This window comes from Gigantopelta aegis, chromosome 1, assembly GCF_016097555.1.
Source record: "Gigantopelta aegis isolate Gae_Host chromosome 1, Gae_host_genome, whole genome shotgun sequence".
Taxonomy (NCBI): Eukaryota; Metazoa; Mollusca; class Gastropoda; order Neomphalida; family Peltospiridae; genus Gigantopelta; species Gigantopelta aegis.
In genome coordinates, this window is record NC_054699.1 from 38,310,543 (window position 1) to 38,382,631 (window position 72,089).

Here is a 72,089-nt window from a genome sequence, read left to right on the forward strand (position 1 = left end):
TTTGCGCTTCCCACAGGCAGGATAGCACAAACCATGGCCTTTGTTGAACCAGTTATGGATCACTGGTCGGTGCAAGTGGTTTACACCAACCCATTGAGCCTTGCGGAGCACTCACTCAGGGTTTGGAGTCGGTATCTGGATTAAAAATCCCATGCCTCGACTGGGATCCGAACCCAGTACCTACCAGCTTGTAGACCGATGGCCTAATCACGACGCCATTGAGGCCGGTCAAATCCTAAAGAAATGCTCGTACTTCAATAAATGGAACCCTCCCCTGCTCTTACCAGTGCCCGTGGTATGTATCCAGCTTATAGTAATAGCCTGATAGGCCTACACACCCAACTCCAATCGGGCAATAGGTTGTTCAACGATTCACATTCACTCACGCATGCACACGCCCAATGTACATTTATTGTGTAAACTGAGACAATGAGCAAAATGAAATGTAAACAGAATAAATAAACAAATAAATAGTGATTAATATTGAAAATCAACCCAAATACTAATAGCTGATCTGCGGGCTTCATCCTTACTTGAATATAAGCACGAAAATAAATTAACAAAGCATAAAAGCATGCATTCAACTGGGTCAAGGGAATGTGCTGTCCCATGCTTTTAAATCATTGATGATTTTGTGGGCATTTTAGGACATTTTTAACTTTTCTTTTCTATTATTGTAATACTAAAGTGAGAAAAGTAGGGGCCCTAAAACGGAATTTACAAACATTGCCCGCAGACATCATTAATTTGCGCGTAAACGAAATGCCCATTCAAACGAACTAAACAATAACAGGTATTTTGGCCTCAAGTAAGTTACGACTAAAGCAAATATATCGGTGATTCTACCACTAGCAGGTGTTCGTTGTTTGTAGGACTGCCACTCCCTATCACTTTATATCCTTACTGGCTTGTTTGTAGGACTGCCACCCCCTATCACTGTACATCCTTACTGGCCTGTTTGTAGGACTGCCACTCCCTATCACTGTACATCCTTACTGGCCTGTTTGTAGGACCGCCACTCCCTATCACTTTACATCCTTACTGGCCTGTTTGTAGGACTGCCACTCCCTATCACTGTACATCCTTACTGGCCTGTTTGTAGGACTGCCACTCCCTATCACTTTACATCCTTACTGGCATGTTTGTAGGACTGCCACTCCCTATCACTTTACATCCACCCTGGCCTGTTTGTAGGACTGCCACTCCCTATCACTTTACATCCACCCTGGCCTGTTTGTAGGACTGCCACTCCCGATCACTTTACATCCTTACTGGCCTGTTTGTAGGACTGCCACTCCCTATCACTGTACATCCTTACTGGCCTGTTTGTAGGACTGCCACTCCCTATCACTTTACATCCTTACTGGCCTGTGTGTAGGACTGCCACTCCCTATCACTGTACATCCACCCTGGCCTGTTTGTAGGACTGCCACTCCCTATCACTTTACATCCACCCTGGCCTGTTTGTAGGACTGCCACTCCCTATCACTTTACATCCACCCTGGCCTGTTTGTAGGACTGCCACTCCCGATCACTTTACATCCTTACTGGCCTGTTTGTAGGACTGCCACTCCCTATCACTGTACATCCTTACTGGCCTGTTTGTAGGACTGCCACTCCCTATCACTTTACATCCACCCTGGCCTGTGTGTAGGACTGCCACTCCCTATCACTTTACATCCACCCTGGCCTGTTTGTAGGACTGCCACTCCCTATCACTTTACATCCACCCTGGCCTGTTTGTAGGACTGCCATTCCCTATCACTGTACATCCTTACTAGTCTGTTTGTAGGACTGCCACCCCCTATCACTGTACATCCTTACTGGCCTGTTTGTAGGACTGCCACTCCCTATCACTTTACATCCTTACTGGCCTGTTTGTAGGACTGCCACTCCCTATCACTTTACATCCACCCTGGCCTGTTTGTAGGACTGCCACTCCCTATCACTTTACATCCTTACTGGCTTGTTTGTAGGACTGCCACTCCCTATCACTGTACATCCTTACTGGTCTGTTTGTAGGACTGCCACTCCCTATCACTGTACATCCTTACTGGTCTGTTTGTAGGACTGCCACTCCCTATCACTGTACATCCTTACTGGCCTGTTTGTAGGACTGCCACTCCCTATCACTTTACATCCTTACTGGCCTGTTTGTAGGACTGCCACTCCCTATCACTGTACATCCTTACTGGTCTGTTTGTAGGACTGCCACTCCCTATCACTGTACATCCTTACTGGTCTGTTTGTAGGACCGCCACCCCCTATCACTGTACATCCTTACTGGCCTGTTTGTAGGACCGCCACCCCCTATCACTGTACATCCTTACTGGCCTGTTTGTAGGACTGCCACTCCCTATCACTTTACATCCTTACTGGCCTGTTTGTAGGACTGCCACTCCCTATCACTGTACATCCTTACTGGTCTGTTTGTAGGACTGCCACTCCCGATCACTTTACATCCACCCTGGCCTGTTTGTAGGACTGCCACTCCCTATCACTGTACATCCACCCTGGCCTGTTTGTAGGACTGCCACTCCCTATCACTTTACATCCTTACTGGCCTGTTTGTAGGACTGCCACTCCCTATCACTGTACATCCTTACTGGCCTGTTTGTAGGACTGCCACTCCCTATCACTGTACATCCTTACTGGCCTGTTTGTAGGACCGCCACCCCCTATCACTGTACATCCTTACTGGCCTGTTTGTAGGACCGCCACTCCCTATCACTGTACATCCTTACTGGCCTGTTTGTAGGACTGCCACTCCCTATCACTGTACATCCTTACTGGCCTGTTTGTAGGACTGCCACTCCCTATCACTGTACATCCTTACTGGCCTGTTTGTAGGACTGCCACTCCCTATCACTGTACATCCTTACTGGCCTGTTTGTAGGACTGCCACTGATCACTTTACATACCCTGGCCTGTTTGTAGGACTGCCACTCCCTATCACTTTACATCCTTACTGGCCTGTTTGTAGGACTGCCACTCCCTATCACTGTACATCCTTACTGGCCTGTTTGTAGGACTGCCACTCCCTATCACTTTACATCCACCCTGGCCTGTTTGTAGGACTGCCACTCCCTATCACTTTACATCCTTACTGGCCTGTTTGTAGGACTGCCACTCCCTATCACTGTACATCCTTACTGGCCTGTTTGTAGGACTGCCACTCCCTATCACTGTACATCCTTACTGGCCTGTTTGTAGGACTGCCACTCCCTATCACTGTACATCCTTACTGGCCTGTTTGTAGGACTGCCACTCACTCCCTATCACTGTACATCCTTACCTGTTTGTAGGACTGCCACTCCCTATCACTGTACATCCTTACTGGCCTGTTTGTAGGACTGCCACTCCCTATCACTGTACATCCTTACTGGCCTGTTTGTAGGACTGCCACCCCCTACATCACTGTTTGTACATCCACCCTGGCCTGTTTGTAGGACTGCCACTCCCTATCACTGTACATCCTTACTGGCCTGTTTGTAGGACTGCCACTCCCTATCACTGTACATCCTTACTGGCCTGTTTGTAGGACTGCCACTCCCTATCACTTTACATCCACCCTGGCCTGTTTGTAGGACTGCCACTCCCGATCACTTTACATCCTTACTGGCCTGTTTGTAGGACTGCCACTCCCTATCACTGTACATCCTTACTGGCCTGTTTGTAGGACTGCCACTCCCTATCACTTTACATCCACCCTGGCCTGTTTGTAGGACTGCCACTCCCTATCACTTTACATCCTTACTGGCCTGTTTGTAGGACTGCCACTCCCTATCACTGTACATCCTTACTGGCCTGTTTGTAGGACTGCCACTCCCTATCACTTTACATCCACCCTGGCCTGTTTGTAGGACTGCCACTCCCTATCACTTTACATCCTTACTGGCCTGTTTGTAGGACTGCCACTCCCTATCACTTTACATCCTTACTGGCCTGTTTGTAGGACTGCCACTCCCTATCACTTTACATCCTTACTGGCCTGTTTGTAGGACTGCCACTCCCTATCACTTTACATCCTTACTGGCCTGTTTGTAGGACTGCCACTCCCTATCACTTTACATCCTTACTGGCCTGTTTGTAGGACTGCCACTCCCTATCACTTTACATCCTTACTGGCCTGTTTGTAGGACTGCCACTCCCTATCACTTTACATCCTTACTGGCCTGTTTGTAGGACTGCCACTCCCTATCACTTTACATCCACCCTGGCCTGTTTGTAGGACTGCCACTCCCTATCACTGTACATCCTTACTGGCCTGTTTGTAGGACTGCCACTCCCTATCACTTTACATCCTTACTGGCCTGTTTGTAGGACTGCCACTCCCTATCACTTTACATCCTTACTGGCCTGTTTGTAGGACTGCCACTCCCTATCACTACATCCTTACTGGCCTGTTTGTAGGACTGCCACTCCCTATCACTTTACATCCTTACTGGCCTGTTTGTAGGACTGCCACTCCCTATCACTTTACATCCTTACTGGCCTGTTTGTAGGACTGCCACTCCCTATCACTTTACATCCTTACTGGCCTGTTTGTAGGACTGCCACTCCCTATCACTGTACATCCTTACTGGCCTGTTTGTAGGACTGCCACTCCCTATCACTTTACATCCTTACTGGCCTGTTTGTAGGACTGCCACTCCCTATCACTTTACATCCTTACTGGCCTGTTTGTAGGACTGCCACTCCCTATCACTTTACATCCTTACTGGCCTGTTTGTAGGACTGCCACTCCCTATCACTTTACATCCACCCTGGCCTGTTTGTAGGACTGCCACTCCCTATCACTTTACATCCACCCTGGCCTGTTTGTAGGACTGCCACTCCCTATCACTTTACATCCTTACTGGCCTGTTTGTAGGACTGCCACTCCCTATCACTTTACATCCTTACTGGCCTGTTTGTAGGACTGCCACTCCCTATCACTTTACATCCACCCTGGCCTGTTTGTAGGACTGCCACTCCCTATCACTTTACATCCACCCTGGCCTGTTTGTAGGACTGCCACTCCCTATCACTTTACATCCTTACTGGCCTGTTTGTAGGACTGCCACTCCCTGGCCTGTTTGTAGGACTGGACTGGCCTGTTTGTAGGACTGCCACTCCCTATCACTTTACATCCACCCTGGCCTGTTTGTAGGACTGCCACTCCCTATCACTTTACATCCACCCTGGCCTGTTTGTAGGACTGCCACTCCCTATCACTTTACATCCACCCTGGCCTGTTTGTAGGACTGCCACTCCCTATCACTTTACATCCACCCTGGCCTGTTTGTAGGACTGCCACTCCCTATCACTTTACATCCTTACTGGCCTGTTTGTAGGACTGCCACTCCCTATCACTTTACATCCTTACTGGCCTGTTTGTAGGACTGCCACTCCCTATCACTTTACATCCACCCTGGCCTGTTTGTAGGACTGCCACTCCCTATCACTTTACATCCTTACTGGCCTGTTTGTAGGACTGCCACTCCCGATCACTTTACATCCACCCTGGCCTGTTTGTAGGACTGCCACTCCCGATCACTTTACATCCACCCTGGCCTGTTTGTAGGACTGCCACTCCCTATCACTTTACATCCACCCTGGCCTGTTTGTAGGACTGCCACTCCCTATCACTGTACATCCACCCTGGCCTGTTTGTAGGACTGCCACTCCTGATCACTTTACATCCTTACTGGCCTGTTTGTAGGACTGCCACTCCCTATCACTTTACATCCTTACTGGCCTGTTTGTAGGACTGCCACTCCCGATCACTTTACATCCTTACTGGCCTGTTTGTAGGACTGCCACTCCCGATCACTTTACATCCTTACTGGCCTGTTTGTAGGGACTGCCTCTCTTCATCATTATACATCATCATTATACATCATCCCTGTTTGCACAAGACAGAACTCCGTAGATATAGAGAATACTACACGAGTGGCCGTTAGATAGCATTTACGAGTTATTTCAAAATGCACCTAACGAGCGAAAGCGAGTTGGATACGTTTTTAAACAACAAATTGTAAGTTGATTAGTATCTAACCAACACGAAGTAGTATAATTTCTTATACATTTATATCCTCAAAATAAAAACAAACAAACAATCAAACCCCAATAACAACAACAAGTTTAAATTAATTTAAACGTCTTTTCCAACTAAATCTCGTTTACGGATGAGCATGTAGGTAACGTGTGCATCTCAGAGCAAGCAGTTTCCCGTTACTTCTATTCACCGAACCGGCCTCGGTGGCGTCGTGGCAGGCCATCGGTCTACAGGCTGGTAGGTACTGGGTTCGGATCCCAGTCGAGGCATGGGATTTTTCATCCAGATACCGACTCCAAACCCTGAGTGAGTGCCCCGCAAGGCTCAATGGGTAGGTGTAAACCACTTGCACCGACCAGTGATCCACAACTGGTTCAACAAAGGCCATGGTTTGTGCTATCCTGCCTGTGGGAAGCGCAAATAAAAGATCCCTTTCTGCCAATCGGAAGAGTAGTCCATGTAGTGGCGACAGCGGGTTTCCTCTCAAAATATGTGTGGTCCTGAACCATATGTCTGACGCCATATAACCGTAAATAAAATGTGTTGAGTGCGTCGTTAAATAAAACACTTCTTTCTTCTTTTTTTCTATTCACCGAGCAGTTTCAATAGTGCATATGTCATTGGATGGTATGACTGTGGCGGCCAGGTTATCTGATCAGCATCATGTAGCAACCAATCACAAGTCTCAAAAGAGACGAAAATTCTCTAAAACGGGTCATCTCTGGCTTAGCTTTCGCTCGTTAGATACGTTTGGAAACATCACGTTAGATGACATTTAGCGTTCACTCACGTAGTATTTTCTATAGAGACATCCATTCACTGACCCCTTTCAAACAAATGGATGATATATGACATGACTTGTTATGTGATTAATGGCTGGGTAGCTGCTTTGTATGCTGAATTGTTACACTGGGTTTGACAGGGAAGAGGATGCAGTTAGTGAATATGTGCACTTGGTTTACACTGGATACTGCATAATGTCCCCCACAGCACCTTGAAGTCGTGCAACATTTGTGTAAAATGCACAGAACTGGGTGTGATTCAGTCCCTTAGCCCACATGTGTTTGTTTACATTGATATAACGTGAAAAAGAGCCGGACAACAGGGTCGTCCTTTTGAGTGTTCATTGGCACCAGGCAGGTAACGTTTCTTGTGAAATGCCAATGCAATTAATAAAAGTGCTGCAGCCACTGGGGCTACATGAGAAAAAATAGTGTAATTAAGTGTGGTCTGAGGCCTGATATTAGGTGTTCCCACTGGTGGCGCCCGTCATGAGCATGGCATATAGTACTATTGATAAGTCCGTTGTTTTTATCTTTACGATGAAAATATGTATGCTATCTTGATCCCTTTCAATTCATTATAATAGTACTTTATTGTACAATATTTTCACCAAAACGATGAATGCATGAACAAGATCAAAATAGAATATAACATGAGACATATCATTTTAATAGTCAGTGATGCGTCATATCGGGTAATAGCCTCCATAAAACGTTTGGAAAATCTTAATGAGTCTTTGAATGCACTGGCGTAGGAAACGGGGGGTGGGGTGGGGGGTGGGGTGGTATTTTGCTTTATATTTGCTTATAAGTGTAAAAATGTGTAAATATAAAAGTGTGCCCCCCCCCCCCCCCCGCACACGCACACTTTTTGGCACTTTCCTACGCTCGTGGAATGTCACAAACTTCTTGACGCAAAGTTCTGATTTCCTCTCTAAGACTATATGTCAAAATTACCAAATGTTTGACATCCAATTGATTAATAAATCAATGTGCTCTAGTGGTGTCGTTATACAAACAAACAAACACTTTCTGTGACAAAATGATGTGACGTTGTTTGCAATCGGCATACGGTAGCAAGTTGTGATATGCAGACACTACGAGCTGGAACAGAATGAATATTGTTCGACATAAGGGAAGTTTGATTATTTGCAAAGTCGAAGTTTGGAGGCTGTTATCGTTTTGAATCTGTATGAATAGATCGAGGTATGAAACTGAATTTATATGGAACAGAATGAATATTGTTCGACATAAAGGGAAGTTTGATCATTGTAAAGTCGAAGTTTGGATGCTGTTGTCGTTTTGAATCTTTATGCGTAGGTCGAGGTATGAAACTGAGTTTATACTTTCCGACTTTAATTTTTATTGATGGGGTAAACCATTGAAAAAAGGTTTGTTTTGTTTAACAACACCACTAGAGAACATTAATTTATTAATTATCAGCTATTGGATGTCAAACGTTTGGTAATTTTAACATATAGTCTTAGAGAGGAAACCCGCTACAGTTTTCCATTAGTAGCAAAGGATCTTTTATATGAATCATCCAAAACTGACAGGATAGCAATATACCACGGCCTTTGATATACCAGTCGTGGTGCACTAGTTGCAACGAGAAATAGCCCAGTGGGTCCACCGACGGGGATCGATCCCAGACCGACCGCGCATCAGACGAGCACTTTACCACTGGGCTACGTCCCGTCCGGTAAACCATTGAAGGGTATAATATGATAGGCCTATTCGGTTGTTACTGAACTACAGGCCTGATCGCTAATAAAGATGAATAATTCACATAAACATCTGTTTGATGGCACAATATGTCATGAAGCACCATGCAGGGAATATAATTATGATTAATTAAGTACTGTCATTTATGGGTGTCACCAGGATTTTTTTTTAAGGCGTTCGTTTTTTAACGCGAAAACAAAAACAAGTGTTCACACCAGTCACATTTCCCCTGGTGACTCGTTCGTGCGTCTTTCTATACTAAAAGGCAAAAGTTATTGTGACACACAAAAGACAACGATAATTGATGACAAATTTTTACTCCTTTGTTTGAAACGTTATAACATGGGAAGGGAAATGTCCGAAGGTATGGTATGGAAACGAGCAATAGTCCATGAAAAGGGCACACCTGCCATATGCAAATGAGCCACATCACTTGAGGGGGTCCAAAGCGAAGTTCACACAGTCAGTAGAGAGTGTGTCCACTTTGAGCATTGATACAGGCCTGGCAAGTTTTGCTCGAAATAAACGAAAATGCCCGGATCTGGAAAAAATAATTTAATCATATTAGCATTAGGCCTACTACCAAACACCAAACAGTTATTATAGGGTTGCAAACGAATCAATACGCATTTTTGAGGGTAGAATGACGGAAATACATGGTAAAAAAGGTCTCACGTTATCCACATTTTGCCCAAATATCTGTATAATTTTTGCCCGAATTTGAAGTTTTGCTTCCTGTCCCTGTCTCGTACGCTTATTTTGAAGTATACATAGTTCATGCATGTTCTTTTGTCCTTAAAATGCTCCATCTTCCGTAATGATCAAATGGATGCCAAACACACACAGGCCTTCAAACGTATAACTGGTATAGTTGCTAGTCGAAGTTGTAAACTTATGTTTTGTGTAGGCTACAAATATCTTTTAAATAAATACATAAATGTATTCATTTTAGGATACTGAACAGGGGCGTAGGCGGGGGGGGGGGGGGGGTTCGGACGAACCCCCTGCTGAAGCAAATGGTCCGCTTTCAGAACTAAAACATACAGGTTTATACATATGGAGTTTCTGGTGGTGCAAAAACAAAATACAAAAAAGGGTCCACTTGGTTCATATGCGACTCCCAGCCCCCCCCCCCCCCCACCAGGTCCAGATCACGCTACGCCCCTGCTGAACTAAGTTCCAGATTATCATAGGAGAAATACCACTTTAAAACTTTAAACATGACATTGTGTCTTTTCTCATAGTGAAATCTCCCATTGCGGTTGCTTTCTTCTAGTGTTATATTAGGCCAAGTGAAAAGACTGCAATCACGTGACGCAACATTGGGACAAATCGCAGATCTATCAATTATGATAATTAAAAAAAAAAAAAATCCTAGAAATACAGATTTAAAGTTTATCAACACGATATCATTTTCCCCAATATAGAGCGGCAATGATATGAACAAAACACAAAGAAAACCTGGGTTTTTTTTTAAAGACACCACTAGAGCACATTGATAAATTAACCATTGACTATTGGATGTCAAACATGTAGTCATTAGAGGAAACCCATAACATTTTCCCTATTGCAGCAATGAGTCTTTTATATACATGCACTTTCCCAGATAGGAAACCAGCACATACTGGTCACACTGATGCACTGGTTGGAACGAGATAAAAAAAACATTCAGTTGAATGGATCGACCGATGTGGTTCGATCCTACAATGCAAGAACCTCAACCGAGCACTAAACCGACCAGGGGCGGATTATGCTTCAGGTAAGGGGGGGGGGGGGTGATGGTCCAAAACCAATCTGATTAAAATTAGCTCTACTAATTTTAATTAGATTGTTCCGAAACAATATGTAAATGTTTATAATTTGAAATTATAACATTATACCTCAGAGAGAGAGAGAGAGAGAGAGAGAGAGAGAGAGAGAGAGAGAGAGAGAGAGAGAGAGAGAGAGAGAGAGAGAGAGAGAGAGAGAGACTGTTTATTGTAAACTGTTTCAAACTGATGCGCACGTCAGCACTACTTAATACATTCTTTTTTAGTCAAGAGTCCGTGCACCTGGGAAACCCCCATAATCCGCCCTCTGCCGACTGAGCTAAATGCGGCCCCGGACCTGATATAAATGCATATGGATGGTAGGCTATAATTTAGTGTATAAAAAAAAAAAATGGTTTTCATACTTTAAAAAGCAGTGGAAATGTCTTCACTCAACAACTTTATTGACTCCACAATTGTCACATCAATACGTTCATTAATTATAGACAGTTCAGTTTTGTTTCCGTAGCTTAGCACGGGTCACATTATTTCTAGAATCATACATGTATCCATGCTCGTTGTATAGAACGCTTTCTAGCGCTGACAGCCTATTTTCGTAAGGAACGCGGGCCTGAAATAGTTTCGGTCCCTCGAGTTACCGAAGAGTGCAAAGGTCCATGATAACGACAACAAGATCACTGTGGGTAATGATAAATTTAATCTAAGTTGTAGCTACTTGTTGTCAGTGACAGCCGAGATGGGCTGTGCGTAGTGATCATACAAACTGATGCGCTCGTTATTAAACCTAGTGTCACTTTTGTAATTCCCCTCTCATTTACCGACAGCAGATGGTCCTGAACCCTGAACAGCTGGAGTGGACAGTTTACAAGTATGTGACGAAATCGACCGGAATTCACCTGTTATCGCACAAACACAGAAACGAGCTTTGCCTGTTGTTCCCCATCAGTTGTCACGGAATTTGTTTTATGTTATAGCTGTGTATGTTTAACCCTTAACCTGCCGCATTATGTTTGCCAAATTTAAAGAATTTCTCCTGTTCTACAGTTCTAAAACTTAGTAATATTATTAAAATCTGTGGACATTTTAACAAAATAATATGAAATTACACCCATATACCCCTACGGAAGCGTATTAGTGCCACCTAACGCAATAAAATAATTCTATTTGCCTACATATAATCTTGGAAAAATCAACTTTAATTTTGGTAAAATCAAAGGTTGTTGATTTTTCCAAATTTAAAGTTGATTTTTCCAAGATTATATGTTGATTTTTCCAAGATTAAAGTTGATTTTACCAAGATTAAAGTTGATTTTCCCAACGTTAAAGTTGATTTTACCAAATTTAAGTTGATTTTTCCAAGATTAAAGTTGATTTTTCCAACATTATATGTAGGCAAATAGAATTATTTTATTGCGTTTGGTGGCACTAATACGCTTCCGTAATATACACACCATAATGATCCACCTGCATAATGATAGCACATCAAAGGCAGAAAACGGGTTAATATTTTAGCATTCAGAATACAAACCGGCCTTGGTGGCGTCGTGGTTAGGCCATCGGTCTACAGGCTGGTAGGTACTGGGTTCAGATCACAGTCGAGGCATGGGATTTTTAATCCAGATATCGACTCCAAACCCTGAGTGAGTGCTCCGCAAGGCTCAATGGGTAGGTGTGAACCACTTGCACTGACCAGTGATCCATAACTGGTTCAGCAAAGGCCATGGTTTGTGCTATCCTGCTGTTAATTCGGAAAGAGTAGCCCATGAAGTGGCGACAGCGGGTTTCCTCTCAAAATTGTGGGGTCCTTAACCATATGTCTGACGCCATATAACCGTAAATAAAATGTGTTGAGTGCGTCGTTAAATAAAACATTTCTTTCTTTCAGAATACAACATGAAAATTAAATTTCTGTGAAGTGTTGTTCTTCAGTTAATCTCAGGACTGGATCTAGTTTAAACATGTAGTTCATTAGAATAAACCATGGCTTATTTTAATGAACTAATAAACAGGTTGCCAGTTATTGTAAAATGTGTGTCCCATGTGCAACCCCAGCAATTGCCCTCGGCAATCAGCAATGCCGTCGAGTTTTTAATTTTTCACAGCGCTTTTTCGCCTTGGATTATATTCAGTTTTTTTTTTCAATGGCATGTTTTTTTGGCGTGGACACTTTGTTAATTTGCATGGGTTGTATGTGAAACTATTTCAAGAGGGATATAAACCCAATAATAATTGATACTCGGTAAACCCAATAATAACTGATACACAGTTAATTTTATTTTCTACCCCAGCAATTTTTTTCAGTAAAATACTTTTATTTTCGATATCCATATCCATGTTACATGTACTTCATCTATATAATATATTTAAAAAATGTAAATCTGAGTATTGCCATAATTAAGTGTACAAGACTGGGGCAGGAGCAGAACCTCAAATTCGGGTAAAAATGATAGAGATATTCAGGCAAAATGTGCTAATCTAAGAATTTATACCATTGTGTTTTCATCATTCTACCTGCAGAATTAGTTTGAATTAATGTAAAAATGTTTAATGATTCATTTGCCTTTCATATATATACCGGTAGCTGTTTGGCAGTAATGCTAATAGGAAAAACACGTTATTATCCAGATTCTGGCATTTTCATTTACGTGCAAATGCCAGCCTGTCCCCCTAGAAAATAGGAAGGACGGAAATGTTTTATTTAACGACGCACTCGACACATTTTATTTATGGTTATATGGCGTCAGACATATGGTTAAGGACCACACAGATATTGAGAGAGGAAACCCGCTTTTGCTACTTCATGGGCTGCTCTTTTCGATTAGCAGCAAGGGATCTTTTATATGAACCATCCCACAGACAGGATAGTACATACCATGGCCTTTGCTACACCAGTTGTGGAGCACTGGCTGGAATGAGAAATAGCCTAATGGGTCCACCGACAGGGATCAATCCTAGACCGACCACGCATCACAAGGTACGGGACCCAAAAAGTGTTTCCCATGATGTTTGAAATCCTATGACCTGGAATGGTATTATAATCAGACCTCACAGCTTAACGTGGTATATCAAATGCCGTGGTATATGCTATCCTGTCTGTGGGAAAGAGAATATAAAAGATCCGTTGCTGTATTAAGAAAAATGTAGCGGGTTTCCTCTGATGATGAGTCAGAATTACAAAATGTTTGACATCCAATAGCCGATGATTGATTAATCAATGTGCTCTGGTGGTGCCGTTAAACAAAACAAAACAAACTTCTTCAGCACTTAAGGGGAGCTGTCGCACTCACTCTCCTCAGACTGAGTTCAACAAGAGTCATTCTTAGCTCCCTTTAGCATGTGAATTTATAATATGGAATCAGTATGGTAATATATTAAGTGGCTCTGCATTATCTAAGTTAGGGGAACAATCATTCCCATCATTTTTTAAATATTTAGTTTTTATTCTCATCCCAAGAATCGCATTGCATATAAAAGATCCTTTGCTGCATTAAAAAGAATCTAGCGGGTTTCCACCTATGACTACATGTCAGAAATACCAAATGTTTGACATTCAATAGCCAATGATAAATAATCAATGTGCTCCAATTGTGTTGTTAAAGAAAAAAACTTTAATTTTAATTTCTTTTCACGTCGAGGTCTAAAAATAAAAGTTTATTGCGAAATATAAAGGCATAAAATCGAACTCTTTAAAACATGTGATATCATTTTGTATTATTGCACAATCCTGATGATGTCGTATTTAGTACTAACAAAGTCATTGGTTTGTAAGCACTAACTCATGCTTTATATTCGTATGAATATCTTAGTGAAAAAGTATGATCTTTATTTCCTCAGTTATGAGTGCCTCTTAGGATAATAAACAGAGGATACTCCTCTCATGTCTTGTGATGTCATAATTTATCAGCACGAGTTGATGAAAGTATGAAATCCGAGGCTTGCTGAGGATTGTTATACTTTTATCGATTGCTGATAAATTATGACATCACAAAACATGAGGGGGGTATTCTTTTTATCATCCATTATCATTCTTTTCATTTGCAACAAGTGTACACAATGTCAGTAATGTGGGTTGAATGTTACTATATTTGGCAGCGGTAGACTCGTTAACTAGCAGAACATCACTAATGATAGGTTTAGCGCTGAAACATACACAGTGACATAACAGAAGAAGCGATATCTCCTAGGAGAATATCGCAGAAGATATCGCAAATTATAGTGCTAGCGATATCTCCTACAAAGGCCTCTAATAGATGATAAATAAATGTAACTCATCTGTCTCTGTTTTTACCAGATTTCTACATTGTTCCCGCATGGAAGAAGGAATTCAGTCAGTCGTTTCAAGTGATCACGTGATCGTGCCCCTGTCTGATATTTAGACTGAAGATTTCTTCATTGCGAGACAATGATGTCGAAGAGTTACGCCAGGACCATCGAGCTGCCATCAGAAAACTTCTTTCCTAATCTGAAAACTGCTCGTCGCTTTGCTATGGATATAGGTAAGCAAGGGAGGATCCAAGAAATATTTTGTGGATGGGTGGGTGGGGGGGGGGAGGGGAAGGCTAATGAGAAAAGGACATATGGACCAATGCATCAAAAGGGCATCCCGTTGGAAAAAAACAAAATTTGCAAAAAAAGTGAGCACTTGAATCTTTTTAGGGGGTGACAGTTACCCCCCCCCCCCCCCTCCACCTGATCCCCCCTTGGATCTGTCTCAGGTAAGGAATAAGTGGTGAGACATAGAGGATCCTCCCTGAGAGTCTTGTGATATCATAATTTATCAGCACCAGTTTATAAAAGTATGAAATCCGAAGCTTGCCGAGAATTTTATACTTATATAAACAAGTGCTGATAAATTATGTTATCACAAGACACGAGGGGGGTATTCTTTTTATCATCCATTATCATTCTTTTCATTTGCGACAGTTGTAAAAAATGTCAGTAATGTGTGTTGAATGTCGGCGGTAGACTCGTTAACTAGCAGAACGGCAGTGGCGTGACGTCACTAATGGTAGGTTTAGTGCTGAAACAGACACTGTGACGTAACAAAACATTGTCTTGTGATTAAAATTTGACTAATCAAGATTATAAAGAGATATCGCAAATTATAGTGCCAGCGACATCTCCTACAAAAGCCTTTAATGGATGATAAATGGAGATATTTTTAGTAGACATGATATGTAAGTACAAATGTCAATGAAGCAAGATGAAATCTGTCACAGAGAGGAAAGTTATTGTTTGTTTTGTTTAACGACTCCACTAGAGCACATTGATTTATTAATCGTCGGCTATTGGATGTCACACATTTAGTAATTTTGACATATTACTTAGTTTGTTTTGTTTGACAACACCACTAGAGCACATTGATTTATTAATCGTCGGCTATAGGATGTCACACATTTAGTAATTTTGACATATTACTTAGTTTGTTTTGTTTGACAACACCACTAGAGCACATTGATTTATTAATCGTCGGCTATTGGATGTCACACATTTAGTAATTTTGACATATATATATATATATTTATATATATATATATATATATATATATATATATATATATATATATACATGTAGTCTTAAAGGAAATGCATTACATTTTTCCATCAGTAGCAAAGGATCTTTTATATGCACAATCACATAGGCAGGATAGCACATACCACAAGCTTTGTAATACCTGTCTTGGTTCACAGGTTGAAATGAGAAATAATCTAATTGGCCCACCGATGGGGATCGATCCTAAACTGACCATGTATCGGGCAAGCGCTTTACCACTGGGCTTCGTCCCGTCCCCCTGGTAACCTATATATACAGATACATCATGCCAGCAAAACTTTAAAGGGACGGCCCTGAGTTTCCTGCTGTTAACAGACACTGTATTTTTAACAAACAGCATTTTTAATGATGAAAATGACGTGAAATGATTTCACTTGAACAGTTTCCCTTCTTTGTTTTTTTACATTAAGCTAAACTAAAATTATTGATAAAAAAAACAATCTAAAATATTGGTGGTAAGAGATGTAGTATTTTCATTTCTCACGAGTAAACTCTGTAATCTTGTATTCATTCTAGTGGTGTTGTTAAACAGAACAAACTAACTTTTAATTATTCTTTTCATTATTATTATCTTTTTTCATACCTGCTGTTTTAGTGGGTTTTAAATATTAACTTCTTCTTCTTCTGTGTTCAAGCTATAGTTGATCATGCTTTAGATTTGGAGTCCGGTTGTGGTGATAAAAAAACGCTGTCTCTGTCAAGTCTTCTTTGGAACCCCAAAGCTTAACAACCAGTGTTGCTCGTTCAGCCAGTGCTTTATCCTGGCTTTGAATATTAACAAACCCCCACAAGCTGTTGGACACAGCCACTGTAATTATTTGGTAGCCCAGGAGTGAAAAAAAAGAAACTATCATAGTGTGTAAAGCAGAGCGGTGTTAATAGTTTGTTAATATGGTTTTGTTTTCAGGCGGGTCTCTGGCGAAGGTGGCATATTGCTCGACAATTCAGAGAAGAACGTCTCTAGTGTTTGATGAAGAGGTAAGATCGACGAAGTAGACCTATGTGTGATGTTGCTCGGTTTGTCTTTAGCCAGATGGTCTGTATTTAAAACAAGAACTCTGCAGAATAAAATATTTCGCTTCTCAAAAATTGGTTTGGTATAACAGAAAAAAAATTATATGATTTTTCATAAGTTAATCTGTTTTCTTATTTTGTTGTAATCCCTCCACCCTAAAAAAAAACCCCCAGCAATCCCAATTTGTCAGAATTGTTTCACAATCCATACAAGTAAATATTTTAAAGTTAAATGAAAGAAAAGGAGAGGAATTTTTGTTTAACAAAACCTCAGCACATTTTAGACTTCTGCTATTTGATGTCTAACATGATGTTTTATCTGACATTTCTGTTGAGAGAGAGGACACCTCTGGCCGTTGAAGCATCAGAGGATCTTTGATATTAACTTTCCCATAGGCAGGACAGTACATACCACAGCCTTTGATGTACCAGTGATGGAGGTCGTGTTGGCGTGGGGAAGAACAAAAGTCCATTAATGGTGACTGATCCTGTGACCCACCACATCTCAGGCGAGCGCTCTACCACATGCAGGACAGTACATACCACAGCCTTTGATGTACCAGTGATGGAGGTCGTGTTGGCATGCAGGACAGTGCATACCACAGCCGTTGATGTACCAGTCATGGAGGTCATGTTGGTGTAGGGAAGAGCACAAGTTCGTCTATGGCGACTGATCCTGTGACCCACCACACCTCAGGCGAGCGCTCTACCACATGCAGGACAGTGCATACCACAGCCGTTGATGTACCAGTGATGGAGGTTGTGTTGGCATGGGGAAGAACACAGCCTTTGATGTACCAGTCATGGAGGTCATGTTGGTGTAGGGAAGAGCACAAGTTCGTCAATAGCGACTGATCCTGTGACCCACCACGCCTCAGGCGAGCGCTCTACCACATGCAGGAGAGTGCATACCACAGCTGTTGATGTACCAGTGATGGAGGTCGTGTTGGCATGGGGGAGAACACAAGTCCATCAATGGCGATTGATCCTGTGACTCACCACACCTCAGGCGAGCGCTCTACCACACGCTGCCCTCCTTAAAGTTCAATAGAGTGAAACCCTTTTAAACTGGACCCTCAGTAAACTGGAATTGTGTCTAAACCGGAGGTTTTTCACAGCCCCTTTTTAAATATTGGTACAGAACAGACCTCTCTAAACTGGACACCCCTTAAAATGAGAATTTTTACTTGGTCTCATGGGTGTCTGGTTTAATGAGGTTTCGTTGTATATATAAAGGTTGGGATTTAGCTCAGTCAGTTGAGTGCTTGCCTGAGGTGCTTGCGTCGCAGGATCGAATCACCTCGGTGGATCCATTCAACTGATTGGGTTTTTTCTTGTTCCAACCAGTGCACCACAACTGGACAAAGGCTGTGGTATGTGCTTTCCTGTCTGGGAAAGTGCATGTAAGAGATCCCTTGTTGCATTAGGAAAACTGTAGCGGGTTTCTTCTGATGACTACGAGTCAGAATTACCAAATGTGTTCCAGTGGTGTCGTTAAACAAAACAATCTTTACTTTACTGTATGTATTAAAAGAGAATACTACATAAGTGGCCATTAGATGCCATTTCTCTTACAACGAGTTGTTTTAAAATGTATCTAAGGAGCAAAAGTGAGCTGGATACATTTTTAAACAGCAGGTTTTAAGATAACGGACTAACGGACACAAATGTAGTATTCTATTTCTTACATACCAAAAACCAGGTTTGAAGCAAATTTAAACGTCTTTTCCAACTAAAACGTATTTACAGTCTGTGCGTTTAGTTGACTAATGCATGAATTAAAAAATCAATGTCAGGTTAACAACACATCACAGTTTTAATTGATTTTGATCCTGCTTTTTTTTCATTAGATGGTATGGCATTGATGACCTGTTCATCTCTTAGGAGCAGCCAGTTGTATGTCTTGAAATTGTTATCGCAGGGTGGCAACGACGGCAATTGCCATTGTTGAGATATAAATTGCCGTAGGTAGAGATCATCACCGATGCCATCGGTAAAGCTCCTCAACAATGGCAAAATATATACACCTGGTGTACATTATCTGCCAATATTTAATATTTGCACATTTAAAAGATGTCTACATATAACAAGATAGCCTTTCAGTCAGGTTTATTTGCTGCAAATGTCACTTTAAAAAAATATTGCCATAGGCAGGCTCAAAATTGCCGACGGAGGACTGTTTCACCCTTTGCAATGCTTTTAAAAATTGCAGTGGGAGACAAATTCTTAAGTTCGAGCCCTGTATCACACGTGTGTGTTAACTGTTACAGAAATAATGAATGATTTTCTCATCAGTGGGTGTGTAAGAAGTACAATACAGTTGAATCCACTTAATTGCATATTGATTTGTACAGGGAACATTTTGTTCAGTATCGCATCGCGGTTTCGCTACGCAAGTTTCAAAGATCGCTTCACAATTTTAACACATTAAACAGTAGTTGCTAATGAATTTTTAATTGACGTTCTCGTTTGGTAATCAAGATTTTGTAAACAAAATGGTCCCTGTTTATAGAATAAATGGGTTATTTGCATATTATTCTTCTGCACAAAACTTTTTAGCGTTAAACCAGTACAAATAATTCTGCATAATCGAATAGCTTTATAAACATGTATATTATTATTGGTTATTTGCATAAGAAAACATATTTACATTAATTTTTAACATCAACAGAACAGCGACCCTGACCACATCTACAACATTTCGGAAGCTGAGGAGGTGATCATTAGACTTCACTTTGTGAAGTTCGAGACGAAGTACATCGAGACATGTCTGGACTTTGTGCAGAAGAATCTCATCCAATCAAAACCCAGCTTTATGAAGGACAAGTGCATCAAAGTGACGGGAGGCGGGGCTTACAAGTACAAAGATTTGATCACTGCCAAACTTGGTGTGGAGTAAGTTTAACATAGAGCTGATTTCCGCCAAACTTGATGTGAAATAAGTTTAACAAAGAGCTGATTTCCGCCAAACTTGGTGTGGAGTATGTTTAACAAAGATGTGATTACTGCCAAACTTGGTGTGGAGTATGTTTAACAAAGATCTGATTACTGCCAAATTTAGTGTGAAGTAAGTTTAACAAAGATCTTATTACTGCAAAACATGGTGTGGAGTAAGTTTAACAAATATCAGATTACTATCAAACTTGGTGTGGAGTAAGTTTAACAAAGATCTGATTACTGCCGAACTTGGTGTGGAGTAAGTTTAACATAGAGCTGATTTCCGCCAAACTTGATGTGAAATAAGTTTAACAAAGAGCTGATTTCCGCCAAACTTGGTGTGGAGTATGTTTAACAAAGATGTGATTAACAAACTTGGTGTGTGACAAAGATGCCAAACTGCAAAACATGGTGTGGAGTATGTTTAACAAAGATACTATTACTGAGTAAGTTTAACCAAATTTAGTGTGTGAGTAAGTTTAACATAGAGCTGATTTCCGCCAAACTTGATGTGAAATAAGTTTAACAAAGAGCTGATTTCCGCCAAACAAAGATCTTTAACAAAGATGTGATTACTGCAAAACATGGTGTGGAGTAAGTTTAACAGAATATTTAGATTAGTTTAACAAATATCAGATTACTATCAAACTTGGTGTGGAGTAAGTTTAACAAAGATCTGATTACTGCCGAACTTGGTGTGGAGTAAGTTTAACAAAGATCTGATTTCTGCGAACTTGTAAGTATTGCACTGCATGGAGTAATTAATGGTGGTGTGGAATGATAACTGTATGCTAAATATCTGAAGTCAGTGTTTTTGCCAGTAAGAAATTTTTTGGATATGTTACTATGGAATTTAATATTTACAAGGTGTGTGCTGAATGCAACCGCAGTCGACGGGGTATGGGGGCCTCCCCCAGAAAGAAACTGGGTTAAGTTTAGAATTATGGTTAAGAAAATCGTACAGTAGTAAGAGTGATTAATTTTGTCAAAAGATTAACTTAAAAAAAGAAAGTCTGTAAAACAATTTGGGTATCGTGTCATACACGTTTTTACCCTCTGTCAGAAAGTCTGGTTCAAGTGGAAAATATAACAAAACAGATGGTGTTCTGACTAGTTGTGTGGTATTTGCAGGTGAATATTAAAAAATTAGATACTACAGTAAACAACACTATTGTTTGTTTTGTTTTAGTTTTTTCCTTTTTCTTTGGGAAAACAAAACTGCGGCAGTCTTATTCTTTAGCAAGCATTACGCTACTTAGTGGACAGTTTTCAGTTGACTTGGTTCTGAATGAACACTTACATTTACTTCACTTCAGGGTCGATAAGGAAGACGAAATGTCATGTCTGATCAAGGGATGTAACTTTCTCCTGAAAAACATCCCGGACGAGGCGTTCAACTACCAGCGCCATGGCAACCCGGAATATCAGTTCCAGGGCACGGACCCGGATATATTCCCGTACCTTCTTGTCAACATCGGGTCGGGAGTCAGCTTAGTAAAGGTAATGTGCCGATATACATACCTCATGATACGATATGATACATAACCCATGATTCGATATGTATCACACACTGGCGTAGCCAGAATTTTATATTGGGGGTGGGGTGGGGGGGGGGGGGGGATGGGGGAACCCACACTATGTATGTATGTATTTGTGATTTTATAAAATTTAATACAGTAAAACATAAAAAAAGGTTTGATTGGGGGTCCGTGGACCTCCTGACACCCTCCCCCCTCCTCTCCGCTACACCACTGGTATCACAATACCTGTTTCGTGAGGTTGAAGTTTGAGTGAAGTGATTTAAAAAACAAAACAAACAAGAAAAACATGATACAAGTGAAACACTGATTAAACATGGTTGGAAATACAACATAGACATATTGACATATAAGCAGGCACTTATTCTCTGTCCAATTCACTGTTTTTCCTTGAAGGAAATAACTTGTCAGTAAGTACATGTTAGTATGAATTAGTGTTGGTAAATCGATGTAAAAATAGGAATTGATTCCTAAGTAAGGATATCGTGTATTGTATCGTCAGCAATAGTATTGTGACGCATCGATGCATCATTCATTTCAACCTATTTTCATGCTTATATCCAATTACGATTCAAGCACGCTGTCCTGGGCACCCACCTCAGTTATCTGGGCTGCCTGTCCAGGACAGTGGCTTAGTTGCTAGTTGGTTAGTGAGAGAGAAGAGGGTGTATTGGCCTTACACCTACCCACTGAGCCCTTAAGAATTCACTCTGGGTTGGAGCTGGTGTAATAGCCCACAATATACCCCCACCAAACTATACCCGGGGTATAAACTGGACTAGCCCAGAATATACCCCGGGGTATAAAACAGGCTAGCCCAGAATATACCTCTCTAGTCTGTATTTCAGTGTCCAGAGGTTTCTTTTTCCATCATAATTTATATATTTTGGGCTAAAGAATATCGAAATATTTTCTAAAATGACTAATCTGTAATAGTTTTATATTTATGAAAGCAATAGTTGCTTTTATTTTAAAGCGTTTATTATTATTATTTATTTATTTATTTATTTTGTATACAGGTTAGTAATAAAAAATGAGGGTTAGGATTATAAAACAATCTAGCCCACTTTTACCCCGGGTATAGTTTGGCAGGGGGTATATTTTGGGCTGTTACACCTGTACCGGATTGCGAACCCAGTACCTACCAGCCTGTAGTCCGATGGCTTAACCACTACGCCACTGAGGCCGATGCATCAGTGTATTGTGACACCCCTACTTTATGTACTTAGCACACACCTACCAAATAACTGTCAGCAATAGTATTAAAACATTGCCAAACACACACCACTCATCAAGATAGGCGTGTCAGCATTAAGCAAGTACTGATGAAAGATGGCGACAAAACTGCTTATTAGACGTTATTGTCACATCTTAACCCAGCTCACACGTGACTGTCACAACATAACCCAGCTCACACGTGACTCACATCTTAACCTAGCTCACACGTGACTGTCACAACATAACCCAGCTCGCACGTAATTGTCACATCTTAACCCAGCTCACATGTGACTGTCACATCTTAACCCAGCTCACATGTGACTGTCGCAACATAACCCAGCTCACACGTGACTGTCACATCTTAACCCAGCTCACATGTGACTGTCACGTCTTTACACAGCTCACACGTGACTGTCACATCTTTACCCAGCTCACTCCAACTGATTGATCAGTCAGGAGTTGTTAATAACATTGATGTGTCGGTATTGTTGGTAGGTGTGTGCTGGGCATCAAGTTGAAAAATATGCCGTTCTTTACATGTTTTAAAGGGGAAGTAAACTCCAACATGAGCCTTATGTTTTGGAAAGATGCATACCCAGACCACCAACACATACATTGTACTGACACTTTAAGAAATGTTAATATAAAAAAAAATGTGATTATTCCTGCTAACTGGGGGCAGCCATTTTCTTTTGTTTTCATATGTGCTGGGCTTTAACATACTGTAAACTGGATTAATATTGTGAAATAATTGTTTAATTCACGAATATGCACCTTATGTCAAAGTTTGAGTTGCGCTATCAAATATTTATAGAAAAAAAAATATGCCTGTGGTTGGTTGTAATATATGCACCTTATGTCAGAGTTTGAACTGCACCATCAAATATTTATAAAGAAAAAACTGCCTGTGGTTGGTAGTAATATGTGACAGTGATTATTTGTGCTAATACAATTATCCATTAATACGCTTTTATTTGCTACACAGTTACATGTATATAGTTTATAGTACTACTTTATAGTAGTAGTTGGAACAGTGCAGGGTATCCCCCAAAATGGTCTGATTTTCAAACAATAATGAGGGTTGCTAATCAAAATATTATTTTAATGGTCGATTCCCCATTTCATAAACAGGAGACGGCTAGGAACTAGTTTTGGTTGTACAGATGTTTAAAGAATAACCATGAGAGCTGTGATTTTAATAGAATTCTGTCAATATTTATTTTATTAGAATCATTTTTCATTTTCTTCATTTTTCAATGATGTAGTGGTTATGCCATCGGTTTTGAGCCTGGTAGGTCCTAGGTTCACATCCCACCTGAGGCAATGGGGGATTTTTCATGCCAGTACTGGCTCCAAATCAGAGTGAGTACATCTCTAGGCTCAGGGCGGGATTTAGCTCAGTCGGTTGAGTGCTCGCTGGATGTGCTTGCATCGCATGATCGAACCACCTCGGTGGATCCATTCAGCTGATTGGGTTTTTTCTCATTCCATCCAGTGCATAACAACTGGACAAAGGTCGTGGTATGTGTTTTCCTGTCTGTGGGAAAGTGCATATAAAAGATCTCTTGTTGCATTAAAAAAAATGTAGTGGGTTTCCTCTGTTGACTACGAGTCAGAATTACCAAATGTCTGACATCCAATAGCCGATGATTAATTAATCGATGTGCTCCAGTGGTGTCGTCAAACAAAAAACTTCAGGCTCAATGGGTAAGTTTCGCCCACTTCTCAGCCCATCGCTGACTGTCTCCCGAGTGTATGACCCCGACATGGGGAATGATTACCCGGCATGCACGGCAGGTTCTGTGTACCCCTGTGGGCGGAGCACACGGCCCTGTTAAGTAGTGCCATACTGAAATAAAAATATACTGCAGCTTCACCATTAATCTCATCATCTTCAATGTTTGTAATGTCAAAAAACTAAAAAAACCCCACCCAAAATGTCTTTGTCTCTGTGTTAAATGTTTGCTGCATTTTTTTTATCATATCTCGCCATTTGTAAACTGATGCTCTTGGTTTTGTAGGTGGAATCTGAGAACAAGTTTGAGCGAATTGGTGGAACATCAACTGGAGGTGGAACGTTCTGGGGATTGGGCTCTCTGCTCACCTCGGCTAAAGTAACGATAACAGATCTACAGACAATTTAATACACAACTAGCTCACTGTAGTACACTTGTATTTTTACTAATTATTTGAAGTGCAATTGTCAAAATTAAAATTGGCTACATTCAACATATTTCAGTTAATCATTTTAAATAAAGCTGTTTCAATTTTTTATTGTTCTTAGGGGATAGCCCTACTGTCTTTTCCGATTTGCGGACGTATATCGGTGGTTTTACTGTTGCAAATTTAGTTTTATTGGCAATGCGTTATTCTAATTAAACTGTTTGTTGGTGATTTTAAATAGGAAATTGTCACCTTTTAGTAAGAATAAGTATATAAACGTAACCAGCTGGTGACGTCATTAGGCAGCCAATTAACAGACAAAGGGTAGTCGAACAGTTAGCAACTTGAACATAGATGTGTAATTTGACATATTTAATAAGCTCTCGTGATTAGATAATGACTAATAAAGAATGACATGTTCATTTCTGCCATAAAAACGTCTCAGTATTTAACGACTTCTGTACGTAATATGAACGCTACAGAAATTGTCTTCATGACATCATTACAAAACAACCCTGTTCTTTGCTTAAGCTATGATGTATTTCTGCCAGAAAATTTGCGATCTGTATATCAGTGATTTTACCACCTGCAATTTTTAGTAGAGATCCAGTCAGATTCATTAGTACAAATGTGTTGAATTGGAATCATACTTTGATGATGATTATGATGATGTTGACCCCCAATAACGATGTGAATCGATGCTATTCATGGTGCGGTTAAACATTCATCCATTAACCGTCTCTTTTGTAATGCAAGTTTCGTGTAATGAGGTTCACATTTTGGTATCAGTACATGTTGATCTATAGTCTTTCCCATCGGGGAATGTCGTTCTATTACTATCGTATTTACTACAAGTTATTTATTTCTGATCCGATTTTTTTCAAAATTACACACAAAAATATTGATTTTTTTAAAATTATTATTTCCAAAACACTTTTTTTTCTTATGTGAAATCAAACTGAAATTATTTATAATTTTAACATTGTTCATGGCGGCTACATGAGACGGATTGTAGTAACTGTTTTAACAATGTTCATGGAGGCTGGAACGGACTCTCTTTGTGTATATTTTGTAGACATTCGATGAGCTGCTGGAGCTGGCGTCTCGCGGAGATCACCGGTCATGTGACATGCTGGTCAAGGACATATATGGAGGCTCCTACCCTCTGATTGGTCTGTCCGGTGATGTGATCGCTAGCAGCTTCGGAAAGGCCGCTCGGCCAAATAAAGACCATGTAAGCATGCCGATACATTTAGTTATAGTAATATTGACTTTTATTATCTGTAGATAATTGTGGAGTGGCAGAATTTAACTCAGTCAGTTGAGCACTCGCCTGAGGTGCTTGCATCACAGGATCGAATCACATCAGCGTAAAATGTTTCTTTGTATTATATGTGTTGGGGGGGGGGGACGTAGCCAAGTGGTATAGCGCTCACTTGATGCAAGGTCAGTTTGGGATTGATCCCTGTCAGTGGGCCCATTGAGCAATTTCTCATTCCAGCCATTGCACCACAACTAGGGTATCAAAGGCTGTGGTATGTGCTATCCTGGTTGTGGGATAGTGCATATAAAACATCTCTTGATACTAATGGAAAAAATGTAGCGGTTTTTCTCTCTAAGACTATATGTTAAAATTACCTAATGTTTGACATCCAATAACCGATGATTAATAAATCAGTATGCTCTAGTGCTGTCATATGTATTGTACCCAATATATGTTTAATGATAATGAAGGAAAGCTTGGATTCTTTTCAAAATATCATATACTGGTCATTCGTATAATAAATAGTGTGAGATGTCATTCTGTTTTCAGTAAGTGCACTACACAACAAATCAAACTATTCAAGAGAAAATTTTTTTTCATTTTCATTTCAACTTATTTTCGTGCTTATATCCAATAAACATTCAAGCACACTGTCCTGGCATACACCTCAGCTATGTGGGCTGTCTGTCCAGGACAGTGGGTTAGTTGTTAGTTGGTTAGTGGTTAGTGAGAGAGAAGAGGGTGTAGTGGTCTTACACCTACCCACTGAGCCATTAAGAACTCGCTCTGGGTTGGAGCTTGTACCAAGCTGCGAACCCTGTACCTACCAGCCTGTAGTCCGATGGCTTAACCACTGTGCCACCGAGGTGAAAATGATGTGAACTACCTCACTATTCAAGGGAGTTAACTCTTTTTTTTTCTTTCAGCCAAAAAGCAATTTTAATGCAGAATTTTGAATAATTTTTATAAACCTGAAATAACCTTCATTTGAAATGAAAACATATACCGGGACGTAATGTCATCTCCCGGGGTTTGACTAAAAACATTTTTGTCTTGATTTTAATTTAAACGTTATTGTAAAGTTAATGTTTAAAAATGTTTAAATGGCAGTAAACTGAGGACAATTTGTTTTAGACACGGCATAGTGGGGGGGGGGGGGGGGGGGGCTGGATCAATATTTCTGAATCAAAAATATTATTGGTAGTAAATCTTAAGTCATTTCAGGATATTTACTGGGGAAGCATATTCCTGAACCCCCTAGAAACTTTGCTTTGCACCCTTGATCTCAGCCAAGGGCTGGGACATAGTCCAGTGGTAAAGTGCTCGCTTGATACGCGGTCGGGTGTGGGATCGATCCCCGCTGGTGGGCCCATTGGGCTATTTCTGGTTCCAGCCAGTGCACCACGACTGGTATATCTAAGGCCATGGTATGTACTACCCTGTCTGTGGGATAGTGCAAGTAAAAGATCCCTTGCTGCTAATCGAAAAGAGTAGCCCATGAAGTGGCGATAGCGGGTTCCTCTCTCAATATCTCTGTGGTCTTTAACCATATGTCCGACGCCATATAACCGTAAATACAATGTGTTTAGTGCGTCGTTAAACAAAACATTTCCTTCCTTCCTGCTTTTAAAAATGTTTTTTCTGTGTTGTTTTGTATTCAAGGACAAGGTATTCAGTGAGGAGGACATTGCTCGAAGTCTCTTGCTCTGCATCAGCAACGACATCGGCCAGATCGCCTTTCTGCATGCCAAGATACACGGACTGAGGAAGATATACTTTGGCGGATACTTCATCCGCGGCCACCCCTTCACCATGCACACCATCACCTATGCTATTAACTACTGGTCAAAGGTCAGTTTGTTAATACTTCATCCGCGGTCGCCCCTTCACCATGCACACCATCACCTACGCTATTAACTACTAGTCAAAGGTCAGTTTATTAATACTTCATCCGCGGTCACCCCTTCACCGTGCACACCATCACCTACGCTATTAACTACTGGTCAAAGGTCAGTTTATTAATACTTCATCCGCGGTCACCCCTTCACCGTGCACACCATCACCTACGCTATTAACTACTGGTCAAAGGTCAGTTTATTAATATTTCATCCGCGGTCACCCCTTCACTGTGCACACCATCACCTATGCTATTAACTACTGGTCAAAGGTCAGTTTATTAATACTTCATCCGCGGTCACCCCTTCACCATGCACACCATCACCTATGCTATTAACTACTGGTCAAAGGTCTGTTTATTAATACTTCATCCGCGGTCACCCCTTCAGCATGCACACCATCACCTACGCTATTAACTACTGGTCAAAGGTCTGTTTATTAATACTTCATCCGCGGTCACCCCTTCACCATGCACACCATCACCTATGCTATTAACTACTGGTCAAAGGTCTGTTTATTAATAATCCATCCGCAGTCACCCCTTCAACATGCACACCATCACCTATGCTATTAACTACTGGTCAAAGGTCAGTTTATTAATACTTCATCCGCGGTCACCCCTTCACCATGCACACCATCACCTACGCTATTAACTACTGGTCAAAGGTCAGTTTGTTAATACTTCATCCGCGGTCACCCCTTCACCATGCACACCATCACCTATGCTATTAACTACTGGTCAAAGGTCTGTTTATTAATAATTCATCCGCGGTCACCCCTTCACCATGCACACCATCACCTACGCTATTAACTACTGGTCAAAGGTCAGATATTGATTTTTCATTCCATTACCATGCATACCATTACCTACGCTATTAACTACTGGTCAAAGGTCAGATATTGATTTTTCATTCCATTACCATGCATACCATTAACTCTTTCCCTCCCATTCTCGATTGCAGTCGAGACGTGCAAAACTAATGTAAAAGCCCAATCTCGACTGTAGTCGAGATGCGACCAGTCTTCGTAAACACAGCTGTCAACATTCACAGGAGTTATCTATCTTGATTCTGTGAATGTTAGGACATAGTAGAATGACAATCGAATATGTGTGATGTACATTTTAAGATCTAAACCATAAACAGTAAAAACTCTCTAAACTGGACATCCACGGGACCAAATAAAAAGTCGAAGTTCAAGGGGTGTCTGGTTTAGAGAGGTTTTAACCTGTACTAATAGTTAGAAAGGGATGTCGGTTTACAGAGTGTCCTGCTTTGAGAGGTCCCACTGTATATAAAAGCTATTCTTGATGCTATTGGAGGTGTCAAATCAACCAATTAACTCCCATGTTCAATTTTGATGAACCATTCTAAATTATGAGTCAAAATTACCTTCAAGAAATGACACAACATTTTTTATTTGGCTTTAATCCTACAGGACATTTGCAAATTCAATAGCACGAAAACCAACCCCTCGTCCGCTACCGACCCGTGTGCTCCCTTGCACATACCAGTGCAGGCGACCCCCTCTTATACCCACACCAAACCTTTTCCTGTCCTGGACGGAGGAGCCGGCAAAAGTCAACACCTGTGCCCATGACAGGCGTGTGCTACAACAGCTCATTCAGAATGTGCACCTAAAAACCTATGACCTGACCTATTGGAGGTTTGAGTGTGAAATTCAACCCATAAAGGCTAATTTTATATTGTTTTTTTCTCTCTCAAAATATATCTTTTATTATTTTGGATAAATTTAACCTATGTGTTGTACATAGATGCTACTTTGGCACTAGTGTTGTTTTTTTCTTCAAAAGGTTTATCTATTTCATTACTATAGTGTCAGTTTAAGCTATGTATTGTATACTATTAAATGCTATTTGTGGTGCTACTTATTTTTCTTTAAAAAATGGTTATCTATTTGATGATTATTGTAGGGTGAAATTCAAGCCATGTATTTGCGACATGAAGGCTATCTCGGTGCTATTGGGGGTTTTCTCAAAGGAACTGAAGAGGAAGGTAAGTAGGCCTTTGTCATAGTTAAACATGTAAAACTGTAAACAGTGTTTATTGTTTATATTGTACTAAAATATTCTTAACTTTTAGCAATGCTTACAAATTACCAGTACTACCAAAAATGGGTAATTTTTAAATACTGTAAACCGGATTAATATTGTGACGTGTTTTTTTCGTGAATACGCACCTTAGCTCTTGTTTGCGATGTTTAGATTTTGTGAATGATGCATGTAAAAATAATGCATGCATATAAATTTTGTGACTTGAGCTTGGGCGTAAATGACATGATTTTGTCCCTGTAAGCTGATCTTACGAGAAACAGAATAAGATTTATTCAAATAGGGATTCTTGAAAGGTGTTATAAACAAGACTTCCTTAAATATATGTCATAGATCTGTCATTTTCTACTTTAGTATGGTTTGTTTGGGTGTGACGATTGTCAAAAAATTACATTTAGCAATTCTAGGCATATATCATATAACACACAAATGTACCTCAAAACATTAAAAATGATTCCCATTTGTAAACATAATCCCAGCTGAAACTAAAATTAAACACCTGTATGTCTTATTTTGAAACATCGGTGGGTATTGATAATTATCATCCATTAAAGGCTTTTGAAGGAGATATCGCTGGCACTATAATTTGCGATATCTCCTGCGATATTCTCCTAGGAGATATCGCTTCTTATAATCTTGTTCTTACATCACTGTGTTTGTTTCAGCGCTAAACATGTCATTAGTGACATCACGCTACTGCCGTTCTGCTAGTTAACGAGTCTACCGCTGCCAAATATAGTGACATTCAACTCACATTACTGACATTGTTACTGTCGCAAACGAAAAGAATGATAATGGATGATAAAAAGAATACCCCCCCTCGTGTCTTGTGATATAATTTATCAGCACTCGTTGATAAAAGTATAAAAATCCTTGGCAAGCCTCGGATTTCATACTTTTATCAACTCGTGCTGATAAATTATGATATCACAAGACACTCGGAGAGTATCCTGTCAATCTCGGTTGAAGTTTCACAAACAGCAGCTTGCTACTTTTGTGTTTTCAGATGAGGAGAAATACTCATGGGGAGAGCACTTCGTCGGCAGTTCCGGACTGGCCAGTCCGAGTCAGGCGGGATTCATGTTGGGCACTTCAAAGAGTTCTAAGGTCTGTAAAAAAAAAAGATAAAAGAAAGAAATCTTTTATTTAACGACGCATTCAAAACATTTTTATTTACCGTTATATGGCGTCAGACATATGGTTAAGAACCACACAGATATTGAGAGAGGAAACCCGCTGTTGCCACTTCATGGGCTACTCTTTTCGATTAGCAGCAAGGGATCTTTTATATGCACCATTCCACAGACAGGATAGTACATACCACAGCCTTTGATATACTTTTACTTTTCTTTTTACGTCATACCAATCTGAAATGATTTACAAAAAACATGTTTATAGAATGATGGGATGGACTATAGGCACTGTGGGTTGAGGGATTAATCACCAGACTTTAGTTTTTGAAAAGGCGAGTGAAAAATCGAACACCTCAAACGCTTATGTGATTGAAAAATCGCAAAATGCTTAGGCAAGTGAAAAATTGCACACCTCAAAAATCTTAGGTGAGTGAAAAATCGCACAGCTCAAAATGCTTAGGCAATTGAAAAATCGCACTCATCAAAACATCAAATCACGTTCTAGTCACATGACTGTAGGTGGTCGGTGACTTTCTAACAAACACCCACATGTATCGAAACAAACAAAAATTAAATAATCGGCTATGATTATGATTACTATACTGTTACGGTGTTGTTAAACATTCCTTTCCTTTCTAATAGCCGTTGTTTAAAATGTGCTGAGGTGTTGTTAAACATTCCTTTCCTTTCAAATAGCCGTTGTTTAAAATGTGCTGAGGTGTAGTTAAACATTCCTTTCCTTTCAAATAGCCGTTGTTTAAAATGTGCTGAGGTGTTGTTAAACATTCCTTTCCTTTCAAATAGCCGTTGTTTAAAATGTGTTGAGGTGTCGTTAAACATTCCTTTCCTTTCAAATAGCCGTAATTTAAAAAATGTGCTGAGGTGTAGTTATACTTTCCTTTCAAATAGCCGTTGTTTAAAATGTGCTGAGGTGTCATTAAACATTCCTTTCCTTTCAAATAGCCATTGTTTAAAATGTGCTGAGGTGTTGTTAAACATTCCTTTCCTTTCAAATAGTCGTTGTTTAAAATGTGCTGAGGTGTATGAAACATTCCTTTCAAATAGCCATTGTTTAAAATGTGCTGAGGTGTTGTTAAACATTCCTTTCCTTTCAAATAGTCGTTGTTTAAAATGTACTGAGGTGTCGTTAAACATTCCTTTCCTTTCAAATAGCCGTTGTTTAAAATGTGCTGAGGTGTTGTTAAACATTCCTTTCCTTTCAAATAGTCGTTGTTTAAAATGTGCTGAGGTGTCGTTAAACATTCCTTTCCTTTCAAATAGCCGTTGTTTAAAATGTGCTGAGGTGTAGTTAAACATTCCTTTCCTTTCAAATAGCCGTAGTTTAAAATGTGCTGAGGTGTCGTTAAACATTCCTTTCCTTTCAAATAGCCGTAGTTTAAAATGTGCTGAGGTGTCGTTAAACATTCCTTTCCTTTCAAATAGCCGTTGTTTAAAATGTGCTGAGGTGCCGTTAAACATTCCTTTCCTTTCAAATAGCCGTTGTTTAAAATGTGCTGAGGTGTCGTTAAACATTCCTTTCCTTTCAAATAGCCGTAGTTTAAAATGTGCTGAGGTGTCGTTAAACATTCCTTTCCTTTCAAATAGCCATAGTTTAAAATAGGCTGAGGTGTTGTTAAACATTCCTTTCCTTTCAAATAGCCGTAGTTTAAAATGTGCTGAGGTGTAGTTATACTTTCCTTTCAAATAGCCGTTGTTTAAAATGTGCTGAGGTGTTGTTAAACATTCCTTTCCTTTCAAATAGCCGTTGTTTAAAATGTGCTGAAGTGTCATTAAACATTCCTTTCCTTTCAAATAGCCGTAGTTTAAAATGTGCTGAGGTGTTGTTAAACATTCCTTTCCTTTCAAATAGCCGTAGTTTAAAATAGGCTGAGGTGTTGTTAAACATTGCATTCCTTTCAAATAGCCATAGTTTAAAATAGGCTGAGGTGTTGTTAAACATTCCTTTCCTTTCAAATAGCCGTAGTTTAAAATGTGCTGAGGTGTAGTTATACTTTCCTTTCAAATAGCCGTTGTTTAAAATGTGCTGAGGTGTCGTGAACCATTCCTTTCAAATAGCCGTTGTTTAAAATGTGCTGAGGTGTTGTTAAACATTCCTTTCCTTTCAAATAGCCGTTGTTTAAAATGTGTTGAGGTGTCGTTAAACATTCCTTTCCTTTCAAATAGCCGTAGTTTAAAATGTGCTGAGTTGGCGTTAAACATTCCTTTCCTTTCAAATAGCCGTTGTTTAAAATGTGCTGAGGTGTCATTAAACATTCCTTTCCTTTCAAATAGCCGTAGTTTAAAATGTGCTGAGGTGTTGTTAAACATTCCTTTCCTTTCAAATAGCCGTAGTTTAAAATAGGCTGAGGTGTTGTTAAACATTGCATTCCTTTCAAATAGCCATAGTTTAAAATAGGCTGAGGTGTTGTTAAAGATTCCTTTCCTTTCAAATAGCTATAGTTTAAAATAGGCTGAGGTGTTGTTAAACATTGCATTCCTTTCAAATAGCCGTAGTTTAAAATGTGCTGAGGTGTAGTTATACTTTCCTTTCAAATAGCCGTTGTTTAAAATGTGCTGAGGTGTCATTAAAGATTCCTTTCCTTTCAAATAGCCGTTGTTTAAAATGTGCTGAGGTGTTGTTAAACATTCCTTTCCTTTCAAATAGTCGTCGTTTAAAATGTACTGAAGGTGTCGTTAAACATTCCTTTCCTTTCAAATAGCCGTTGTTTAAAATGTGCTGAGGTGTCGTTAAACATTCCTTTCCTTTCAAATAGCCATTGTTTAAAATGTGCTGAGGTGTCGTTAAACATTCCTTTCAAATAGCCGTTGTTTAAAATGTGCTGAGGTGTTGTTAAACATTCCTTTTCTTTCAAATAGCCGTAGTTTAAAATGTGCTGAGGTGTAGTTATAATTTCCTTTTAAATAGCCGTTGTTTAAAATGTGCTGAGGTGTCATTAAACATTCCTTTCCTTTCAAATAGCCGTAGTTTAAAATGTGCTGAGGTGTTGTTAAACATTGCTTTCCTTTCAAATAGCCGTAGTTTAAAATGTGCTGAGGTGTCGTTAAACATTCTTTTGCTTTCAAATAGCCGTAGTTTAAAATAGGCTGAGTGTCGTTAAACATTGCATTCCTTTCAAATAGCCATAGTTTAAAATGTGCTGAGCTGTAGTTATACTTTCCTTTCAAATAGCCGTAGTTTAAAATGTGCTGAGGTGTTGTTAAACATTCCTTTCCTTTCAAATAGCCGTAGTTTAAAATGTGCTGAGGTGTTGTTAAACATTCCTTTCCTTTCAAATAGCCATAGTTTAAAACGTGCTGAGGTGTTGTTAAACATTCCTTTCAAATAGTCGTTGTTTAAAATGTACTGAAGGTGTCGTTAAACATTCCTTTCCTTTCAAATAGCCGTTGTTTAAAATGTGCTGAGGTGTTGTTAAACATTGCTTTCCTTTCAAATAGCCATAGTTTAAAATGTGCTGAGGTGTTGTTAAACATTCTTTTCCTTTCAAATAGCCGTTGTTTAAAATGTGCTGAGGTGTTGTTAAACATTCTTTTCCTTTCAAATAACCATAGTTTAAAATGTGCTGAGCTGTCGTTAAACTCGTTTTTCTTTCCTTTCCTTTGTTTTCAAATAACTGTACGTTAGTTTCAAAGTGTGCTGAGGTGTCAACGAAGAACCACATGTTAGACGCCCAATAGCTGTAGTTTAAACTGATTAAAAAAAAACATTCCTTTCCTTTCCTCTCACTATCTTAGTATCTGGGGTCAAAGGTTGGATTATCTGCTGTAAATCATAAAATGTTAGCTAGCATAAAATGTTAGCAAATTTAGCAAGGTCATACAAGACGCTAATGTTTCATGATGTTAAATTGAAAGAGACATATACAACAGACAGTTCTAAAATGATTTTGTGAGATTGTTATGTGTGTGATACATTCATTCATTCAATCAATCAATCAATCAATCAATCAATCAATCAATCAATCAATCAATCAATCAATCAATCAATCAATCATTTCATTCATTTCATTCATTCATTCTTTCTTTCTCTCATCCAGTTTGACCTGCTGGAACTGGACCGCCTGGACAAGCCCTTGTTGCCATGCCCGCTGCTCCTCGACTCGGCCAGCTACATCCCCGACACCGTCGACCTCACCAAGGACGCCGATGCGCGGCAGTACTGGCTGCAATGTTTCAGCGAGAGCGTCGAAACGGTGGGACGGCTTTTATTACGTTTTAACGTCTTTCTACATTTAGTTTTAACATTTTCTTCCGAGACAAGGACATAGCCTAGTGGAAAAGTGTCCTTATGTGCGGTCGATCTAGGATCGATCCACGTCGGTGGCCCCATTGAGCTATTTCTCATTCCAGCCAGTGTACCACGAATGGTTTATCAAAAGCTGTGGTATGTTCTATCCTGTCTGTGGGATGGTCCCTTGCTACTAATGAAAAAAATGTAGTGGGTTTCTTCTCTTAAGACTATATGTAAAAATTGCCAAATGTTTGACATCCAATAACCGATGATTGGTAAATCAATGTGCTCTAGTGTTGTCGTTAAACAAGACAAACTTAAACTTTTCTTCTGAGACAAGGTGCAGCACTTGACTGATCTGCAGAGCTGATGTGCAACACTGCATACAATACTAAAGGATGTGTGACATACATGTAATTAATGCTAATTAAAAAATTTGGGTGTCCCACATTGTCTGCATTTCATGTTATCCCTCTCGCCATTTCCTCTCCCTACCCCCTCCACTTCTTTCTCTTCCCCCCTCTCTCTATCTCTCTTTCTCTTTCTTTTTCTCTGTATCTCTATCTGTCTCTCTCTCTCTCTCTCTCTCTCTCTCTGTCTGTCTGTCTGTCTCTCTCTCTCTCTCTCTCTCTCTCTCTCTCTCTCTGTCTGTCTGTCTGTCTGTCTGTCTGTCTGTCTGTCTCTGTATGTCTGTCTGTCTGTCTGTGTCTGTCTGTCTGTCTGTCTCTCTGTCTGTCTGTCTCTCTGTCTCTGTCTCTGTCTCTCTCTCTCTCTTTCTCTCTGTGGTTGTCTCTTCCTCTCTTCTCCACCCCTTCTTCTATCTTCCATCATCTCCCCTCTCCCTCTCTGTCTGTCTATCACTCTCTGTCTCTCTCCTTCCCCACCTCCTCCTGTCTTTCTCTCCTCCCTCTCTCTCTTCCTTCCCCTCTCCTCGTCACCCCCCACTTTCTCTCTCTCTCTATCAGTATCATTGGTTTTTTATTTGTATCATTGCGTTTTTATCAGTATCATTGTGTTTTTATACTTGTAATATTCTCCCTCTGTGTTTGTTTATCTTGTAGACGTGGCGACAGGCTCTGAAGAGTCAGCCGAGTTGCGCGGATGCCGAACGACGTGCCCACCAGTTCCGCACCAAGTATCTCGACCGACTCTCCGTCCTCAAGGAGAACCCCTGGTACGGATAAATAGAAATACTTTTTACTTCGTGTGATACACAGAGATTATTATACAAGCTTGTGAGGGGCAGGATGTAGGCCAGTGATCTGTCCCCATTGGAGGGCCCATTGGGCTATTTTTTGGTCCAGTGAGTGCACCATGACTGATATATCAAAGATTGTGGCATGTGTTATACTGTCTGTGGGATGGTGCATATAAAAGGATTGTGGCATGTGTTATACTGTCTGTGGGATGGTTCATATAAAAGATCCCTTGCTACTAATGAAAAAATATAACGTTTTTTTTTTAAGCCTATATGTTGAAATTACCAAATGTTTGACATTTCATAGCCAATGATATAGAGAATAATACATGAGTGGCCATTAGATACCATTTATCTCGCAACAAGTTGTTTTAAAATGTATCTAACGAGCGAAAGAAAGTTTGAAACATTTTTAAACAACGAGTTGTGAGATAAATGGTATTTAATGGACACGAATGTATTATTCTATTTCTTACATATAGAAAACCATGTTTTAAGCAAATTTTAACATCTTTTTCGACTAAAAGTTTTTTTACAGCCGTTGCACTTGTTGCGAACTTACGCGTCACAGACACATAATTATCAGGTTAACTATATGTCACATTGTAATCTATTTCCACCATGTTGTTTTTCATTGGCTGCATGGCACTGGTGACCTGGTCACTTAGGAGCAGCCAGTCGTATGTCTTGAAATTGTGTGTTAACAACCCATGTATTATCAAAAATAATGCATCGTGTTCTCACCAATGGGTGTGTAAGGGTATCTTTAAACAAAACAAACCTTATTATATGAGCTTGTGTGTCGCACTGATTTTACAAAATTAAGGCCCTGCTACACTCGGATTGCAACGCCAACAAGCATATCGTAATGTGTGGCATGTCATACGATTGAATCGGCCCGAGTCACTAGTACGAGTCGAAGTTTAGAACTTGTTCTATTTTCATACGATTGAATCGGACATTTGGGGACGTTGACCAATCAGATCGTGGCGCAGATAACGTTGACGTTCTGAGTGTAATGGCGGAAAACTCTGTTCGCTTGTCGTCGGGTACAGACCCAACAGCTCATAGAGTTGTATCAGTGGCACAACTCTTTGTTGGGTGTGTCTAGTCATTTATATAAATACAGAGACGTTACGACAGTCGCCTTCTTATCAATACACAACATTGTTTACCATGGTTACAGGAAGGATATTTTTTCAATGACGTCACGTTTCATACGATTGACAAGTACCGTGTGGCAACACGTCCGATTCAATCGGTCCGATTGACTCGTGCCAGTGACTCGTACGAGTAACTCGGTCCGATTCTATCGTATCGTGTAGCAGGCCCTTTAGTCAGGATTTTTGTATTGCCGAGGGTAATACATGAATCCTGCCACGAGTTTCGTAAAATCAGTACGATTCACATGCGAGTGTAATAATTTCTATATTATCCACATTATCCTTTATATTATTTTTATGAATAACATGCTAGGACCATGTCAAACCATTTCAAACTTAACTAGAAAGAGACGTGAAAACGTCATTTTTGAAATGACGTCATTTTGGTAAGCGATTACACAGAGTGAAGACTGGGGAAGCCACATTATGTTATGATGTCGCTTCCCAATCTTACGTCTTTTGTTGTGCACGTAAAATCATTATGACACACGTGGGTCATACTGGTTATATCTTCCTGTATATCTTTGTGAATAATTAACAAAAATAAACCCTTGCAGGAATGATATCTGGAGTTGGGAGTCACAATCTCCAGTGGCGTGGTGCGAAGTCTCTAGTGGTGGGGCACAAGCCACGAATTTTTATCTTTATATAGAGTCAGGCCAAAAAAAAAAAAAAAATTCCTGAAGTAAGGAAGCCACAGCCACCACCCCCCCCCCCCCCCCCCCCCCCCCCCCACTCAGTTCTTATGGCTTGATATAGCATGTGATTCATTTTCTACAATACACGGGCTTATGTCATATGTCTCTTTGTTCAACGAGCGGAGTGTAAAATTCCGAAACTGATTTTATTTACCGACTTGTATCGTATTGGATTAACCAGAACGTTTGTTTGACCCTTCAGCAGAAATCACATGAGTTCACATAAACAAAACTGTGCTATTGGTTTAAGCATGACAATAAGTTTAACCATTTTGCAATTAATCAAAAAAGTTCTGATATATAATATCAGGGATTTTACCAGAGGGTAAACTGGTAAAAAAGAAAGAAAGAAAGAAATGTTATATTTAACGACGCACTCAACACATTTTATTGATGGTTATATGGCATCAGACATATGGTTAAGGACCACACAGATATTGAGAGAGGAAACCTGCTGTCGCCACTTCATGGGCTATTCTTTTCGATTAGCAGCAAGGGATCTTTTATATGCACCATCCCACAGATAGGGTAGTACATACCACAGACTTTGATATACCAGTCGTGGTGCACTGGCTGGAACGAGAAATAACCCAATGGGCCCACCGACGGGGATTGATCCCAGACCGACCACGCATCGAGCGAGCGCTTTACCACTGGGCTACGTCCCACCCCAAACTGGTAAAAATGCACACCCTAAAATTTCCCAATATAATTAGTTTTTTAATGTTACTATTTAGTGGTTTCGTCCAGGGGTGTGTCTTTAAATATTCATGAAAATTCACTGAGTATTGTGTCTTGCAGTTGCTATGGTTCCCTGACAGTGAGATGTCTGCTGGATATGAGCAGCCAATACCTGGCGGAAAATCTCTTTACTGATCCTTACTCACAGGTGAGCTTTATCAGTTCTTACTCTCAGGTGAGCTTTTCTGATCCTTACTGTCAGGTGAGCTTTTCTGATCCTTACTGTCAGGTGAGCTTTTCTGATTCTTACTATCAGGTGCGCTTTTCTGATCCTTACTGTCAGGTGAGGTTTACTGATTCTTACTGTCAGGTGAGGTTTACTGATTCTTACTGTCAGGTGAGGTTTACTGATTCTTACTGTCAGGTGCGCTTTACTGATCCTTACTGTCAGGTGAGCTTTTCTGATCCTTACTGTCAGGTGAGCTTTACCGATCCTTACTGTCAGGTGAGCTTTACCGATCCTTACTGTCAGGTGAGCTTTTCTGATTCTTACTGTCAGGTGAGGTTTACCGATTCTTACTGTCAGGTCAGCTTTTCTGATCCTTACTGTCAGGTAAGGTTTACTGATCCTTACTGTCAGGTGAGGTTTACTGATTCTTACTGTCAGGTCAGCTTTTCTGATCCTTACTGTCAGGTAAGGTTTACCGATCCTTACTGTCAGGTCAGCTTTTCTGATCCTTACTGTCAGGTCAGCTTTTCTGATCCTTACTGTCAGGTCAGCTTTTCTGATCCTTACTGTCAGGTCAGCTTTTCTGATCCTTACTGTCAGGTGAGCTTTTCTGATCCTTACTGTCAGGTGCGCTTTACTGATTCTTACTGTCAGGTGCGCTTTACTGATTCTTACTGTCAGGTGTGCTTTACTGATCCTTACTGTCAGGTCAGCTTTTCTGATCCTTACTGTCAGGTGAGGTTTACTGATTCTTACTGTCAGGTGAGGTTTACTGATTCTTACTGTCAGGTGAGGTTTACTGATTCTTACTGTCAGGTGAGCTTTACTGATCCTTACTGTCAGGTGAGCTTTTCTGATCCCTACTGTCGGGTGAGCTTTACTGATCCCTACTGTCGGGTGAGCTTTACTGATCCCTACTGTCGGGTGAGCTTTACTGATCCCTACTGTCGGGTGAGCTTTACTGATCCCTACTGTCGGGTGAGCTTTACTGATCCCTACTGTCGGGTGAGCTTTACTGATCCCTACTGTCGGGTGAGCTTTACTGATCCCTACTGTCGGGTGAGCTTTACTGATCCCTACTGTCGGGTGAGCTTTACTGATCCCTACTCTCGGGTCAGCTTTACTGATCCTTACTCTCGGGTCAGCTTTACTGATCCCTACTCTCGGGTCAGCTTTACTGATCCTTACTCTCGGGTCAGCTTTACTGATCCCTACTCTCGGGTCAGCTTTACTGATCCCTACTCTCGGGTCAGCTTTACTGATCCTTACTCTCGGGTCAGCTTTACTGATTCTTACTCTCGGGTCAGCTTTACTGATGCTAACTTTGTGTAACAGTTTTCACCTTTAAAGCGCAGACCCTGAAAATGGTTAATCTACAAACCTGTAAGACATTTGGATAAAGTTACCACAGAGTAAAACAAGAGTCTGTGATGTTAAGATGGGGAAATACCTTTAAACATAGACTGAATCTTGTCTTCATAATTCTTACTTTTCAGAGGTATGTGTGTTTTTGAAAAATGTAATATGAAAAATGCATTTTTTGGTATTAGAATAACAAGATGACCAGAAACACTTCAGTTGTACGGAAATGGATAATCTAAACAATAAAATCTAAGTAATGTCTGAATTCAGTTATCAAAAACAACTGTAATAGTGAAAAATGCACCGTAGTGTTTAAAAACTGGGGTCTGTTGCTTTAACTGCATAATTGAATTTCATACATTTTTAGATTTCTCTGACAGGTAATAATAGTAAGTGATTTCTCAGGAATATCTTTCTAATTGTAGGCATTGTTAAAAAGTTATACATTGTTGAGTTCTTGGTAGAATGAAACTCACATCATATTTATAGGAAATTAAACGAGCTTCCATTTTGTATCATGTTTATGTCCAGAGTGAAATAATTTTGAATTGTTACGAGTGAGTGACTGTTAAAAATTATTTGACGAGGGACTTAAACATGATACGAAATGGTAGCGAGTTTCATATCCTATTTATTACCCATAATCGATCTTAATTTATATTACTCAACTCGTCTGTTCCTGTAAGGTTGTAGTGCACCAAGGGCGAGACGTAGCCCAGTCTTAAAGCTATTTGCTTGATGCACGGTCAGTTTGGGATCGATCCTCTCCGGTGGGCCCATTGGACTATTTCTTGTTCCAGCCAGTGCAGCATGACTGGTACATCAAAGGCCGTGGTATGTACTACCCTGTCTGTGGGATGTTGCATATAAAAGATCTCTTGCTGCTAATCGAAAAGAGTAGGCCATGAAGTAGCGACAGTAGGTTTCCTCTCTCAATAACTGTGTGGTCCTTAACCATATGTCTGATGTCATATAACTGTAAATAAAATGTGTTTAGTGCATCATTAAATGAAACATTTCTTTCTCTTTTCTTGATTATATCTACAGCTAAAGAAGTTTGACAATGAGTATGCCATGAAGTTTCTGGTGAAGCACTTGGCACACATTGACAGTCTGAGCTGGCACGATCGACAGCTGGAGCTCACCAAGGGACTGCTAGCGGGAAACGTCTTCGACATCGGCGCCAAGGAAATTAGGAAAATATTGGACGCGGGGAAATTTGGTTTTGAAGAAGCAAAAGGAAGGTTACAAAGTGAGATATCACAGAAGAGTCAGCAAGATGTATATGCTAACACATTTCGCCCAGTGGTAAAGCGCTCGCTTGATGCACAATTGGTTTCGGATCGATCCCCATCGGTGGGCCCACTGGGTTTTTTCTCGTTCCAGCCAGTGCACCATGACTGGTATATCAAAGGCTGCGGTATGTACTATCTTGTCTGTAGGATGGTGCATATAAAAGATCCCATAGCCGATGATTAATAAATCAGTGTGCTCTAGTGGTGTCGTTAAACAAAAAAAACTTCAAAAACATTTCATATGTACCAAATGTTTTAGTTTTTTTGACAAAAGATCGAGTTTGCAGTGTGGCAGTATTGTTTGTAAAGGTTTAAAATAACTAGTTAGCAGATAAAAAAACCTGAATGGGGGTAAAACAATATTGGGTATTCTCTGAATTAACAGTTACTTTTGGAGGGAGGGGTGGGGGGGGGGGGGGACGTGATTTAGCTCATTCGGTTAAGTGCTTGCTTGAGGTACTTGCATCGCAGAATCGAACCACCTTGGTGGATCCATTCAGCTGATTGGTTTTTTTATTATTCCAACCAATGCACCACAACTGGACAAAGGCCATGATATGTGCTTTCCTTGCTTCATTAGGAAAATTGTAGCAGGTTTCCTCTGATGACTACGAGCCAGTGCTACTTCTACAATCGGCTTCTCGTCAAGTTGTTATCAAATACATTTTTTTAATTGTATTATTCATATTTCACAGTTTGATGAATGCTAACATAAACCTTGCCAACTGGTTGCAAAAGATCACATCAAGATGCAGTTTTTTTGTTTTTTGTTGTTGTTTTTTTAAGGAGATCCATTTTCACACAAACACTCTTTAAAAAAAAAATATTATGCAGTATCCTAAGAAAGACTAAGCTCTGCTGTAGATGTCAATTTTTTTTTTCAACATAATTATTTTTTAAAATTTGATAAAGTAATTTCTTTCCTTTTTGTTTTAGAGCGTCCTTGGTTGTTTGATGATTTTGACGAGTGGAAAGAGCGCCTGTTGCGACAACCGCCTCACAAGTGTGCGGTGATATTCTGTGATAACAGCGGATTTGACATTATTCTCGGCATTTTCCCCTTCGCCAGAGAGCTTCTTTCTCGCGGTACCAAGGTATAGCTTTTATTAGTTCCTACTGGTCCAACTGGAGAGGACGATAAGTTTCCGACTTTTCCCACTCTCTTTTTTTTTTGAAATGTCTCAAAATATTGAGCTAAAATTTACAAATGTTACAGATCATGTTTGACTTTCATGGCAATTTACTGATTTTTAACAGAAATATACCTCTTGACCTTAGTGAGAATTTGTTGTTCACAGTAGGGGACGTGTTGCTTTAGCAGTATTCTAAGAGTGCTTGTCTGTCTTGTGGAAGAAAGGTGGGGCTTAGGGATGGTCCATAAATTCCAGGGTGGTTTTTTTTTTACAATCTGTGCAGTGTTTGGAAGATAGGGGAGGGAGTAAATGCCATGTTTGGAAGATAGGGGAGGGAGTGAAGACCATATTTGGAAGATAGAGGAGGGAGTGAAGGCCATGTTTGGAAGATAGGGGAGGGAGTGAATGCTATGTTTGGAAGATAGAGGAGGGAGTGAACGCCATGTTTGGAAGATAGGGGAGGGAGTGAACGCTATGTTTCAAGATAGGGGAGGGAGTGAATGCCATGTTTGGACAAATGGGGAAAGAGTGAACGCTATGTTTCAAGATAGGGAGGGAGTGAACGCCATATTTGGAAGATAGAGGAGGGAGTGAAGGCCATGTTTGGAAGATAGGGGAGGGAGTGAACGCTATGTTTGGAAGACAGGGGAGGGAGTGAACACCATGTTTGGAAGATAGGGAAGGGAGTGAACGCTATGTTTCAAGATAGGGGAGGGAGTGAATGCCGTGTTTGGAAAATAGGGGAGGGAGTGAACGCAATGTTTGGAATATAAGGGAGGGAGTGAACGCCATGTTTGGACGATAGGGGAGAGAGTGAACGCTATGTTTCAAGATAGGGGAGGGAGTGAATGCCATATTTGGAAGATAGAGGAGGGAGTGAATGCCATGTTGGAAGATAGGGGAGGGAGTGAACACCATGTTTGGAATATAGGGGAGGGAGTGAACACCATGTTTGGAATATAGGGGAGGGAGTGAACACCATGTTTGGAAGATAGGGGAGGGAGTGGATGCCATGTTTGGAAGATAGGGGAGGGAGTGAACGTTGTGTTTACAGTAGTGTCTCCATGAGTACTCTAGTACTTGGGTACGGGCCGAGTCTAGCAAGACTTGAGTCCGTTCACAGGACTTTGTGTTTACAGTAAAATCTATGACACTCATCTAAACTCGGGACATTGTGTTTACAGAAAAATCTATGACACTTGTCAAACTCGGGATGTTGTGTTTGCAGTAAAATTTATGACACTTGTCTAAACTTGGGACGTTGTGTTTACAGTAAAATGTATGACACTGGTCTAAAGCGGGACGTTGTGTTTGCAGTAAAATGTATGACACTGGTCTAAACTGGGACGTTGTGTTTACAGTAAAATGTATGACACTGGTCTAAAGCGGGACGTTGTGTTTACAGTAAAATGTATGACACTGGTTTAAACCGGGACATTGTGTTTACAGTAAAATGTATGACACTGGTCTAAAGCGGGACGTTGTGTTTACAGTAAAATGTATGACTCTGGTCTAAAGCGGGACGTTGTGTTTGCAGTAAAATGTATGACACTGGTCTAAACTTGGGACATTGTGTTTACAGTAAAATGTATGACACTGGTCTAAAGCGGGACGTTGTGTTTGCAGTAAAATGTATGACACTGGTCTAAAGTGGGACGTTGTGTTTACAGTAAAATGTATGACACTGGTCTAAACTTGGGACATTGTGTTTACAGTAAAATGTATGACACTGGTCTAAACTAGGGACGTTGTGTTTACAGTAAAATGTATGACACTGGTCTAAACTTGGGACATTGTGTTTACAGTAAAATGTATGACACTGGTCTAAAGCGGGACATTGTGTTTACAGTAAAATGTATGACACTGGTCTAAACTTGGGACGTTGTGTTTACAGTAAAATGTATGACACTGGTCTAAAGCGGGACGTTGTGTTTACAGTAAAATGTATGACACTGGTCTAAACTCGGGACGTTGTGTTTACAGTAAAATGTATGACACTGGTCTAAAGCGGGATGTTGTGTTTACAGTAAAATGTATGACACTGGTCTAAACTAGGGACGTTGTGTTTACAGTAAAATGTATGACACTGGTCTAAACTTGGGACGTTGTGTTTACAGTAAAATGTATGACACTGGTCTAAAGCGGGATGTTGTGTTTACAGTAAAATGTATGACACTGGTCTAAAGCGGGACGTTGTGTTTACAGTAAAATGTATGACATTTGTCTAAACTCGGGACGTTGTGTTTACAGTAAAATGTATGACACTGGTCTAAACTCGGGACTTTGTGTTTACAGTAAAATTTATGACACTGGTCTAAACTCGGGACACTTGTCTGTTTTGTCAGGTGATTCTGTGCGCCAACTCAAAGCCGACGTTGAACGATGTCACGTACAGCGAGCTGATGATGGTGGCGCGGCACATCGCTGCAATCCAGTCCGACATCTACCACGCCATGGCTCAGAACAAACTCGTCGTCATGGCATCCGGTCAAGGGTCACCGTGTCTCGATCTCAGGTGAGTGATGGCGTCGGGTCAAGGGTCACTGTGTCTCGATCTCAGGTGAGTGATGGCATCGGTTCAAGGGTCACCCTATCTTGATCTCAGGCGAGTGATGGCATCGGGTCAAGGGTCACCCTGTCTATCTCAGGCGAGTGATGGCGTCGGGTCAAGGGTCACCATGTTTCTATTTCAGGTGAGTGATGGTGTTGGGTCATGGGTCACCGTGTTTCAATCTCAGTTGACTGATTGCATCGGGTCAAGGGTCACCCTGTCTCTATCTCAGGCGAGTGATGGCGTCGGGTCAAGGGTCACCATGTCTCAATCTCAGGTGATTGATGGCGTCGGGTCAAGGGTCACCGTGTCTCAATCTCAGGTGATTGATGGCGTCGGGTCAAGGGTCACCGTGTCTCTATCTCAGGCGAGTGATGGCGTCGGGTCAAGGGTTACCGTGTTTCAATCTCAGGCGAGTGATTGCATCGGGTCACGGGTCACCATGTCTCAATGTCAGGTGAGTGATTGCATCGGGTCAAGGGTCACCATGTCTCAATGTCAGGTGAGTGATTGCATCGGGTCACGGGTCACCATGTCTCAATGTCAGGTGAGTGATTGCATCGGGTCAAGGGTCACCATGTCTCAATGTCAGGTGGAGTGATTGCATCAGGTCAAGGGTCACCCTGCCTCTATCTCAGGTGAGTGATTGCATCGGGTCATGGGTCACCCTGTCTCGATCTCAGGTGAATATTCAGATGAAGAAACTGACATTTTACATTAATGATGTCATAACTCATCGTTGTCATGGCATCAGGTCAAGGGTTACCGTGCCTCTATCTCAGGAGACAGTTTAGATGAAGAAACTGACATTTTACATTAATGATGAAAAAACCCCACAATAAGTTGAATGGATCAATAGTTAAAAAGTTTGTTTTGTGTAACAACACCACTAGAGCAGATTGATATATTAATCATCGGCTATTGGATGTCAAAACATTTGATAATTCTGACATGTAATCATCAGAGGAAACCTGATACATTTTCCTAATGTAGCAAGGGATCTTTTATTATGCACTTTCCCACAGACAGGAAAGTACATACCACGGCCTTTGACCAGTTATGGTGCACTGGTTGGAACGAGAGGAAAAAAGCAATTAACGAGTTGAATGGATCCATAGAAGTGGTTCAGTTCTGTGACGTAAGCACCTCAAGTGAGCATTCAATCGACTGAGTTGGGATCGATCCCCGTCGGTGGGCCTATTGTCTATTTCTTGCTCCAGCCAGTAATAATCTTTTTGTTAAGTGAAAATGGTTATATTGTTTCAAAACCGTGGTGTTGTGTCTGCTAGTACAAGCCTCTGAGATTTGAAAATCTGCGTAAACCATTGATGGGTTATGCAAAAATAAATGCAGGTAACCCATTTAGTTTTCACGTAACCCGTCATGACCATGTAAATGATGTTATAAATTCAGTTCTCACACGAAAAATGGGCAACACAAAATTATACTTACAAGTGACGCACGAACAAAACTATCAGAAGTCTGTGGTATTGCATTATAAATTGTACCACATACAGGGTCTCATCAGTTGGGCCATGTCTTCCCAGTCATAGTTTATGTATACTGCATTTAATCAAATGGGGCGAGACATGGCCCAGTAGTACAGCGCTCGCTCGGTGCACGGTCAGTGTGGGATAGATCCCCATCGGTGGGCCCATTGGGCTATTTCTCGCTCCAGCCAGTGCACCACGACTGGTACATCAAAGGTAGTGGTATGTGCTATCCTGTCTGGGATGGTGCATATAAAAGATCCCTTGCTATTAATCAAAAAGAGTACCCATGAAGTGGCGACATCGGGTTTCCTCTCTCAATATCTGTGTGGTCCTATGTCTGACGCCATAAAATAAAATGTGTTGAGTGCATCGTTAAATAAAACATTTCCTTCCCTCAACGGACTGAGCTATATTAATTGAAAGGTTTTATTCACGTACGTGTAATTCTTGTTTTCCTTCACGACTGGTATATCAAAGGCTGTGGTATGTGCTATCCAGTCTGGGATGGTGCATATAAAAGATCCCTTGCTACTAATGGAAAATTGTAGCGGGTTTCCTTTCCAAGACTATATGTCAGAATAACCACATTTGACATCCAATACCCAATAATTATTAATAAATCAATGTTCTCTAGTGGTGTCCTTAAACAAACCAAACAAACTCACGTAGTTCTTGTTTCTCCCCAGACTGATAAGACGAGAGCCTGGTGAGAGGTTTTATTCATGTACGTGTAATTCTTGTTTTCCTTCACGACTGGTATATCAAAGGCTGTGGTATGTGTTATCCCGTCTGTGGGATGGTGCATATAAAAGATCCCTTGCTACTAATGAAAAAATGTAGTGGGTTTCCTCTCTAAGACTATGTCAGAATTATCAAATTATATGTCAGAATAACCACATTTGACATCCAATAGCCGATGATCTCGTTCCAGCCAGTGCACCACAACTGGTATATCAAAGGCCGTGGTATGTACTATACTGTCTGTGGGATGATGCATATAAAAGATCCCTTGCTGCCAATCGAAAAGAGTAGCCCATGAAGTGCCGACAGTGGGTTTCTTCTCTCAATATCTGTGTGGTCCTTAACCATATGTCTGACGCCATATAACCGTAAATACAATGTGTTGAGTGCGTCGTTAAATAAAACATTTCTTTCTTTCCAATAGCCGATGATTAGTAAATCAATGTTCTCTAGTATATAGTTAAACAAAACAAAGAAATTGATGTAATTCTTGTTCCCCCCTCAGACTGATAGACGAAAGCCTGGTGAGAGTGATGCGGGAGCAGGAAGCTGACCTCATCATCCTGGAGGGAATGGGCCGCGCCGTCCACACCAACTTCCACGCTGCCTTCTCCTGCGAGGCGCTAAAAGTGGCCGTCATCAAGAACAAATGGCTGGCCAATCGGCTGGGAGGAGACATGTTCAATGTGATGTTTAAGTACGAGAAAGCTAGACGCGTTTCGGCGTCCACCAAACTGGCCAGCTAGTATTCGGATTCAGTCTTAGAAGACTTAATATTTATATTTGATTCATTTGGTATTCTTCTTCATGGTGCATGCTTATGACAGAGGTGGGAACAGTGAAAAACATGGAGACAGTTTGAAAAGGACATTTTTAAAGTGATGTTCAAATATAAAAATTTCACAGGATAAAGCAGATATTCTATCTCATTAATTATATGTAGGTATTCTCTATATAAGCATAGTAATGTCTGTGTGAAATAAGTATTTGTGTGTGTATATGTGTTTGTATGGTGTGTGTGTGTGTGGTGTGTTTGTGTTGTGTGGTGTGCATGTTCTTTGTGTGGTGTGTTTGTATGGTTGTGTGGTGTGTATATTTTAGAAAAGGATGGAATGAAAGACGGTAGTAAACAAATGTTTATCAATACCTCAGAAAAATAAATACTTTGATTGTCAGATGTCAAACAAAGGTATGTATATACAAAATGGGGTGGAGGTGAGAGAGACGAAAGGGAGATAGAGATTCTAAGCAAGACGTTGTTTTAGTCATAAGTATTGTAAATAATGTAATTATCTTACACACACACACACACTCTCTCTCTCTCTCTCTCTCTCTCTCGCTCTCTCTCTCTGTGTCTCTGTTTCTCTTGCTCGGGCACGTGAGCACACACTCTCTATCTCTCTTGTGTGCTGTCTGTCTCTCTCGCTCTCTCTGTCTGTCCATTTGTTTCTGGTTGTTTGTAAATATCTAATCTATGTTTGTCATCTTGCCCACAAAATGAAATACTTTCTATTGTAAACATTTAGGGAGAGGATGCCTGTTGACTGATCCGAAAACCACAAACTATAAATATAATAATAAAATATTGTTTAAGCCAAGTACTGTAGAATATTTTAAGGGAACCATGCCTGTCTGCTTCTCATAGTTTTGCTTGATGGCATTATAGTGATGTGATCGACATGTAAGCCAATCATATACAGCAGGCTTTTTACCAGAAGGTCAAACGGATAAAATGCCATCCCTCAAATAAATTGTGCAACGAGTGTGATATGATTGCAAACTTCATGAGATGAGATATAAATCATATTTGACAAAAAAAACATGAAATTTTCTATTTATTATATAACTTTTGGCAGTTTACCTTTATTTTTAAAATGCCAGCAGCAGAATAGTTCCGGCTTTCTTACAGTGAAGATAACACTTTCTACAGTGATGATAACACATTTTATTTCACCGATATTGATGATAACACATTTTATTTCACTGATATTGATGATAACACATTTTATTTCACTGATATTTTAAGATATTTCACTAAATGTTATACAATAAATCACTCTATTCCATTGGATTCATCATTTTGTCTTTAATTTAGTTCTAGCTCAGTTGTAAAGCTCTTGCTTGATGCACGGTCAGTTTGGGATCGATCCCTGTTGGTGGACCAATTGGGCTATTCCTCGTTCCAGCCAGTGCACCACGACTGATATATCAAAGGCCATGATATGTGCTATCCTGTTTGTGGGATGGTGCATATAAAAGATCCCTTGCTACTAATGGAAAAATGTAGCAGGTTTCATCTCTAAGACTATGTCAAAATTACCAGATGTTTGACATCCAATAGCTGATGATTATTAATGTGATCAATGTGATCTAGTTGTGTCGTTAAATGAAACAAACTTTTCAATTTAGATCTCTATGTGAGCTTTAGTTACCCGATACATATATGCTTTTACCATTTTGGTGAAAAAGAGATTTGACATTTAAGACTTGTGCTCAAGGCAAGTACGAAATACGAATAAACAGGGTATCCTCTGTTTGACAGGGCAGACTGGTTATTTTGCAAAGTATACTTTTGGTTGATGTGCACAAATATTGTGGACTTTTTTTTTATACGATAACAGTCCGATATATATAACAGATGGCTGAAAGACCCCCAGACACCAGACATTTTATTGCAAATAATTTTTAAATGCCTGAAGATTGTAGAGACCAAAAGCTGTGTATATGGAGCGCTGGGCTTCGGAATAACGTTTGTTAAAGTTTGTTTTGTTTAACGACACCACTAGAGCACATTGATTAATTAATCATTGGCTATTGGATGTCAAACATTTGGTAATTCTGACACGTAGTCATCAAAGGAAACCTGCTACATTTTTACTAATGCAGCAAGGGATCTTTTATATGATAGGAAAGCACATACCACGACCTTTGTCCAGTTGTGGTGCACTGGTTGGAATGAGAAACAACCCAATCATTTGAATGGATCCACCGAAGTGGTTCGATCCTGCAACGCAAGCACCTCAAGCGAGCACTCAACCGACTGAGCTAAATCCAGCCTCTGGCTTGGGAATAATGACTCAATGACACAAGTTTGAATCGTTGTAAGGTTCAGTTTTGACATTATTTACAATAAACTGTGTGAACTGGATAGAAGAGAAAAGACACAGATATGTGAAATGGCTGAGCCACCTCTTATGCTTAGTCGGGCCAGTGCAGCACCACTGGTATATCAAAGGCTGTGGTATGTGCTATCCTGTCTGTGGGGTGGTGCATTTAAAAGATTCCTTGCTACTAATGGAAAAATAAATATAGTGGGTTTCCTTTCTAAGACTGTTAGAAATATCAAACGTTTGACATCCAATAGCCGATGATTAATAAATCAATGTGCTCTAGTGGTGTTGTTAAACAAAACAAACGTTCACTTTTCCACCTTCTTAAGAACGCTGTATGTGATAAACCATACAACTTATTTTGGTGCCCTAATGTCTGTTGTTAAACCAAAGGCAACATTTGCCGTGCCCTAAAAACCCCCAAAAACCCACTTTTGACCCTTATAATGGCAACTAATGAGTCACAACACAAGTCACAAAAGTTGTAAAAGTTAGTTTGTTTTGTTTAACAATACCACTAGAGCACATTGATTTATTAATTATCAGCTATTGGATGTCAAACATTTGGTAATTTTGACACATTGTCTTTTAGAGGGAACCAGCTACATTTTTCAGTTAGTAGCAAGGAATATTTTTTATGCACCATCCCACAGGATGGCACATACCATGGCCTTTGATATACCAGTTATGGCACACTGGCTGGAACAGAAAATAGCCCGTCCGTGCATCAGACGAGTGCTTTACCACTGGGCTACATTCTGACCATGTTGTACATAGAGAAAGCTGCACAAGTGGCCGTTAGATACCAATTATCTAACAAGTTATTTAAAAATGTATCCAACGATCGAAAGCGAGTTGAATACGTTTTTAAACAACGAGTTGTAAGATAAATGATATCTAACAGACACGAATGTAGTATTCTACTTCCTACATAGTTTTAGAAAACAGTTTTAAAATAAATATAAATGCTATGGGCCCCATGTTTTAAAGGGCCCCGCAGTGTACATTTATTTTCCCCAGGTAATTTTTCCTCTCTCCCCAAGGGGGTTGCAAAATATATATTCTGGGAATGAGGCCCTGCTGTTATTTGTGCGACAGGCCCCGTGTATCCTTAAACCAACACTGGCAAGAAAGCCAGTTTTAGCTGACCATATACCTCATTACAGTGATGACATTTTTATTGTTTCAAATTGAAATCAAAACTTCAATTATTTTTAATCGCAATTTGCCATTTTGTGTAATTCAAAAGAATGCTAAAGATGTTGAAATAATGGATTACATCAATGTGTGAAAATTAATCAAAATTATATCAACTTGGATGTTAAATATGATTTTTTTAGATTTTATTTTTAATTGTACATTTGTGTAATACAAACTATTCAAAATATTGTGTATACAGCTAGTTGGAGAAAGGAATGTTTATACAATGTCTATAAACATATAGCATGGTAACCCATGAATAAATTACCATATATTATGTGCCTGGTAGCCTAGCTACAGGTTATGACCACCTCAAACAATAAACTTTCCTCTCAATGAATTTAGATATTGTTTGTTTTTATTCTCCTACCGGTCAAACTGGAGAGGACTATAGGTTTCGTCTTCATCCGTCTGTCAGTCTGTCGGTCGGTCTGTCTGGCCACCCGTCCATTTATCCCACACTTAGCTTTCCAATTGCTTTTTCACAATGTATATAGCTTTATCATGAACTCTTACAGATCAGGTTTGAGTTTCATGGCGATTTACCCATTTTTGACAGTTATGGCCATTGAACTTTGGAGATACGAATATTTGTTTTCTGGATGTGTTTTTTTCACAATACCTTGAGATATTGAGCTGAAATTTGGTGTACAGCTTTATTATTGAACTGTTACAGATCAAGTTTGAGTTTCATGGCAATTTACACATTGTCACTGAGTTATGGTTCTTGAACGTAGGAGATGAAAATGTCTTGGGGCCGGTAGAGAACATTTATTTTCTTTAGCAGTACTCTCAGAATGCTGGTTACCATGACAAATATTCACTTTCCATAGTTTTGAAGGGTGGGTGGGGGGTGAGATGGCTCTTACCACTCTCCAACCAACTTCTGTTTGATATACATATGTGTTTCAGTTTTTAAAAAACATGCTCATTTCCTTTCCAAGTACAGTGAAAACCAGATGCTTTGGAAACTGGAATTCCCCCAAAACCAGACATTTTACACAGTCCCATTTTAAATATCACTACAGAATATAACCTCTCTTTGTTAGACATCTCTTAAAATGTTTCACTTTGTTATATGGGTGTCCGGTTTAGAGGGGTTTCACTTTACATGTACATTAAAAACTGTCTAAACCACATCACGCTGGGGACTTAATATTTATCTGATTTAGACAGAATCTGGTGTTCAGAGGGTTGAGTTTTAGATCAATTGACATAAACACCACAGATATAAATACTACCACCCTCTCTCTTATTAAAGGAAATCGGAAAGAATTGGGGGTCAAGCTGCTCATTTCAGAGATAACTGGTAGCATCTACCCTAGTTTCCGCACAAAATGTCAGTACTTTTTTTTTTTTTACAGGTACCCCATAAATGTTTCAAGCACAAGGCTACTTGACATAGTGGTACTAGAAGAAATAAAATTGCATTAATTTTTTGCCCAGATGAAACTATTTATTTTTACAACCAGTACACTCACATTTATCACCAATCACAGGACTTGCGGTGTTAACTTCTCTATCAAAAGTTTGTGCACCTCAAACATTGACCCAGCCGGATGTTGTTTGCTTTAGTACTACCTACACGACCTAGTTCTGGCTGAGAGAACTCGTTGCGTTTGACCAGCTACAAACATTAAAAGGATATCCCCCCCCCCCCAAAAAAAAAAAAAACAACATGTTTAACAGTTATAGTTATTTGCCTTCACACCCCTCGGTGCTTTAGCAATCGGACATAATGATACGGCTGGTAGGTACTGGGTTTGCAGCCCGATGCCGGCTCCCACCCAGAGCGAGATTTTAACGACTCGTTGATTGGGTAGGTGTAAGACCACAATACCGACTTCTCTCTCACTAACAACTAACCACGAACTCACTGTCCTGGACAGACATCCAAGATAGCAGAGGTGTGTGCCCAGGACAGAGTGCTTGAACCTTAATTGGACATAAGCACGAAAATAAGTGGAAATAAAATGAAATAATGAAAAGTTTGCCTTGGTGCCTATATACAACTTGTTTTGGTGCCCTAATGTCGGTTAAACCAAAAGCAACACTTCCGTGCCCTAATTTTTATTTTTTTATTTTTTTACCCCTTTAATGCAAATTAATGAGTAACAACACAAGTCATAAAAGTGATAAAAGTCAGTATATGAGGCAATGGCCGCCATACAAGAACACACTATAGTGGTGAAGACATTGATACATGTGTTCTGACATCTAGCTCACCCCACCCCTCCAAATAAAAAGTGTACTTAATAAGCACAAATGCATATATCATATATACACACTATGTGGGCGAATCATAAGCACATTTATTTTAGTCCTTGGCCCAAATATTTGGTATATAATTGAAAAAACAAAAATTGGGGGGCCGAATTCTTCCAGAATGATTTTTGACGAATGGTGAGTCATAAGTAGTTGAATAACCCCAGGTTTCAGTACATGACGGATAGGGACCACTCACACAAGGTATTCACCGTTCTATAAATATCAGAACCCTTTCTGGAAGTCAGTATATGAGGTAATGGCCGCCATACAAGAACACACTATAGTGGTGAAGACATTGATACATGTGTTCTGACATCTAGCTCACCCCACCCCTCCAAATAAAAAGTGTACTTAATAAACACAAATGCATATATCGTATATATACACACTATGTGGGCGAATCATAAGCACATTTATTTTAGTCCTTGGCCCAAATATTTGGTATATAATTGATTTTTTTTTATTTGGGGGCCGAATTCTTCCAGAATGATTTTTGACGAATGGCGAGTCAGAAGCAGTCGAATAAACCTAGTGTTTAGTATGGATAGGGACCACTCACACAGGGTATTCTCCATTTTAATTAGATTGAGAACACACTATAGTGGTGAAGACATATATGTGTTCTGACATCTAACTCACCCCACCCCTCCAAATACAATGTGAACATATAAACACACACATTATCTCTCTCTGGCTCTCTGGCTCCTCCTTCCCTCCCTCCCTCCCCCTCCCTCCCTCCCTCCCTCCCTCCCTCCCTCCCTCCCTCCTCTCTCTCTCTCTCTCTCTCTCATCTCTCCTCCCCTCTCTCTCTCTCTCTCTCTCTCTCTCTCTCTCTCTCTCTCTCTCTCTCTCTCTCTCTCTCTCTCTCTCTCTCTCTCTCTCTCTCTCTCTCTCTCTCTCTCTCTCTCTCTCCTAGAAATAATGTGACCTGTGCTAAGCTACGGAAACAAAACTTAACTGCCTATAATTAATGAACGTATTGATGTGACAATTGTGGAGTCACTAAAGTTGTTGAGTGAAGACATTTCCATTGCTTTTTAAAGTATGAAAACCATTTAAAAATAAAAATTGACACTATACTATAGCCAACCATCCATATGCATTTATATCAGGTCCGGGGCCACATTTAGCTCAGTCGGCAGGGGCGGATTATGGGGGTTTCCCAGGTGCACAGACTCTTGACTAAAAAAGAATGTATTAAGTAGCGCTGATGTGCGCATCAGTTTTAAACAGTTCACAATAAACAGTCTCTCTCTCTCTCTCTCTCTCTCTCTCTCTCTCTCTCTCTCTCTCTCTCTCTCTCTCTCTCTCTCTCTCTCTCTCTCTCTCTCTCAGTGGTAAAGCGTTCACTTGCTCTCTCTGATTGATCCCCGTCGGTGGGCCCATTGGGCTATTTCTCTCTCCAGTCAGTGCACCACGACTGGTACATCAAAGGCCGTGGTATGTGCTGTCCTGTCTTTGGGATGGTTCATATAAAAGATCCCTTGCTGCCAATCGAAAAGAATAGCCCATGAAGTGGTGACAGCGGGTTTCCTCCTTCAATATCTGTGTGGTCCTTAACCATATATCTGATGCCATATAACCGTAAATAAAATGTGTTGAGTGCATCGTTAAACAAAACATTTCTTTTTTAAACAAAAAATGTCCTTCCTTCCTTCCCTTGCTGCTAATCAAAAAGAGTAGCCCATGCATGTACTGGCAACAGTGGGTTTCCTCTTATCAATATATGTGTGGTCCTTAACCATGTGTGTGTGCCCCCCCCCCCCCTTCTTTTGGCACCTTAATTCCTACCCCACTGATCAATATAGATCTGAATTCGCATGCAAATGTTTACTATAAATTATATTTACAAATTAGTTTTGACGCCTATCTCATTTACAGTAATTAGTTGAATCGTGTGAGCCCCTCTCCCTACCTTCACCCAAAGATAAAACCCACTATAATCCCCCCCCCCACACACACCTAAACAAAAATACAAATTGCCCCCCCCCCCCAAAAAAAAAGAAGAAAAAAAAAAGAAGAAGAAGTGACAAAACATATTTTTAAAATAATCATTACGTCGAAACTTTAAATAAACAAACTTTCATCAAAAATCACATCACCACCACCATCATCATCATTATCACTATCGTCATCACTACATTAATTGCGTTACCCTGGCAAACCATGCAGTCAATTCTGCATTTCGTTTTCCATGAGCGTTCTCGGGTAGTTATTCATATTGAACGCAGTGTATGCGGTTGCCTAGATACGACGCTTTGCTTACCTGACCAGCAACCTACGGTAGCCGAAATCGAGTGACTGTAAAACACACGACACTTGTTGGAATTACTTGAACAGAGGCGAGTGTAAATAACGGTTCGATTGAAGTGAAAATTTACAACATGCACAGGTCTTATCAATCTGTTTTACCGACGGCAAACAAACTTTTACAATGGAGGTGGGACACAACCTACTATAACGAACATCGTAGAAAAGTAAGTTGTTTTATTTTGTTTTAAAAAGAAAATATCATTTCACTTCTATTGATTCTGTTATTGACTTTCCGTTTCCAAGCAGCATATAGAAGGTACACAACCGATTGACACCACGGGGGTTCAATTTAAGGGCAAACGGGTAGATCTACCAATACATTCAACATTGATTAGGCCCCCTATTAAATTTAAAACGGTTTTTCAGTTTTGCCGTTTGTATGCATGGTTTGGTAGATCTATGTAAATATGTATTGGGTATAGGCCTACTTCTTTTGTTGTTACTCACCTTATCTATTGACTAAACCAGTATGCCTTTACAGGCAGGCTGAGGCTTAAGAAATGATTACAGGTCAACATGTTCAGGTAACATGTTTTTATCACCAACAGACAAGTTAAGTACATTTATAGCCTGCTATAGAGATACACCTGTCAACCCAAACCCAGGGCTATTCATTAACTTGCAATATGATTCAACTTGACATATAGACAGCTACTGTGTGTCTGTGGGAAAGCAGGATGGAAAGAGTTCGACCTGTACTATATATCAAAGGCTCTAAAGACTAACCCTATACCTAAAATAGCTTTAACCATTGAAAGGGGGTGACAGATTGAACTCATACTGGTACGATTTTAAAGTTAATTACTGTATGCAGGATTATAAAATTAACATGAAAACCATGGTCGCCAGCAGGGCTAGTTCTAGCCCGAGTACTCTGACTGTAAGAGAGCTAGACGGACATTTGGACATAAACACGCTCTCATTACAGTCAGAGACCAACCTATGTCTTTTTTTGGCAATTCCTGACTACCAAACGGTAGGCAACGAGTCCCGCTCTAATACCACAACAATCCTATGTTTGACGTCAAATACCTTTACATCAATCATTTTCGAGTTTAAGTGATACCAAAAAATCCACATATTAATCACTAATACACTTACTACAGAAAGAAACCCGACAGCACCCACATTCAGCTATGCTTCGTGACACTCCGTCGCAACAATTGCAAAGCTCGGCGATCTATTTCGAGACTGGGCGATTCCGCCTTGTGCAACAATTACAGGGGTCGTCTCATAAGAGGAGGCAGTACGTAGCACATACTTTTGCCGTATCCTGTCGAAACACCCCAAATGTATCCTTCAAATTCAAAATGGAATCAATAATGTGTAATTGTTTTGGTTTAATGACGTAATGAAATCCAAATTCATCCAAAACGGCATTAGCCAACTCTTCCATGTTGTAACTTCGCTTGATATGAGACGGCCCCTGTAACTGCTGCACAAGGCGGAATCGCCCAGTGCGCGATCACGTGGTCTACGTCTCGAAATAGATCGCAGAGCTTTGCAATTGTTGCGACGGAGTGTCACGAAGCGTAGCTGAATGTGGGTGCTGTCGGGTTTCTTTCTGTAGTAAGTGTATTAGTGATTAATATGTGGATTTTTTGGTATCAGTTAACTCGAAAATGATTGATGTAAAGGTATTTGACGTCAAACATAGGATTGTTGTGGTATTAGAGCGGGACTCGTTGCCTACCGTTTGGTAGTCAGGAATTGCCAAAAAAAGACATAGGTTGGTCTCTGACTGTAATGAGAGCGTGTTTATGTCCAAATGTCCGTCTAGCTCTCTTACAGTCAGAGTACTCAGGCTAGGCTAGTTCAAGAAAATTCTTACTGGCCCGTGTCAAATTCAACTAGCCCTCCAATTATCACACTGGAATTTAACTGCACAGCCAAAATCAAAACTAGGATGTTTTTGTTTTTTGTTGTTGAATGATAACCATGTGATCACCTTATATAGTCTGTTTGCATTAAAGAAAACCGATGCATTGGCATTTAACTTTATAACGAATAAAGTTAAAATTCAAATAAAAACATGTTATTAAGTTTTAAACCCATACCAACTCAAATAAAAAACAAAAAATCCAGTATAAATAAACATGTTTCTTTACAAACTACAATTAAGTTATGCATATTAAAACTCATTTTTAATACAGTGTAAAAGATAATGCAGTACAAAGAGACTAACGGTAGAAGTGTGTGTGCTTTAGTAACTAGTCAGGGATTGGCAGTCCTCTTCGTGGCAATGCAATAAACTTTGTGGCGATGCAAGAGGGGTGAAATCCCCAGCAAAATCGTTTTATCGGGAGTGGCTTTTCTCCTAAAGACGAGGCACTAGACTGAGATCCATGGAATCATTCACTGTTTTGCCAAATGACCATTCCACTCTGCTTTGTGCAGAGATGCGGCCCTGATCATGTATTACAATTACATTGGATGTTCCATCAATTGCCTTAAAACACGTATCAGAAAACAAAGAGGTAACCTATGCAGTTTGATGGTAATTTGTAAAGAATTTTTGTTTTAATTTACACTGCAATTTTACCCCCAATAAAATGTTATTTGAGATGGTAGGGATTAATACGTTTTTATATGAATTTTATCTTTATTCATTATGTTGGCGCTGTCAAAATATAGAACATGTTCTGTCTTCTGTGCCAGATCTGTAGAGTGTTTTCTCATATTTGATTCAGTATCAGTGTGTTTCTTTTTTAACTAGTGCTATACACTCATCAGACCCTAAAATCGATGGTCGCCCAACAGACTACCTTTGTAAAATTCTTAGTTTCAACCCTGTGTATGATTTTCTTAACCCTAAGCCTAAACTTGGGCTAACCCATTTTCTTTCCTGGGGAAGCCCCTCCATACCCCCTGGCAGAAAAACTGGATGGGTGTTCATGGGATTCAAATTAACCCCTTAAAATTATTGGGCACATGTAAATTTGTCCCATTTTAAAATGCAAGGTGCACATGTATCTTTTCCCCAATCTGCAACCAAATGTGAATTAACTCCAATTCCTACATACGGCTGATATGTTCAGTATTGTGACAGACGGACGGACAGACTGAAAAGAGAAACTAAAGTCGACTACAGTCTCTTTTCGCACCCTTGTTTTGGTTTCATACACAATAAATAAAACATCCAACTGTAATTTTTTGATATGATATATTTCACAAAAGGTACTTTTTATTTCTTTCATCTTTTAAAACTTAAAATTAATATTTTGTCTAGAATGGTGAAAAATTAAAAAATACCGACCTGTAAACAACGTTGTCAGCTTAGTATAGGAATTTGACAGGGGTCAAGGTTAGTAGACCAGTTTTTATTTTAATGGGGCGAAGCATTGTAATAATATAGCTAATTTTGAATTTGAATGACATCAGTATTCCAATGACGTCACTTTGCATCTCCTTACAATAACCATAAACTCAATGACGTTTTCATTTTAATAATACTGGAAACATTTCAATGTAAAATTGCTATGGAATTTTTTTGTTTGAACATTACTAATGCACCTGAATGTGTCTGAAGAAAATTTGGTGACTAAAAAATTGTACCTTTTCCGAAATATGGATTTCAAGTAAAATTACGGTAATATATGTTGTATTTATTGTGTACAAAGCCAAAACAAGGGTGAGGAGAGTGACTGTCATCGACCTTTGTGCAGCAGCATGATCACATAATTGTAGTGTAGCTAATTAGTTACTACTGAAATTAATGTCCTGCATTGTCCAGTGTATTATCAGGGCTTCTAGTATTTTCATAAAATCCACTAGCCATAGGATCGTTGATTTTAAAAATTTACAAGCCACGATTAAAAATTCACTAGCTTTACTTTACTTTAAGTTAATACAGTTTTACTAAATAATAATAATAATCAGCTTTGTCGCCTGAAGACGGAGATAGAGATAATTCGGAATGTTTTCAAATTATTTTTAAATCACTGGCAGGATTCTGCAAGTAAGGTTTTGATTGTTGGACATGAGCTCCAACTGGCTGGTGTTAGATCCACATGTAATAGTGGAGCTAATTTTAATTAGATTAGATCTAAATCAAAATGGTTCCACACATTCAAGATTTGTTTTCGCTCCATGTCTCATAGCCCAGTAACCTAACCGGCGGCAAGCATATGGCAAAGTATGGGTACTCGAGAGTCGAGTCCTGTCAACGGAATTGAGTCTTGCTAGACTCAGCCTGTGATAGAGATAGTGAATAATACATGAGTGGCCGTTAGATACCATTTATGTCACGACGAGTTGTTTTAAAATGTATTTAACGAGCGAAAGCCCAGTGGTACAGCACTCACTTTATGCCTTTTCGGTATGGGGTTGATCCCTATCGGTGAGCCCATTGCCATGGTTATTTCTCATTCCAGCCACAACTGGTATATCAAAGGCCATGGTATGTGCTATCCTGTCTGTGTTGTGGTGCATATAAAAGATCCCTTGCTGCTGATGGAAAAGAGTAGCCCATGAAATGGCGACAGCGGGTTTCCTCTCTCAGTATCTGTGTGGTCCTTAAACATATGTCTGACACCATATATCCATAAATAAAATGTGTTGAGTGTGACGTTAAATAAAACATTTGCTTGTTATTTAATAATTTTGTAGTACAATTTAAAAAAAATTTCATGCTAATTAATGCAGAAGTGAAAATTATATATACTCCCCTGGATTTAGTCTCAAGAAGAGAGAGAGGGAGAGTGAAACTGATAGCTTTCCTTAAATAGCAACAAAAGCAAGGTCAGCATTCTTGACCTTCAGATTTCCTGGGCTAATACTGGCAGTCAGTATTTTAGATTGGGGGGGGGGGCAACCCACACTATGTATGTATGTATGATTTTATAAAATTTAATACAATAAAAAGACGAAAAAAATGTCTGATTGGGGGGGGGGGGCATGCATCACCCCCCGTGCCTCCTCCCCCACTACGCCACTGTGGGCTAATGAGATACTTGATATAATAGGTCAAAGTTCTGACGTTTTACTGTATTTTGCTATTATTATTATGTTCTTTGTATAATTCATATATATTGAGAAAATAAAGATTTGTATTTGTATCATCTTCTTTTTAAAAAAATTAAATAATTTTTTTTTTTTTTGTAATTAGAATAACATTTACAAGTTGGTTGTATCATGTTTATGTCCGAGTGAAATAATTTTCAATTGTCACAAGCTTTAGCGTAAAAATTAAAATTATTTCTCGAGGGACATAAATATATGAAATGGCAGCGAGTTTAATATGCAATTTATTACCCATAATTGATCTTAATTTATATCAATCAACTTGTTTGGTTGACATTCCTGTAAGGGTGAATATATGCCAACTGATGACGTCACAGTGTTACATCCCACGTGGCGATATTTTTAAACATATGGGTAATAAAATATTTTGATTCCTATATGATATTGACGATACCAAAACACACGAGGGTAATAATCTCTTTATCATATAATCTCAAGCATAATATATTATGCTTTTGTAAACTGTATCTGTAATTTTATTTCCAGTCAGCCATTACTTTGTATTCAAATGATGTAAGAATATGTGACACAGTGTCTTTTTGAATGAAAATAACATCAAACTGATATCCTTACGTAAAAATAATCTAGTGCTTAATGGGTTTTTTCATTTTCTGAACACTGGACAGCTTTCAGTGTAAAGTTGCTATTAAAATGTTGTTGTTTGATGACTGCATATATACATCAGTTATGGAGTGTCACCATAGTAGTATGTTTGCTTAAATGTCAATTAAACATATAGTGCCATGACCTCAGTTCATTTACATCTAGTTTGCAAAACAAAGTATGTGATCTGAAAAATATTACATACCTTGATTACACTGGATATGCTAGCTATTATGTGATAAATTTAGTTATGTCCTCCTTATCTGCCTCGACGATCCATCCTCAATGGCCATGGTGCCCCCTCCCTTGCCTTAATTGGTACCCTAAATATTTTCCTTTAAAAAAAAATTTAAAAAATTTCCTGTACATTTTTCATATAGCCAAGCTAGGCAATTTTTTATTATTTCGACTTTGGTTGCAAATATTTTAAAAACAAACCATACTACTCATTCCAGTGTTTTAGAAAGAAATATTTGGGTTTGGTGCTATGGAATTGAATGCAACCACATTCAATAGGGGGTGGGGGGGGGGGCCTCCCCCAGAAAGAAAATGAGTTAAAATTAGGGTTAGGGTTAAGAAAATCAGATAGTAATGATAAGAGTAATTAATTTTGTCAAAAGGTTAACTTAAACAAAAATCTGCACAATGTTTTGGGTATGGCACCATACCCGTTTTACCCTCTGGCAGAAACCCTGCATTCACAACAACAGAACCTGTTTTAAAGAGAAGTTAAAGAAAGCTACTGGTCCATGCCAACATATATATATACTATACGATTTTATGTCCTAGCAAGAAATTAATGCCTGACAAAAATCGACATCATACTATGGGAAATAAAAAAATTGATGCTGACCAGAAACCAGAAATTTGTTTTGTTTGGCCTTACATTCCTTTCTTCATGTTTTTCAGGTACATTCGGCAGCACCCATGGTGGACACCAAGGCACCACCGACTTACATGCATTTACATCTGAAACTGAAAAAACTACAGGTAAAGTCCACTGGGACGTCTGTTGCCATGGCAACTTCAGACTTCTTGATCTGCTACAATCAGTACTCCAGTAATATGATATGATTTTAATTTTTAATTTAATTTTTTTTTTTCAGCTAGGTAACTTTTTAAAAATTGTTTTATATTAAACAAAATATTGATTAAGCTTTCATATTTCCAGTTAGAAAATTATTGCCTGGAATGTTTAGGAAAAATGACAGTTAATAATCTTTTTATTAAGTGAAAGTGTTTATATTGTTTGAAAACCGTGGCGTTGTGTCTGCCAGTACAATCCTCTGAGATTTCAAAATGTGCGTAAACCATTTATGGGTTACAAAAAAAAAATTCAGGTAACCCATTTAGTTTTCACGTAACCCGTCATGACCATGTAAATCATGTTATAAATTCAGTTCTCACACGAAAAATGGGCTACACGAAATTATACTTACAAGTGACGCACGAACAAAACTATCGCTCTCGCGACTTTCACAAGCCTGTAGTATTGTATTATAAATTGTACCAAAGTTAGGGTCTCATCAGTTGGGCCACGTCTTCCCAGTCATAGTTTATGTATACTGCATTTAATCAAATAGGGCGAGATGTAGCCCAGTGGTACAGCACTCGCTCGCTGCACGGTCAGTGTGGGATACATCCCCAATGGTGGACCCATTAGGCTATTTCTCATTCCAGCCAGTGCACCACGACTGGTACATCAAAAGCAGTGCTATCCTGTCTGTGGGATGGTGCATATAAAAGATCCCTTGCTGCAAATTGAAGAGAGTACCCCCGGTAGCCCATGAAGTGGCAACAGCGGGTTTCCTCTCTCAATATCTGTGTGGTCCTTAAACCATATGTCTGATGCCATATAACCGTAAATAAAATGTATTGAGTGCATCGTTAAAACATTTCCTTCCTGTGTCTGTGTCCGTTTGGTTTATTATTTTCTTTTTCATCCAGCTTGAAGAGGAGCGACTGGCCACGATAGAACGAGACAATAGAATTCTTTTGGAAAAAATGTCATATATAATGCGGACACGAGGCCGCGTGGACAACAGAAATAACTACGAGTACAAGAGGTAAGCAGCTTTTACTCTGTGCAGGTGTTGTGGTTAAGCCATCGGACATAGAGCTGGTAGGTACTGGGGTCGCAACCCGGGACCAGCTCCCATCCCAGAGCAAGTTTAACGACTCAATGGGAAGGTGTACGGCCTCTACACCGACTTCTCTCTCACTAACCACTAGCCCTCTGATAGCCCAGATAGCTGAGAGGTGTGCCCAGGACAGTGTGCTTGAGCCATATAGGGATATAAGCATGAAAATAAGTATGAAATAAGTAACTATGAATGCCTGATCGTTCCAAGAATTCATCTCTCCCCCCCCCCCCCACACACACACACACACATGCACACATAAAACAAATCCTAGCTACAGGCCCCCATGAATTGAAAATCTGCGTGACCCATTTATCTGTTACGCAGAAATAAATCCAGGTAACCTATATTCTTTTTGCATAACCCATTATATCCAAGTAAATGGTGATCCAAATTTCGCACAAACAAAAAATAGGTTCTGCTAAGTTAGGTTTGCGTGAGCAACACGAGACTGAAATGATTGTTCTCGCAATTCTCAGAGGCGTGTAGCTATAATGACCCTGAAATGAGTACCTCACTGGAGTTGGTCTGTGGCATCAGAGGGTTTCCCCCTCTCTTCCTATCCACAAAGTGTCAAAATGGCTGTATGCTAGACACCGAATAGCCATAGTTTAAACATTAGCTGAGGTGTTATTAAATGAGGAGCGGGATTTAGTTCAGTCGGTTGAGTGCTCGTCTGAGGTGCTTGTGTTGCAGGATCAAACCACCTCGGTGGATCCATTCAACTGATTAGGTTTTTTCTTGTTCCAACCAGTGCACCATAACTGGTCAAAGGCCGTGATATGTGCTTTTCTGTCTGTGGGAAAGTGCATATTTAAGAGATCCCTTGCTGCTAATGGAAAAATGTAGCAGGTTTCCTCTGATGACTATGTGTCCAAATTACCAAATGTTTGACATCCAATAGCCTATGATTAATTAATCGATGTGCTCTAGTGGTGTCATTAAATAAAAATAAAAATTGTTGTATTAAATGAACATTCCTTTCCTTTCTGTAATTAGTAATCACTTGTACCGGGTAGTTTGTTGGTGCCTCAGTCTTTGATGTATATTTGTCATGGGTGGTGATCACAAATATTCTGCGCTCAGTAATCTTCAAATAATTCAGGGCTAGCTCTGGCACTCACCAAATTCACCAATTGCAAATTTTGAAAGAAGTTGGTGAATTTTGTTTTAATTTGGTGGAAAAAATTAATGTAATAATCATTTTTTTTTTAGAAAATAACTGTCGATTTCTACAATTTTTGAAGTTTAATTGACAATCTGGCGAAATTGTTTGCTCACCCAGTGCTAGCCGTGTTAAACAATATTGTCCCTCCCACTCATCAGAGACACCTTTCAGTTTTCCCATTCCAACCATTGCTCTACAACAGATGGAAATGGTGGTAAAGTTTTTGGTTTTGGTGTGATGAGAGATAGAATACATCTCCATTGGCAAAGATTTCAGTAATATACTGCAGACAGCAATTTATCCTGGCCTATTTAATAGATGTACACTGGGTATACATTTAAGAAGAATTTAATATTTACTGACTGTTTTTTATTTTTTGCAATCTGGTTTGTGCATGTTTATAATCTTGTTGCATGCCATTTGAAAGCTTCTTCCTCAAGTTAATGATTAATATTAGTTAGTTGTCTATCACTTGATTGCACAAGAAGCTTATAGCCTGGTGCTTATAAAATGTTTAGAGTCTAGACTCGAAATTCTATAATAGAGTCTGAGATACTAATATCATGACAACGCCATACAAATTGTATGTGTTTCACGTCATTAGAGACTGAGTCTGGACTCTAAACGTTTTATAAACTCGGGCCCAGATCTAGGTTTCGGCAAAACGTTTTACTTGCCAAGCATTTCACACACTTCATCAGCACATGTTTTTCTCTTAAAGAATCTGTATTAATGTATCTGCTGTAAATGAGATTTTAACACTGAATATGAACAGTATACTAGTCAGCATTCACCCGCAGTGTTTTTGGCAGAAAGAAATTTTTGGCTGTGGCACTATGGAATTGAATGCAACCAAAGTCAACAGGGGGTATGGGGGGTCTCTCCCAGAAAGAAAATGGGTTATGTTTAGGGTTAGGGTTAAGAAAATAATACAGTAATGATAAGAGTAATTAATTTTGTCAAAAGGTTAACTTAAATTTTTTTATTTGGATATGGCACCATACCCGTTTTACCCTTAAACACTTAAGAGAATGTTGGTATCTTGATATTCATACTATTTTTGAAGGCTTTAAATTTATAGCATTTCATAATTTTTGTGACTCATTAATTGGCTTCATTAGGAGGACAGAATCATTTAACTGAATGTTTGTCATCGGCATAGACTAATCTCTCAGTACTGTCAACGGCATAGGTTTATCTTTTAATGTCCAGTATGGAGTAACTGAGTATGAGTTGAAAGAGGTTTTGAGTTCAAAGTTGAGTAAAATGACCCTTGCCGCTGATCAGGAGCAATTTACATGGTGGAAGCAGTGTTTCCTCTAATGTTGGACATTCTCACTACTGGGTAGGGCTGGGACATAGACCATTTGTAAAGCATTCGCTTGATGAGTGGTCGATCCCCAGCGGTGGACACATTGGCCTATTTTTCATTCCAGCCAGTGTTCCACAATTGGTGCAACAAAGGTCGTGGTATGTACTATCCTGTCTGTGGGATGGTGCATATAAAAGATCTCTTGCTGCTAATCGAAATGAGTAGCCCATGAAGTGGCGACAACGGGTTTCCTCTCTCAATATCTGTGTGATCCTTTACTATATGTCTGACGCCATATAACCGTAAATAAAATGTGTTGAGTGCGTTGTTAAATAAAACATGTCCTTCCTTCTTTCTGCCTACTGGATTAATTTTTGGCAAAAAATACGTTGAGTGGGTACACATTTATAACTTTTACTGACATATTTTCACTTAAAACTTTTATAAATACATAAAATAAAGTTTATATTTGAATTGGTAATTATTATTTTCATGGGTTCTAATTTTTATGATATTTTAGATCAGTTATTGTTGATTAAAATTAGGCAAAATATCTTTATAAGTTGCATTTACTTACAAGCAGTTGTGGTCAGATGTCCAATATTTATGTCCATTATTCCTGATAATTGTGCTTTTCTGACCAGAATTTTTTGTTAGAAACGAATTACGATTCATATCACAATATTTCATGGTTTTCGTTGTTGGTAAAAACGGTCAGACTTATTCTCAAATTAGCTGTCACAATCAGCTAATGGTTCTTGAAAATGGCCATGACCACGACGTTCCACCATTATTATCAAATGAAGATACTTGCTGAAAACCACTTTTTTCAACTCAAAATTCCCATGTATTTTCCATTAAAAAATAAAAACCTAAAGCTGCCATACTCTAAATTAACCTATTTCGTCTTGTTCTATTATTATTTTTGGTGAGTGCTGTGCTGAAAACCGCATGGAATATTAATTGAGGAATGCAGTATACAGTGTGTTGACATGCGTGACGTCGGGTGGGGTATCTCGCCTGCAGTAGTCAGAAGGTTAAAAGTAGCAAGTGCTGAGAACCAGAAACCATGCTTTATGGATGGTTTCTATCTGTCAGTATGACATTAAAGAGTTCGTCACTGTATTTAAAATAAGATGGTTTTTAAAATGTGTTTCAATATGTTGGTATGAAATTAAAGAGTTTGTGAAATGATTTAAAATAAGATGATTTGTAAAATGTGTTTCTATCTGTCAGTATGAAATTAAAGAGTTTGTGAAATGATTTAAAATAAGATGGTTTTTAAAATGTGTTTCAATATGTTGGTATGAAATTAAAGAGTTTGTGAAATGATTTAAAATAAGATGATTTGTAAAATGTGTTTCTATCTGTCGGTTTGAAATTAAAGAGTTTGTCACAGTATTTAAACTAAGATGGTTTTAAACTAAGATGGTTTGTAAAATATGTTTCTATCTGTCGGTAAGAAATTAAAGAGTTTGTCAAAGTATTATTATAATAAAATGGTTTTAAATGAAGATTGTTTTTTTTAACTGTGTTTCCAGCCTGAACCGTGAGAAGCGCCAGCGTGAGCTGCTGCGCGTGACGCGTGAGAACCAGGAGATTCTGCGCAGGATAACGATGCGCCAGCCGGAGTACAGCGCCAAGAAGTGGCAGGAGGACTGGGAGGAGAACCAGAAGTTCATGGACAGCATCTCACACTTCCCCAAGGACTGGTGGCTTGACAACGACAGGGTAACCAGCACCTTCACCAGATACTAAACTCACCAACATTTGGCGAAATTTACAAAGCCTCTTTTAGACTTATGCGCGTGTAACTACATACTCTTACAATACTCGACAATAACAGGGTAACCAGCACCTTTACCAGATACTAAACTCACCAACATTTGGCCAAATTTACAAAACCTGTTTTAGACTTACGCACGTGTAACTACATACACTTACAATTAGTTTAAACACCTGTTCGACAACGACGGGGTAATCAGCATCTTCACCAGATATGAAACTGACCAATATTGTTTTTAATGCTTACTATTCATATATATATATATATATATATATATATATGTGTGTGTGTATGTGTGTATGTGTATGTGTATGTATATGTATATATATATATATATATACACAGCATGTATACTATTTTATGCACATCCTTTGTGCTGGGGTGTTGTTAAACATTCGTTCATTCATTCATTCATACATTCATTTCATTCATTCATTCATTCATTCATTTGTTATTCTTATCTGCATTCAGATGTAACCATGTAATATGGTTGCTAGATGCTTTATCTGTAGAGGAGAGATGACTAGAAGCTATCTTAGCACTTCGATATCGTAAAACCATCATAGTCTGTGACGTCACTACAGCACAAGTGACTTCATAACCTATGATGCTTCATAAATTCGGACCTTGGGGTCTGTTCCAAGAAACAATCTTAGGACATAGCATGCACAAGTATAGACACTAAACATCAGGGACTGCATGGTGGCAGGACTACGACAGCTGTTTCCTCTCTCAATATCTGTGTGGTCCATAACCAGATGTCCGACGCCATATTACCATAAATAAAATGTGTTGAGTGTGTCATTAAATAAAACATTTCCTTCCTTCTTCCTTCATGATGACTTCTGTTGCACACCTTCCATATTTCTTTGGAGTAATACACAATGGGAAATACGGCAGATACTATGAATGGTTCTGCATACAATTTGTAGCGTGTTGACTTGTGGCAAACTAAGATTTGATTGATCGAAAAATATTTTATTGTGTAAAACAAAAGGATTGGGCACAAAGTTTGCCAACTTACTAGGCCCACTCCTAAATGTGATTGTGGGATGACAAACACGATAAGATGTGATATTAGTGGGGTCGTAAATGATCCGTGTCCTAAGTCAATGAAACTTGGTTTATAGTTACACATATGGATGTTCATCAGCATTGTATTAAACATGATAGACACTAAATGTGTTCCGTTTCTCACAAACTATAAGTCATAAGTCAATGAAACTTGGTTTATAGTTGCACCTATGGATGTTCATAACTTGTATCATTGTGTGTTTACAGAACAGACGATCACAGCGAAGTGCTCGATCAGCCCGACGTGAGAAGAGTCCAGGCTCTAAGGGAGACACGCAGAGGGAGAAAGACGAAAAGAAGGATTCGGCGAAACTGGCCAAAGAGAGCGACTCGAATAAGGACAAGTCTGCCCCAGCGAAGAAAGTTGATTCGTCTAGAGAAAGCGAGGACACTAAACACGACGAGAGCACAACGAAAGATAGCACGAGAGATACCACGAAAGATACCACAAGAGATACCACGAAAGATACCACAAATGACAGCACGAGGGACACGACAAGAGATGATGACACGAGAGATAAAAGTGAGACTGAATCGTTGGAGAAAGAGACAGTCAAGGGCTAGTGAATCGTACAGTATTCAGTACGGGACAGTCGGGCTTACAATCATTTTGGGGCATCAGTCCACATTCATTTCATGGATTGTTGCAATCTTGTTTAGAAAATATTGATTTTTTATTTTTTTTATTCAATTTTTATTTTTAATTAATTAATTTTTATTTTTTTTATTACAGTCCCAACAATCAGTGGCTGCACTCTGTTGCATGTGCTTATTTCAGTCTTTAAATAATTGGGCTAAAATAATGCAATACTTTGTTTTGCCTGATCAGTCTATAAATAATTTTATGAATGAATTTTTGTTTTTGTCCAGATACCTGATTTAAAAAAAGAAAGTGTTTTAAGTGTAAATTGGTACTTTGTACTAATTTTCTTTTATATTTCTGTGTTGTTGAGCATTTGTTTTTGTTTGTTTGTTTGTTTGTTTTTTTATTTTATCTAGACGAACTATATTTTTGGATTTCGGAAAACCATATTTCTTTTTTTAAGTGTGAAAGCCTATTCCATGTTCTGTTTAGGGTCAAATAAAATCTTGTGGGTTGGGGGGGATGTAATATAACCACAATAATATACTTGTATGTCAGCCAGAGCCCGTTTATCCCAGTAGCACATGTAGCACGTCCTACGGGCCCCTTGCGTCAGGGGTTCCCGCGGTGATGTGTACATTTATTTTCACCAGGTCATTTCCACCCCTCTCCCTGAGGGGGTTGCAAAATATATATTCTGGGAATGGGGCCCTCAGATCCATACACTGGCTCTGATGTCAGCCACATTCTCTTTATGTTTTATATATTGGGAGGGAGGGGGGGTGAGGGTGAGGGTGGGGAACTGAAATAGGGGGGCTTTCATGCTTCTAATGAAATTAGTTGAACTGGCTATCACTAAGTACAGCACAACTGATCGTTACATTTATGGATCCCTCACTTTGGTTTTTTACTTATTTTATTGCCAGTATTTTATTTTAGTATGCCGTTGTGGTTCTGTTCAACTTGATAATGTTGAAAATACATGGATATCACTTTTGGGTACATTTTGTTTTACATTATCGACGTATTTGACACATGGTAGCCCCTCTTTGATAGGTCATTGGAAGAACGGGAATCAGATTTAAATTGTTTCTGTCATTCTTCAGTTCATCTCTCCCTCGATCCCCCAAAATATTTTCAGACTATTTATCCATCTTGGTTCATTTTAGGGTTACTTGTTTACTTCACATTCGTTGTATTTTGAATTGGGTGTATAGTACAGAGTAAACAACACACACAAACACAACCACACCAAATGTTCAATCTTCACACACTGACCACGGCAAAACTCAAATCAAAATTGAAAGCCCTCATTATGTTGTTCCGCTGGCACCCCACTAAACGCCAGCGTATAGTACCGCTTTACGTAATACCGCTTTACGCGTCATAGTTATTAGAATTTCATCTGAATACTATAATGGCAGGGAACATTTTGTTCAGCATCACATTGCGATTGACTACACACATTTTCTGTGACATTTATTCCAGTTTCTACATCATTTTCTGTGACATTTATTCCAGTTTCCACATCATTTTCTGTGACATTTATTCCAGTTTCCACATCATTTTCTGTAACATTTATTCCAGTTTCTACATAATTTTCTGTGACATT

General features: G+C 39.6%; 2 protein-coding genes across 4 annotated transcripts; both read left to right on the forward strand.

The window, feature by feature from the left end:
- Window positions 1-10,953: 10,953 nt before the first annotated feature.
- LOC121374782 (4'-phosphopantetheine phosphatase-like) lies at window positions 10,954-49,778 on the forward strand. 3 transcript variants are annotated; one of them, XM_041501901.1, is made up of 17 exons: window positions 10,954-10,999; window positions 14,608-14,812; window positions 16,778-16,848; window positions 19,556-19,779; window positions 21,138-21,321; window positions 24,599-24,691; window positions 25,816-25,974; window positions 27,667-27,855; window positions 29,834-29,915; window positions 30,978-31,078; window positions 35,160-35,315; window positions 36,415-36,527; window positions 39,214-39,301; window positions 41,732-41,936; window positions 42,916-43,073; window positions 45,458-45,627; window positions 48,403-49,778. In XM_041501901.1, the coding sequence occupies exons 2-17, from the start codon at window positions 14,719-14,721 to the stop codon at window positions 48,641-48,643; spliced, it is 2,328 nt and encodes a 775-aa protein (XP_041357835.1). In that variant the 5' UTR covers window positions 10,954-10,999; window positions 14,608-14,718; the 3' UTR covers window positions 48,644-49,778. The 3 variants fall into 3 exon arrangements, with proteins under 3 accessions (XP_041357835.1, XP_041357843.1, XP_041357828.1); XM_041501909.1 differs by having other exon boundaries at window positions 10,958-10,995; XM_041501894.1 differs by lacking the exon at window positions 10,954-10,999 and adding an exon at window positions 11,016-11,184.
- Window positions 49,779-56,732: 6,954 nt separating this feature from the next.
- On the forward strand, window positions 56,733-71,234 carry LOC121374805 (serine/threonine-protein kinase fray2-like). Its single transcript, XM_041501920.1, has 5 exons — window positions 56,733-56,952; window positions 63,323-63,403; window positions 64,361-64,479; window positions 68,576-68,765; window positions 70,102-71,234. Exons 1-5 carry the CDS (start codon window positions 56,860-56,862, stop codon window positions 70,456-70,458), a joined length of 840 nt encoding a protein of 279 aa, XP_041357854.1. The 5' UTR covers window positions 56,733-56,859; the 3' UTR covers window positions 70,459-71,234.
- Window positions 71,235-72,089: the final 855 nt, after the last annotated feature.

Excerpts from the sequence above, each read along its gene's own strand:
- LOC121374782 (XM_041501901.1), top strand. The coding sequence starts at position 14,719 with ATGATGTCGAAGAGTTACGCCAGGACCATCGAGCTGCCATCAGAAAAC. Across the intron at positions 24,692-25,815 it reads CTCTGCTCACCTCGGCTAAA|ACATTCGATGAGCTGCTGGA; the intron begins GTAACGATAACA and ends TATATTTTGTAG. Across the intron at positions 31,079-35,159 it reads GCACTTCAAAGAGTTCTAAG|TTTGACCTGCTGGAACTGGA; the intron begins GTCTGTAAAAAA and ends TCTCTCATCCAG.
- LOC121374805 (XM_041501920.1), top strand. The coding sequence starts at position 56,860 with ATGCACAGGTCTTATCAATCTGTTTTACCGACGGCAAACAAACTTTTA. Across the intron at positions 63,404-64,360 it reads TGAAACTGAAAAAACTACAG|CTTGAAGAGGAGCGACTGGC; the intron begins GTAAAGTCCACT and ends TTTTTCATCCAG. Across the intron at positions 64,480-68,575 it reads AATAACTACGAGTACAAGAG|CCTGAACCGTGAGAAGCGCC; the intron begins GTAAGCAGCTTT and ends CTGTGTTTCCAG.